The sequence below is a fragment of the Miscanthus floridulus genome, chromosome 6, assembly GCF_019320115.1.
Source record: "Miscanthus floridulus cultivar M001 chromosome 6, ASM1932011v1, whole genome shotgun sequence".
NCBI lineage: Eukaryota > Viridiplantae > Streptophyta > Magnoliopsida > Poales > Poaceae > Miscanthus > Miscanthus floridulus.
In genome coordinates, this window is record NC_089585.1 from 46,827,725 (window position 1) to 46,898,990 (window position 71,266).

General features: G+C 45.4%; 5 protein-coding genes and 1 long non-coding RNA gene across 8 annotated transcripts; 3 read left to right on the forward strand and 3 right to left on the reverse strand.

Annotated features, from left to right (window-relative positions):
• Positions 1–4,372: 4,372 nt before the first annotated feature.
• On the reverse strand, positions 4,373–6,397 carry LOC136458213 (mediator of RNA polymerase II transcription subunit 33B-like). The gene is made up of 2 exons (XM_066458199.1): positions 5,909–6,397; positions 4,373–5,755 (listed from the first exon to the last, which is right to left on the reverse strand). Exons 1-2 carry the CDS (start codon positions 6,021–6,023, stop codon positions 4,662–4,664), a joined length of 1,209 nt encoding a protein of 402 aa, XP_066314296.1. The 5' UTR covers positions 6,024–6,397; the 3' UTR covers positions 4,373–4,661.
• A 2,900-nt stretch (positions 6,398–9,297) lies between these two features.
• LOC136458214 (uncharacterized) lies at positions 9,298–13,187 on the forward strand. Its single transcript, XM_066458200.1, has one exon. It carries the CDS (start codon positions 9,571–9,573, stop codon positions 12,007–12,009), a length of 2,439 nt encoding a protein of 812 aa, XP_066314297.1. The 5' UTR covers positions 9,298–9,570; the 3' UTR covers positions 12,010–13,187.
• An 852-nt stretch (positions 13,188–14,039) lies between these two features.
• On the reverse strand, positions 14,040–17,350 carry LOC136460562 (uncharacterized). Its single transcript, XM_066460215.1, has 4 exons — positions 17,339–17,350; positions 16,635–17,055; positions 15,469–15,560; positions 14,040–14,697 (listed from the first exon to the last, which is right to left on the reverse strand). Exons 1-4 carry the CDS (start codon positions 17,348–17,350, stop codon positions 14,686–14,688), a joined length of 537 nt encoding a protein of 178 aa, XP_066316312.1. The 3' UTR covers positions 14,040–14,685.
• A 9,249-nt stretch (positions 17,351–26,599) lies between these two features.
• On the reverse strand, positions 26,600–27,390 carry LOC136460563 (protein VASCULATURE COMPLEXITY AND CONNECTIVITY-like). The gene is made up of 3 exons (XM_066460216.1): positions 27,289–27,390; positions 26,916–27,130; positions 26,600–26,780 (listed from the first exon to the last, which is right to left on the reverse strand). The coding sequence occupies exons 1-3, from the start codon at positions 27,388–27,390 to the stop codon at positions 26,600–26,602; spliced, it is 498 nt and encodes a 165-aa protein (XP_066316313.1).
• A 14,991-nt stretch (positions 27,391–42,381) lies between these two features.
• Positions 42,382–45,211, forward strand: LOC136458215 (GDSL esterase/lipase At1g09390-like). 2 transcript variants are annotated; one of them, XM_066458201.1, is made up of 3 exons: positions 42,382–42,759; positions 44,050–44,673; positions 44,752–45,211. In XM_066458201.1, the coding sequence occupies exons 1-3, from the start codon at positions 42,456–42,458 to the stop codon at positions 45,015–45,017; spliced, it is 1,194 nt and encodes a 397-aa protein (XP_066314298.1). In that variant the 5' UTR covers positions 42,382–42,455; the 3' UTR covers positions 45,018–45,211. The 2 variants fall into 2 exon arrangements, with proteins under 2 accessions (XP_066314298.1, XP_066314299.1); XM_066458202.1 differs by having other exon boundaries at positions 44,762–45,208.
• A 5,198-nt stretch (positions 45,212–50,409) lies between these two features.
• On the forward strand, positions 50,410–64,786 carry LOC136458217 (uncharacterized). 2 transcript variants are annotated; one of them, XR_010759924.1, is made up of 3 exons: positions 50,410–50,484; positions 64,069–64,562; positions 64,663–64,786. It is a non-coding gene; the product is annotated as an uncharacterized lncRNA (long non-coding RNA). The 2 variants fall into 2 exon arrangements; XR_010759925.1 differs by lacking the exon at positions 50,410–50,484 and adding an exon at positions 63,921–63,998.
• The last annotated feature ends 6,480 nt before the right edge of the window (positions 64,787–71,266 follow it).

A 71,266-nucleotide genomic window follows, 5' to 3' on the forward strand; every position in this document is an offset into this window, starting at 1 on the left:
TGCCATCAAGACCAATTGAATCCAATTGGTTCATTTGTTGAGCTTCACAAAATCTCAATCGTCCTTTATCAATGGCCGATTGGATAACCCGATGAAACATATTGCAACTAGAGGTATTATGATCAAAAAAAATTATGCCATTTGCAATATGTAAGCTCTTCTAAATTTTGAATAGATGGCAAAGTATTGTGATCAATGATTCTAATAAAATTATTCTTGAGCAAGATATCAAAGACATGATCACAAAAAGTAAAGTTAAAGGTGTACTTTAATTTCTTTAGCCGATTCTTTTGTGGAGTCGGCCTTAAAGCTAGGTAAACGAATGGACCAGATTTGACATCAATCCATTCGACCACACCTTTGCAGTTGCTTTTGGGAAGCTTTAGCTTTGGCAAACTACCACTATCGGCCTGCCATATGGCACAATGTGCTTGCCGATAGAATCTGAATTTATTTTATCATCAACAAATAAAATGCCATTCTCAATCGGTCTTTTACAACTACTTCCATGGATATCACCAATAGATGCAGAGATTGAAATAGTATGACCGGATTGGAATTTGAGCAAAATATCTGTATTTTGTACCTTGTTGATCATGTTGGAGAAGTGCACGTCCTTGATTTGAATAATGTTGTTCTTCATCTCCAGAGATTGATCAACAATAGGTGACGAATCATCTGAAGATGCATCGGCGGTTGCCGGGTACCAAGAAAGTCGGCTTAACTGACTGGAAGTCGGCTAGGCAAACTTGGGCACTAGCAGGGGCAGTCAGCCTAGCCGACTCAGGGCAAGCGACAAAGGTAGTCGGCCTGGGCGACTAGGAAGTCAACTTAGTCGACTGGGAAGTCGGCCTAGCCGACTCAGGGTAGGTAGCAATCGGCTCAGCCGATTCTGAGCAGGCAGGCAACCCTCCTTTGTTACTTGTAGGGGCATGATCTCCATCAATGATGTAGTAATCACTAGATAAATGTGCATCCCATTTAGCTCCTAAAAAATCAAGTTTAGCTATTTTCTTGCTCTTCTCATGCTTTTCTATAGCAAGACTTGTTTTTTGAGATGTGATCGATTCGAAAAGGGTTTTTTGTTGTTCGGCTTTTTGTAGCCGAACCTTTACTTACATCCGAATCAATTCTTTCTTTTATGCCCACTAGCAATCCTCTTTTAGCCAATGACTCAATTGCAATCGGCCTTTTCTCATTGGTCTTTTCAAAGTATTTATAAAATTGCTCCTCTAATTGAGACCATGAACCAACAATACACGGGGCAAAGATGTAAACCATGCAAAGGCAATACCAGTAAGAGATAAAGGAAAATTTCACACTCTCATATAGTCTTCTTTACTGGCAAAACCCAGCTATGAAAGATATAAACTTATGTGTTCCACGGCGGGTCCTTACTATCTTCATCACTAAATTCATAAAAATTAGGTATCCACCAACCATCAGCAGTTTCCAAGTAATCATAGCATAATGGGTACGGTCTATGATAAGCGGGCACCTTCCAATTAGAGGATCCATATGGATTTCCAGTATGGACTAAATCTTCATCGATTCGGCTTGATTTGAGAGCAACATATGAAGCTGAATCATGATTGTTTGCATGTGCACACATTGCTGAATTTTCATTGATTCGGCTATAATTATTAGCAATATGTGGAGCCGAATAATGAGTTTTAGCATTCGAATGCCTTGCTGAAATTTTACTAGTTCAATTATGGTCATGAGAAAAATACAAAGCCGAATTATGGGTATTGATTCTTGCATAAGGTGCTGAATTTTTATTGATTTGGCTATGGTTACTAGTAACACGTGAAGCCGAATCATGAGTATTAGCACTTACATACCCTGCTGATTTTTTATTAATTCGGCTCAAGTTAGGAGTAACATATGAAGCCGAATTATGAGCATCAATATTTGCATATGGTGCTAAATTTTGAGAGTAATTGGCTAAGTAATTGGCATTGTCATAGCCAACTCTCTTATTCATCGGCATGTCTTGTGGTGAAACCATATATTATGAACTTATAGCTGATGAATTAAGATTTACATGTTGTATGTTGCTAGTAGCATCAAAATTCAAAGAATTCATAGTAGACATCGACTCTTGACCATAATATTCATAATTATGATGTGTATGATGAGAAGCATTAATAAAATTATTAGCCGATGTAACATATCTAGTATCATTATGACTAGCAACATCAACATGAGAATTTATGACTTGCAAAATAACCAGTAGGATCATAAGATTCATTTGCAAGTTGTACCTCGGGGTGATTGTAGTAGTTTTGTGATGCATCACCTTGGTACTCCATGATTTAGAACTTGACGGTCTTGCTGAATTTTCCAATAGCAAGTGCAACACGTTGCAAAATTGCAAACGAGATCACAAGGGACCAAAACCAGATGCGATCGGTCTTTTGGGCTAGATGCAATGGTAATGATGAGCATGAGAAGATAGATTAGCGAGGAGTAAAGCTAGGTTAGAGAGATCGGCTATAAGAGATAGCCGAACCAATCTTCCCCAGCGGAGTCGTCAAAAAGTGTGTTGACGTCGGAAGTGATCCGAATCACACACCAACAGGACCTTGGACGCCCAGGCTGCTATGGACCGAAGAACACGGCAAGGATGTCACTCTTTCATGGTGAAGAACGAAGAGGTTTACAAGCAAACCACCAAAGGATAACCAACGTGCTTGCGTGACGAAGAACCGGCTAGTTTTCAGGCAAACTAGCAAAGAAACCGTCCAAGCTCTCGCCCGGGAGGGACCCCGTTAGGGCAAGGACATCGCCGGTTTCCCTAGGTCAGCCGGCAATCCTAGGGCGCCATCCTTGGTCGTCGGATCAAGGGATGAATAGAATGGGGGTTGGAGAAGAGGGTAAAAGGGTTGGAGTAGAAGTAGTAGATTGATTTGTTTGACGATTGGATAGATGGAAACTTAATGGGCCATGATCCTCTCATATATATCGAGGGGTGGTCTTATCCCAGTTGAAAACCTCTCTAAGACTTATTTTCTAAGTTTTCCATGAGTTTGGAATAGTTCGGATCGGAATCCAAAAGGCCAAATCCGAACAGGGTTTTTAATTAGGTATGCCGGAAGTTCTGACCTCCGCCGGAACTTCCAGGAGTCGGAACTTTCAACCTTTGTCGGAACTTCCGATGTGGGGATAACCCCGGGCACCCGAGCAGGTTTTTCAGGCTTCCTGGAAGTTCTAACACCTGTTGGAACTTCCAACAGTCGGAACTGCCAGCAACGGAGCAATCTTCCCGGGGGCATGACTCCTTTATCCGGACTCCAAATTGGACGTTTCATATATGTTTTTTGACCATCTCGACGAGAGGAGCGCAATGATGTAGTCCGTTTCACATTTTGACAACTTTATAAAATGAACAATTTTGGTTGTCAACAAGAAATATAGTGCAGCGTGGGATGATAATTGAAACAAGATGCACAATTTGTGATTCAACAGGTGAAGATGGTTAATATTTATTTTTTAAGTGCTGGCTTGCCAAAGAGGTTTGGGAGGAATCTGAACCTGGAGAGTTTCAGGCTGGAGTTGGCGACTACTGTTTTGGTCAAGGACGCAGTCGAACTAATTCTGAAGGCTAAGAAAATAAACTACTGATGATTATCACCATGTGGTATATTTGTAGGAGAGAAATATAATTAGAGAAGAAGGTCAGAGACGAGGAGCAGATTTCCTTGCTCAATGTATCCGATCATATGCAGAAGAGAACACTGCAATTGTGACCAACAACAGTTTGATGGGCAACAGTGTGCACCGAAGAAAGGGGTATTGGGAGGAAACCCCCCACAGGGCTTTTTAAAGCTAAATTATGATGGATCTTTTTTGCCAAATTTACTAGAAGGGAGTTGAGGCTATTTGATCCGAGACTGCTATGGGGATGTGATACTGTTAGGAGGGAAGATAGAGTGTCTCTTAAATGCGTTTCAAGCTGAACTCATTGCCTGCCTCCAAGGAATACAAGCTGCAATTGATCTGGGTATTGGCCGGTTAATCGTAGAGACAGACGCAAAGATGATGGTTCAGGCGCTAAACACAAATGATTATGACGAGACTGCAGTGGGTGTTTTAATTGCAGAGATGCCGTCTTCTTGTTTTGTTTATTAGTTTCGAGTGCTCTTTTAAGAGTAGGGATTATAACAAAGTCGCTCATGAACTGGCCATGTTGGGTCATTTGTGTAATCATGGGAAGGAACAAGTCATGAGTTCCATCCCTGAAAGTGTTCATGTAATTGTTGCTAACGATTTGTTAGTCGTTGAGTAATGAGATTATACTCACTTTCAAAAAAAAAAAAAAGAGGCTAACGGCACATCTGCACGGGTCGTCCGATGGAATGGACGCCTGGCTCCCAGCAATACTGTTTTCTAATACTGAATTTTTCCAATTATTCCATGAATTTTATACACCCCAAATGGACGACTGCCAGTAAATGACAAGTTCATTAATTACACACTGACATGTAACTAGTATAAAAACTGCTGGCCATCTCTTTAGCTGACCGACAATATGAACAATCATCGGTAGAACTGTACTGTTATTTTTCTGATGACTGAACTTTCAGATCAATAACATGTTATATGTGTAGTATGGACTAAGCTGTCGTAGAAAACTATACTGCCAGTTGAGCACCAGCTTATTGCAAAAGGGATTCAACTACTGAAGTCACGGTTTTGGTTCCCCCTCGCTCAAGCAAAGAGAGGGCAAGATCACCCTCGTGCCATCTCTGAAGCCCAGATGCCAATTTCTGTAGCGTCTTTAGCTTCACTTCAGGAATCCATGTGGGCACGAAGTTGACCAGCAAGTTGACAAAACAGAGAACATAGGACCTCCATGTGGCATCGCCACAGCCCAGCACAATGTTACCCTCCATTACCCTGGCCATGAACTCCAAGTGTCTATCAACAACCCGTTGCCTTTTGGATGTGTATATTGAAGTGTAAGCTGGCGACGTTTCTCCGACTCCCCAGATTCTTGCACCCGAAAAGAGGAGAACATAGGCTAATGTGTATCCTTCGATTATGCTACATACCTGACCAGCAGAACCAAGCTTAGCTTCTCCACCTGAAAGCAGCAGAGTGGGGATAATCTGCTCGTAGAGGAGACGAATCAAATTCACCCCACCAGCATGACAAAGCATCGTTGCTGCAAGTGATGCTATCTGCTCTACCAAGGATGATGCAGCTGATAGTGGCAAAGAGTCTGACCTCAAACGAGCAGGTCTATCAGAACTACAAGCATTTGCTATCGCATGGGCTCTCTCAATGACCACCTCCAAAATCTCTTCACAAACAAAGCTGTTGTTTGGAAATAACCAGCAAGATCTCATGTAAAGAAATCCTGGTGCTACAGCAAGCCTGTGGGCTTTTTCATCAAAAGTCTGCCCCAGCAGATTAGCAACTCCTCTGTTTGCTACGAAGCAGGAGCGCCCATCAACCAAAGGCCCAAGGAAAGAAGAGAAGCAACTCCTGATCAGTTGTGCCACCGCGGTGTTATCTCGAGTGAAGGGGGACTGCGAACAAGTCAGGATGATGAAATCATGCCACCGCCGTACTTTTTGGGACCACAATGCACCTATAATTTGTGCAGCAGGCCATGAACTAGATGTTGTACAAATTTCAATTCCTTGGCCAATGATGCCGTGTAGGTGACTGAATTCCTCCATCTTGACTGTTATTGACAAACTCATTAGCGCTGCTATTGGCAACGGAAGCATTGGCATCACAGAACCTGTAGAAGGATTAAGTGCCCAGTTAAGAGTGTGATATGAGATATTGGCCTGAGAAAAGTTAGTACTATCTTAAATATTGAAAATTATAGATTGTGATAATGTAAATCTAAAGAACAAAAATGAACAAATTACACAAACAGGCATTAACATACGTGGTCGTGGACAGATATTGATATGAACACCAGCAAATGCAAGAACTTCTTTTATCTCCGATTCAACTACTGGAAGAGTTGCAGCTGGACTTGGCCAGTCCACTCCATTCAACATAACTGGCTTCCATATGCCACGAGTGACTTCTGCAGAAAAGTAGCTGACAATAGCAGGAAGTGAAGCAGGCAAGAAATCTGCAAGATCTCTTAGACCTGAAATCAAGTACAATGGTAATATGCTAATAAGTATGCAAGGACAGTTGGAGAGCAAAACTGAGAAAAAAAAGACTGGTTGTTTACTGCAGTACAATAAAGTAAGCCTCTACAGCTCTACCTATAAATATATAATGGTCAAGATAAATACAGTAAGGAACTTTGAAACTCAAGCAGTGTTCTAAGAGCAGGTGACTGAGACTGAACCTTGGTGCTGTCTGTCACTCAGCTGCCAAACTTTTTTAGGTATGTTGCCCACATAGGCAGTGATTAGGCAAGCAAGGCAGTGCACGAAGCAGGCTGGCCAGATCATTGGACAATTACAGGAAGAACGAGAACCTGTCATAGGAGCAACGAAGTTCCCCATGACCTTCTGCGCCTTGCATAGTGCTCAATATATTGTGCATGTGCTACATAAGGTTGGCAGAACTTAGAAAACTTAGTCCAAATGGAAACTGTGCATGTGCTAGACTTAAAAGTTGCAAATGTTCGATGAAATCCTTGGACAAAATGGACAGAAATGCTCCCCTTTTTTTTGCTTTTGATAGGCATTTTTGTCCAATGATTCAGTGGCAAATAGTTGAGATTGACATGGAATGAAAATCAATTCTCCAAACTGGAGAAATTAAAATGTCCAGATTCATATGAAACACTTAGGGGTGTTTGGTTTGAGGAACCACCTCATTCTAGATGAGATGGTGCATCATGAGCTCATTCCTCAAATTTGGTAAAATTACTGAATTTCTCATGCTAGTACTAATTATTAGAAACATGACATCTCTTACTGTTTCAAAGCATTAAAAAAACTCATTGGAATCACACTCCTACTCCTTTCGGGAAAACGAGATGAGCGAAAGATGCGCAAATCAAAGAAAAAAAATCTTTTCTTTTCTCTTTCTAGACCTACCGAGGACACACAAGAAAAGGTCTTTCAACTGATTGACAGCAAACAAGTACAAATGTGTGAAAAATGAGCATTAGGAATTATGTATAGCTAATACATTGTTATATTGTACTTCTTGTACAACTCTCGTATATATATGACTATATATATGAAAGGCACCCTAATATGTGTGTGGTGTTCACCAAACCATTATCCCCCACTTGTTCTACATGGTATCACGAGTTCAGGCCTAGGTCTTCTCGCCCACAACCAAACCCTAGCACCGCTGCCCCGCCCCCAGATCAGGCACGTCGATCGCTACTACCTCCCCTGCGGTCGATCCTCGATGATCCTCGATTGTTGTCGCGTCCTGCCGGGCGTCGACCACTTACTCCCTTCCGCTAACTCCCAAACATAGCCGCACCGTCCCCCCTCCCAAACCCTAGCTGGCAGCACCAACTTCCTGCCACGCTTTGCCACTACCTCACCTCCCTCGCCATGTGGATGAACACCTCCATGTCCAGCGGCATGCTCGGCTCCAACACCTCAGGCTCCCTGCCGCATGACTCAGAGACGACACCACCAATCTTCTTCACCCCCTTTGCGATGATCGCCATCAAGTCCCCATGGTCCGAGGACCCTTGAGTTGAAACATGCTTACTTCAACCGATGGTCTCCCTTCCTCTCCTTGTGGGGCAAGTTTGGGCTTCACTGGCCCATAGTGTTGTCAGGCCATACCCACAGGTGCACACCGTCTTTGTGCCGGCGTAGGTCTCCGATGCATCTATGCTGCCCCCTGGTGCTAAATCGAGAAGAGGGGTAAGCAAAATCAAGCGACCTGGACACCATGAGGTAGGCATAGACAGAATCACAATACAACAAACCATTTTGCCATCCTAATCTCCACTCTTCTATTCCTTTCTTCACTATCCATGGGCTCTGACAGTTCATGCTATGTTTAATTGGACGCCTATGGCCTAGGCGACGCACTAGGTCTCCACCTAGTGCTTAACCATGCCTAAGCGAGCATTTAACAAAGTTCTTTTGAACACTGCATAGTGCAATTGCAGACAAGTACAAGGCCCTCATCGACAACGGCACTAGGCGCATGGTGCCTCCCCCCTTGCTACCGTCGTGACATACAAGTGGAGCACAAGTTCCATTCAGACGGCTCTCCTGTGACCTGCGTGCCACAAGGCCTGAGGCCCGTTGGGTAGTTCAGCAGCAGGCCATCATCTACTACGATGAGACCTTCAGTCCGGTTGTCAAGCCGGAGGCCATCCTCAACATCGCCGCCTTGTGCTCCTGGCCGATTGTGACCTCTGGCCCAGTTTGGAATTTGGCCTATATTGGCCCATGTGCATGTTATTGAGATATTGTGGGGGTTTAGTCCCACCTTGGTTGTTTAAAGTGTGTTAGACCAACATATAAGACTTCTAGAGTCTATCCCACCATCCTCGGGTTAATCCCTTTTACGCGAAGCGAGGACGAAAGCGTACGTGGGATGGTGGTAGATGTGTTTCACTCAACGTGTAGAGTGAATCTGAGCTGTTTGGACTTTAGGGGCGTCACATATGGTATCGGAGCCGACCTTCACATCCACAGACGCGTGTAGGTCAAGGGCGCAGACATGGGGTTCATTGCGCGCATAGGCCCTGCAGGGTGGCACAGCGTTTGGCACATGCTGCCGGCACTGGAGCACGGTCGTTTGATTGTGTGCTAAGAGGGAACGTTTCCTCGGTCATCATTTGCCCCAGATGTGGGTTGTGTTGGCCCAACGAGGACGTCGGGACCCTTTGAGGGGGGTTGTATATGACATCGGCCTAGTTTGGAATTTGGCCCATATTGGCCCATGTGCATTGTTCATGAGATATTTATGGGGGGTTTAGTCCCACCTGGTTGTTTAGAGTGTGTTAGACCAACATATACGGCTTCCCTCATTTTTTTTAGGAGTTCATCCCACCATCCCTCGGGTTTTACTCCTTTAACGCGAAGCGAGGCACCAAGCGTAAGTGTGGAATGGGGTAGATGTTGTTTCACTCAACGTGTAGAGCTGGATGAGACCATTTTTTGGACTCTACGGCGTTCACACCGATTCCACACAATTGACGTGAAGACAACGCCCTTTTCTTCCAACATCTTGAGGAGGTCCGGAGGAACCGTTGTGATGTTATGACCGGTAAGGTCTATAGGCGTAGACAGGCTAGGAGTCCAGCTTAGCTGGCCAGTTGGTTAGGAGTCCGGCCTAGCTGGACTGTCCTAGAAAATAGGGTGTTTATCCCTTAGAGTTTGTTATTTTATTAAATTAGGTTTGAGTCGGTTGGATACCTCTTTGTATAAGTACTAAACAATTATAATAGAAGGATCAGCCTGAGATTGAGTTTAACTCACCTTGGGCCCTCGGGCGTTACTGTTCACGATACCCTATTGTCGCTGCTTCCCTGACGTCTCCAGCCAGCCGCCGAGCACGGCGTCTTCCGTTCATCGCCGGGGTTCCAAGCCCAGGCCCTCCGTCTCTCACCCCTACGGCCTCCGGTCCCTAAGCCACAACAATTTGGTATCAGAGACCATGGCTTCCTCGGGTGCTCCTACCGCCGCCACTGCATCGTCGGTCGCTGCTGTCGTCGAGACGAGCGCCCCTCCACCGTCCCCCACGCTGCCTACTCTTGAGGACTCACTGGCCTCCTTGGCTGTCATGCAGCGGCAGATGGGAGACATGTTCCAAGGCATGCAGCGACAGATGGCGGAGATGTCTCTGCGCTTGGCGACTGTCGAAGGCCAGCCGGCCCCTTCAATGACACCACGTCTGCCGTACTCCGCCCCGCCGCTCCTACAATATGGCCTGCCGGGGTATGGGGGCTTGCCAGCGTCTGCATCACAGCCGGAGATCCTGCCCTCGCCGTCACTGCCGGGGTCCACGGCGCCGCTCCTGGAGACCGCACCGCCTCGCGTCACCTCGCAGCCAGCTCCGACGGGGCTGCCCATTCAGTCCATCCCTTTTCCGGCATCTCCATCACCGGTACCGTCGCTGTCCTCCATCATGCACGGGCCGATCTACTCGTTTGCTCCGATGGTACATGCACCGCGCCATCCACCTGAGGAACATGGAGACAGCCAGGGCGTGCCCAGGTTCCATAAGCTGTCCTTCCCCACTTACGACGGCAAAGAAGACCCGCTTGGATGGTTAAACCGTTGTGAGTCATTCTTCCGCGGCCAGCTGACACGTGAGGCGGACAAGGTTTGGCTCGCCTCCTTCCACATGACGGGATCCGCACAGCAATGGTACTATGTGTTGGAACGAGACTCCGGCCGGCCATCCTGGACCAACTTTCGTCTGCTCTGCCACCAACGCTTCGGACCGGCGCTGTCCACCAACCATCTTGCTGATCTCGCCCGCCTGCCGTTCGGTTCCTCGGTTGAGGCATACATGGACGCTTTCCAAGCACGCTTGGCGCACGCGGGGCATCTGGCGCCGCTGCAGCACGCACAGCTGTTCACCGGAGGACTTCCGAAATACATCAGGGTCGACGTGGAGCTCCATGACCCTCAGGATTTACACCGCGCCATGCGTTTGGCTCGGGCTTATGAACGTCGTCAGGCGTCAGCAGCCCTCTCTCTTTCAGCACCACCAAATCGACATTCTCAGCGCGCTCCGGCTATACAGAGCTCATTACCGGCCACAGGGCCCGCTCCGCCATCATCACTAGCCTCGGCGTCCCCACCAGGCCGGCCTTTCAAACGGCTCACACCAACAAAGATGGCAGACCGCCGCAAGATGGGCTTGTGTTATAACTGTGACGAACCATATGTACAGGGACACAAGTGTCAGCGGCTCTTTTACCTTGAAGTCATAGATTATCTTGTGGAGGAGCCAGAGTCCGATGACGATGAACAGACATCAGCAGCCGGCGCAGACAGACCCACCATATCATTATCAGCCATTGCATGCATCAGGACTGAGGATACTATGCAGGTTTATGTCATGGTGGGCAACGTACAGTGTGTGGCGTTGCTGGATTCGGGCTCTACTCACACATTCATCAGCAGTAGCGTCGCGCGACGCGTTGGCATCCTCTTTGAACCATGCCCAGGTGCCGGAGTCACGGTCGCAAATGGTGACCACGTTGCCTGCCGGGGGCTCGCGCGCGACGTCGGCATACGAATTGCCGAAGAAATATTCTCAGTTGACTGCTATACAATTCCATTGGACCGCTGGGACATGGTGCTCGGGGTCAACTTCTTGCGCACCCTCGGACCAATATTATGGGACTTTGATGACTTGTGCATGGCGTTCACCAGGGCAGGTCAGCGCGTTTTCTGGCGAGGTATCGGCTCCACCCGAGATGACGTACAGTCCACTCGCCGCCTCCATGCTATTCACGACGGGACAGCATTGCTGGACAAGCTACTCGCCTCCTTTGACGATGTGTTCGCCACGCCTGAAGGCTTGCCCCCCGCTCGCGCCTGTGATCACCGCATTCATCTAGTGCCCACTGCGGTACCAGTGGCTGTGAGGCCTTACCGCTACCCACAGCTACAGAAGGACGAACTAGAGTCACAATGCGCCGAGATGCTGCAATTGGGGATGATCCGTCCTAGTACTTCAGCTTTCTCTGCCCCGGTTTTGTTGGTCAAGAAACATGACGGCTCTTGGAGGTTCTGTATCGATTACCGTGCCTTGAACAAGCTCACTGTTAAAGATAAATTCCCAATTCCGGTGGTTGAAGAACTACTGGATGAGCTCCATGGGGCACGGTTTTTCTCCAAACTGGACTTGCGTTCAGGGTACCATCAAATTCGTATGCATACTAATGACATTGAGAAAACGGCCTTTCGGACTCATGAGGGTCACTTTGAGTTCTTAGTCATGCCCTTTGGGCTGTCCAATGCACCGGCAACGTTCCAAAGCCTCATGAACACAGTGCTCCGGCCATTCCTGCGTAAGTTTGTACTTGTGTTTTTCGACGACATCTTGATCTATAGTCCATCTTGGTCCACGCATCTGTAGCACCTCAACGCAGTCTTCACTGCCCTACGTGACCATCAGCTGTGGTTGAAAAGATCTAAATGCGACTTTGCTACGACGTCGGTTCATTATCTGGGACATGTAATATCTGCGGATGGGGTTGCAATGGATCAGGAGAAGGTTGCAGCCGTCGCTACCTGGCCTCAGCCTGGCAATGTCCATGCTCTTCGGGGGTTTCTCGGCCTAGCCGGGTACTATCGTCGGTTCATTCAAGATTACGGCTCGGTGGCTGCACCATTAACAGCGTTGCTCAAGAAAGAGGCTTTTCTGTGGTCATCTGCAGCCACCGACGCTTTCAATGCCCTCAAGAAGGCCCTGTCCAGTGCACCGGTTCTTCAACTTCCTAATTGGGACAAATCATTCATTGTCGATTGTGATGCCTCCGGCTCTGGATTCGGCGCAGTACTTCATCAAGGCGGAGGTGCCTTGGCATTCTTCAGTAGACCCTTCGCAGCTCGGCATCACAAGTTAGCCGCATATGAGAGGGAGCTCATCGGCCTTGTCCAGGCAGTTCGGCACTGGAGGCCGTATTTATGGGGCAGGCAGTTCATTGTCCGCACAGACCATTATGCGTTGAAGTTTTTGTTGGATCAACGGCTCTCTACAGTTCCCCAACATCAGTGGGTGAGTAAGCTCTTTGGGTATGATTTCACGATTGAATATCGGCCGGGCACCCTCAATATCGTGGCTGATGCGCTGTCTCGGAGGAAGGGGGACAATCTACTGCTTCATGCAGTCACGGCGCCTTCCTTTCAGTTATTTGCCGACCTACGCCGCGAACTGCAGCTGGATGATGACCTTCGTGCGCTGCGTGACTCCATTGTGACCGACCGGGGCGAGCCATGGCGTCTGGCTGATGGTCTGATCATGCGCGCCGACCGTGTGTTTGTCCCAGCCAAGTCCTCGGTTCTCCCAGCTGTTCTCCAGTTGGCGCACGGTGCTGGTCATGAAGGTGCACAGAAGACGCTGCAGCGCCTTCGCCAGAAGTTCGTGATCGACCATGACCGTCGCCTTGTCCGAGATTTTGTGCGATCTTGTTTCACGTGTCAGCGAAATAAAACTGACCATTTACACCCGGCTGGTCTCCTTCAGCCTTTGGAGGTTCCCTCGCAAGTTTGGTCTGATATTTCCATGGATTTTGTGGAAGGCCTTCCGCGTGTACATGGGAAAAGTGTGATTTTAACGGTGGTTGACAGATTTTCAAAGCAGGCTCATTTTTTACCACTAAGTCATCCATATACAGTAGCGTCTGTCGCCGGAGTGTTCTTTGAGGGCATTGTCAGACTTCATGGTTTTCCGGCATCCATTGTTAGTGATCGCGATCTAGTGTTTACAGGGCATGTTTGGCGCGATATCTTCCGGCTCGCTGGGGTAAAGCTAAAGATGAGTACAGCTTTTCACCCACAAACCGATGGACAGTCTGAAGTGGTCAATCGCACAATCGCGATGTATCTGCGATGTCTAACTGGTGATCGCCCTCGCTCTTGGCTTCAGTGGCTTCCGTGGGCCGAATATTGTTACAATACTTCATTCCACTCCTCACTTCGGACAACGCCGTTCCAGGTGGTCTATGGCCGCCCTCCACCGTCTCTGTTGCCATATGCTGCTGGCACGGCTAGGACAGACAGGGTGGACCAGCTGCTAAGTGATCGTGACGAGTTTCTAGCCGATGTTCGGGATCGATTGCTGCAAGCTCAGGAGTATGCCAAAAGGCATTATGATGCTCACCACCGACCACTTCAGTTTGACATTGATGATTGGGTTCTCCTGCGCCTTCTCCATCGGCCGGCACAGTCCTTGCTGCCAGGTTTCCGTGGCAAGCTTAGTCCACGGTTTGCTGGTCCATTTCAGGTTCTTGAGCGCATTGGCGAAGTGGCTTATCGCCTGCGTCTTCCGGAGGGCGCTCGGATTCATGATGTGTTCCATGTTGGGGTTCTCAAGCCGTTTCGGGGAACCCCCCCCCCCCCCCCCTCCCCCCCCCCCCCCCCCCCCCCCCGCCAGTACATCGCCGCTTCCTCCTCTCCGTCATGGCAGGGTACTTCATCGTCCTTCACATGTGCTTCGTTCTAAGTTGCGCCGCGGTGTGTGGCATGTGTTGGTTCAGTGGGAGAACATGCCAGAAGATGAGGCCACTTGGGAACCCGTGGAGGAGTTCCGCACTCTTTTTCCTTCGTTTCAGCTCGAGGACGAGCTGTTTCCCGAGGAGGGGAGAGATGTTATGACCGGTAAGGTCTATAGGCGTAGACAGGCTAGGAGTCCGGCTTAGCCGGCCAGTTGGTTAGGAGTCCGGCCTAGATGGACTGTCGGTTATCAAGTCCTAGAAAATAGGGTGTTTATCCCTTAGAGTTTGTTATTTGATTAAATTAGGTTTGAGTCGGTTGGATACCTCTTTGTATAAGTACTAAACAATTATAATAGAAGGATCAGCCTGAGATTGAGTTTAACTCACCTTGGGCCCTCGGGCGTTACTGTTCACGATACCCTATTGTCGCTGCTTCCCTGACGTCTCCAGCCAGCCGCCGAGCACGGCGTCTTCCATTCATCGCCGGGGTTCCAAGCCCAGGCCCTCCGTCTCTCACCCCTACGGCCTCCGGTCCCTAAGCCACAACACTACTTGACACGGATTTTTTATCGTGAATGCAGGAGGTTTCATCTTCTTCATTGCTCCTCCTATTAAGGATTGAGTTAATATCAAATGTTCAAGAGTTTGTTAAATAATATGTTTTGCCCACGAGACGAAAGAAATCCAATTTGGCTAGTTCATACTAGTATAATGGCAAAGGAGAAACTTGATTTATCATTGCATTATCCATGTGAAACCATATTACTTCAAATTTCCAATTTTTGAGACTAATATCACTACCATTGAACTTAAGAACCCCTTGACAGCCTCAAGGCTAACATCCAAAGTTTCATCACATAAATATATCCACAGCTTATTTCAACAATAAACTCCTAGGCAAACTATTTCCAACATGAATTTGTTAGCTAGGGCCCCATTGGTGGCAAACAGAACAGCCATTCAGAGTGGCAAGGAGGATGTTACTTATAGGATTAAATAATAAAAAAGTTCCACATTGACTCTGCATGATTATGGATCACTAAAGAATGCTAGGACCCATTTTTCTCATCCCTGTGCAACGAAAGTTTGTAGCATAGTGAGAACCATACAAATCAGCAATTTCAAAATGAAGAGAGCAGCATTCAAGAACTAAAGATAGAAAGACAAAAGAAGTAACTAGGAATCAAGAGATAACAATGAATAAACAACGACAAAACCCTGACACAACTCATTGGGTTTACACAAAGCAAATGAAGAGCATGCTCTACCCTCTAGGCACAAGCTTAGCATTATTATTTAAATTCTGGCACATTGTACTTTTCTTTTCATTAAAAGGTCCTACATTCCCTCAGATATGTTGTTCAGATTACATGACTTACTGAATGCAACTGTAGCTTATCTGCTGTGTACAACATCACAGCTGTTGCTCCTCCAAACACCAAAAAGGTTGCAGCAATGAATGCCTTCCCAACTGTAACAATCCAAAATAAGAACAGAAGATCTTCAAGAACACTTGAACTCAATTTTTTTAGGCAAGAAAATAATTCAGAAGTGCGGTACCCATCGAAGTTATAATCAGGTTGAGATACAAGTGATAGCTCAGTTAGAACAGACTCCAGCAGAGAGGCTGCCCAACCAACCTCGAATCCCAGTGCTCAGAGGTTGCATGATTACCTCCCTGTCCCTGAGAACAGGTTTCAGCAAGTTTTCCAGCTAGCCAGGGTTCAGCATTCCCTCACTCAAGATTCAAGACACAACCAGCCAGGATGTCTTCTCTCCATGGTCAAGTTTTTTTTATTAAAAAAAATATGTTAAATTCAGATATAATCTGAAATACTCCATTCCAAATTATAAGATGTTTTGACTTTTCTAGATTCATAGCTTTTGCTATGCACTTAGATATACACTATGCCTATATGCATAGTAAAAACAACATATCTAGAAAAGCCAAAACATCTTATAATTTGAAACGAAGAGAGTACTTAAAATCCCTATAGCTGTATTAGACTAACAAATGAAAACGCCTTTTCTAACTGAGACCTGTGCTCGTGATGAATAGCTGCTTTAATCAATGTTAATACTAACTTTCTTTGAATATAGCAATTAGCAAATTCGTGTAGTGTAGTTTTCTGCTGTAATCACACATGTGGGACATGTAACCAATAGATATCGAATTATATATTCTGAACTGGCCCATACAAGATAGCATATAGATCAGTGCATCCGATGGTATAAATCTATTTGAAAATCATTTTCATACGAAAGCAAAAGCCTGTTTACACTGCATTGTGCATAATGTTGCTCCAGATTTTTTTTTTCTGATTGTTACTTGCACCCGTATGTAGCATTCACAACTCCTCAATTGAAGAACTGCTTGAGCGTGTATCCAAGTTCCAAGCATGATGCATGGACAATCGGGTACAAAATTAATCAGTTCGGTACATACGCGTGAGCGCGCGCACCCGGAATGCCAGAACTCAGAAAACTACTCCGAACGACGAATTTCAAATTCGGGAAAAGGCACGAGTGGGGAGGAGCGTACTACCTTTTGGGGCCGAAGGTGGCCCGCGGCAGCGAGACGTAGGAGCTTCTCCGCGAGGCGGCCCCCGGGCGCCGAAGCGGACGACGGGAGCTTCTCCGCGAGGCGGCCGACGGCGCTCTTTGACTCCTGGAGGAAGTACGCGCCCTCCTTGGCAGCGAGGCGGCCGGCGAGGAAGCTCATGGACGGCGGCGCGTTGGGCGGGGCCGGAGGTTCGGGCGGGCGCAGCCTCTATGGATGACTTCTTCTTCCTCCTCCTTTTCCTCCTTCTTCCTTCTTCCTCCTCCTCTTCCTCCTTCCTCCTCCTTCCTCCTCTCCTCCTCTCCTCCTCCTCCTCCGGCGGCGCGGGAGCGGGCGGGCGCGGCGGCGGCGGCGCTGGCGCGGTCAGCTGCCTGTGCGGTGTGTGGGGGCCGACGGGGTTAAATCCCTTTGCCGATTTTTTAATTCTCTAGCGTGTCTTATGGTCCGACACTGGGTAAAGAGGTTTTTTTTAAAAAAAATTATTTATCAAGTATTAAAATTTTTTTATCGAGTGTCATCTGGCCTTGCACTCGGCAAAGAGGGTTTTTAAAAAAAAATTCTTTGCCGAGTGCCAGCCGTCCTGGCACTCGGCAAAGAGGCTTCTTTGCCTAGCGCCAAACGTAGACATTCGGCAAACCGTTTTTTTTTTCTTCCTGCCCCAAACTTTTTCTGTAGTCCTCATACAATACCTGGTACTCCATGTTCCAATGTGACACATTTCTTAGACTTTTTCTATATTTCTTTAATTTATTTTACTTAATTGAATTTTCTTGGATAATTCAAATTATAACCGCAAGACATTCGAATAATGAAAAAAATGAATGAGAAAATGATATTCATGTTATTTAATATAATGTGAGGTTGTATCCAGGAACAAACCACCAATTTCGAACATCTTGTTCACGAAACATGACCACGAACTTGTGGTCGAGTTGTTTTTAAATTCTATAAAAAGTAAACGAAAATCAAAAATCTTGAAACTTATCGAGATGTCATGATATCATATGTGAAGGCTGTGATAAAAAATTGAGGAGGTTTCGCGCAAATTTGTCACGTACGATGCTTACGACCTCGTCGGACTCTTCACGAAATCATGAAACTTCTTCGGAGATTCTTTGGTTTGCAAGCTTCGTACGTGACAACTTGCGCGAAACATTCTCAAATTTTTATCACAGCCTCCGCATATGATATTATGACATCTTGACAAGTTTCATGATTTTCAGACTTCGTTTACTTTTTATAGAATTTAAAAATAACTCGACCGCGAATTCGTGGTCATGTTTCGTGAACAAGATATTCGAAATTGGTGGTCTGGTCCTGGATACGGCCTCACATTATACTAAAAACATGAATATTATTTTCCCATTTATTTTTTCATTATTCGAATGACTAGCGGTTATAATTTGAATTATCCAAGAAAATTCAATTAAATAAAATAAATTAAAGAAATATAGAAAAAGTCCGAGAAATATGCCACATTGGAACATGGAGCACCAAGTATTGTATAAGGATTGCAGAAAAAGTTTGGAGGTCAAAAGTGAAAAATAAAATATGGTTTGCCGAGTGTCAAAAATGACACTCGCCAAATAACCGCTTTGCCGAGTGTCAAAAAATGACACTCGGCAAATCACCATTTTGCCGAGTGTCAGAAGAAGACACTCGGCAAAGGGTTAATGGCGGCTGCTATCGCACCCAATTTTAAGGATAAAATGGAGTGCAAAACCTTATGTGCGCCCAGAGATCAGTCACACACATAAGCCGATAAATTATAAATAGTATCATCACAAATGTTTATTACATCATAAATAAGTCAGAGTTATTACATAAATATAGCGTAGGTAATAAAAAGATCTCTCGTGGAAGCTCCATTTCACAGGGACGTCGACTGGTTGACCACAAGTCTAGTAGTTCTTAGAAAAATCATCATGCACAAAGTCATATGTTACCCATCCGGGGTTTTTATCCAAATAATGAAAATAAACAAGCGTAAGTACATGTCGTACTCAACAAGTGTAACACGGGGTTCATGAGGCTCAAAGGCTTACACAGGTTTAACAGCGTGCAGCTTTTAGTTATCATAATTTTAGCTTAAGAGTAGTAACAAGTTATTTCAATTCCCAATGCGAAACACATGATCAAATGTAAACATGAACAATGAATAGCATAAACAGATATTACTTAGTGATCATCTATTCTATAAATGTTCTAAGGCCGCTCGTGACCATGAGCACGACTGATATACCAGTTTTACACTCTGCAGAGGTTGTACACTTTCACTGTGAGTCATGATACCCATATGCCCGGGTTAATTACTCCCAAAACACTTTCAAGATGAGCAGACAGGGGTCACTATGAAGCATTTCAAAGGTTCGTCTAACAAGTTAGGGCCATTAGATTCACTCGGCAAACAGATATAGAGCCCCCTTTCCCAATGGCACATTGACACGCAGTCTATACTCATAAGGATAGAAACCGCCCTATACCAGATTCGGTAAGCCATTCTTATGCCAATGAAGGTAACCACTAACGAGCTAGAAAAGGTCCTTATACTGAGCTAAAGCCAGAGCCATATAGCCCTCACAGCTGTACTATAAGTCCCAGATGATCACTACAGATAAGTCCTTAGGGAGAGGAATCTAAAGCATTTAGAAAGTAGCTAAACACTCTAGCCCCTTGTTTCCATGTTGCTAAAAAGTCATGTTTTAATGATTATTGCATATACCATTAGTCAAGTTACAAGATCATGGTTTAATTGGGCACTAGTAAGGCTACCCAATGCATAACCCTTAGGTGATAAGGTAATAGTTCAATTCTAGGAAATCCCTATCAAGATGACACATGCAACATAAATTTAATGAATTAAAGTGAATAGGAAACAAGGATGATCCCATGCTATACTTGCCTGGAGCAAAGTACTCCTGCTGGTCCTGCTCGTCAAAGTCGTACCCTTGATCTCCCACGAACTACTCACCGTCTATACTCGATAACCACAGCAACATACAAGCATCCAGGAGCAATCATGCAAAGCAAACAAGGCTATAAATTAGAACAGTACACCAATAGCAAAGAATCAAGATGAAAAGTTTGGAAAACGAATCTACGTCTCGCTATGAACACACAGACGCGAAGATCACAAAAATCGGATCTAAAACGGAGAAGTTATGAATTAAACAAGATTTCCTATAGGCAAATAATAGATTAAATCTAAGCTCAAATTATAAAAGTTGAAAACCTTCTTTACAGTAGCATGAACATGTAGATCACTTATTTATGAACCTAACGCAACTTGAACGGATCAAATCGGAGTTAAAACAAAGATTTTATGGCTAAAACAAGTTGAATGGCAAAACTGTAAATAACTGAAATCGTATTTCAGTCCAACCGAACGAAAATACGCTTTTGAAATAAAGAAACGTAATCTGCAAAGACGCTTCGGACTGTGGGTTAACACCGAAGTATTTATAAGGACGTATTTGCAAAATCGGCAGCGAAAGGGTATCTCCGGTTTTAGGCCGTTGGATTAGACCCGAACGGCCTGGATCTGGCGAAAGAGAAAAAAAACACGCGCCGGAACAGTGCCGGCGGCAGGCTTCCGACGGCGGCGCCATGGCCGGCCAAACGGAGCTCGCGGTTGTCGCTCCATAGCGCACGATTTGACGAAACAAAAGCTCCGGGCGAGAGAGAAGGGAAAGGGGATCTCACCCGAACCGGAATATGCGAGAGGAAGGCGGCTTGGCGCTCGGTGGACTGCGGTGGTCGGTGGCGGCGCTCGAGCGAGATGCGGCTGCGGTTGCTTGAGCGAAAAACCGGGCGCCAGATGGGATAGGAGACAGAGGAGGGGTGCGGGCGCTATTTATGGGGCCAGAATCCCTTGGGTGTCACGGCACCACGGGTCGTGGCAGCGCCGGACTCAACGACGGCGCGGACGGAAGAGTCCGACCCGGCCACGGCGAGAGAAACAAGGGCCTGACCAGTGGGCCTAGCTGGTTAGCGGCGGGGAAAGGCGCGCTAGTCTGCGGGAGCGGCTGGGCGCGCGGCTAGGGTCTAGCTGGGCCAACGGCCTGCAAAGGGAGACCGAGCTAGCCTGGCTGGCGCTGAGGAAAAAAACGCTGGGCTTCGGCCCGAGCGGAGGCAACACAGCCCGAGAAGGGGATAAGCAGGCCAAGGGCGGCAGCAGGCCAAGGGCCGGAAAGAGGAAGGAGGAGAGATTTTATATATTTTTTTCCCAATTTCTTTTCAAAGCAATTTTGAAGGCAAAATTCAAATCAAGTTCAAACTTGAGTTCAAATCAAACCATTCCAAAAATTAATATGCAGCAGCATGAATGCACATTCATTGTTGTTAACCTATATTAAATTTTAATTTGATAAACTTTATTATTCTTCCTAAATTTAAATGCTCACAAAAATGCTTAATAAATCAATTGTTCCCTAGTTTCAATTGTTATAAAATTTAGGGTGTTACAGCTGCCGACCGTTAACGTCGGCGGCCCTTTGCCGAGTGTCAGGAGAATAACACTCGGCAAAAGCTAGTTTTGCCGAGTGTTATTGTTTGCCGAGTGCTCGGCACTCGACAAACCACCTCTTTGCCGAGTGTATTTGTTTTCTAGATACTTCCATTATACTCAAATGGGAAGCGGATGTAAATCTCTTGTGCGTCATGGATTTGTTAGTAGCATAACACAAGTTAGAACTTGCACTTTTGACAAATCAATCCATAAGTTTGTCTGGGCAAAAACAACATGAAAACAAACAGAAAAGCATCCAGTTTTATGAATTGATTGACTTTCGGTCCTTCGGAATGTGCACCGAAATCTCCATTTGTTTGCCGAGTGCTTTATCTCTGGCACTTTGCCGAGTGTCAGTTGTTTGTCGAGTGCTTTATCTCTGGCACTCGGTAAACAGTCTTTTTGCCGAGTGCCCGATAAAAAGCACTCGGCAAAGTGTGGGACACTCCATAAAGAAGCCATCTCCTGTAGTGAACAAAGACACAGTAACCAAACTACTTATGCTTCGACCCTTATGCTTCGACACGACAGAGAAGTGCATGCTTCCATGAAATTTGAAACAGTAAAATTATGTCGAATCATGTGCCGAAAGACAAACCATGCATACATTCGTTGCCGACTGGCTAAGGATGTTGTTGAGAAGGGGCCTCACGACGACAGCCCACGATGATGCCGGGCATGTAAAAGGCAATGATGATCCCAGTATGGACAAAGCACAGGATGGCTCCGATGCCCACGGCATGGCCGTGTACGAACTTGCACCACCTGGCTCCACCGACGAGCAACACGGCCCTACGAGCGCATGCATATCCAGCAGTTATTATCATGTCATTAGCCGTAATCATCATATATAGTACTAGGAGTGTCATTTTATAGTGGAATAATAATGTGCATGCAAGATGAGCATACAATGAGGTCCATGTAAACAGCAAATCCATCCTTTTACTCATGGATGCCCGGGATGTCCTTCACCTGTGGACAGATGTAGTCGCAGCGGCCAGTTACGTTGGCTGATACATGGGCAGCTAGGAAGAGCACCGACGCGGCTATGCCGAAGCGGTACCCTTGAACTACATCCTTGCAATTTTTCACCGCCTGCCAACAATGCCCACAATGCCAAAAAAGCGTCAGGAGTGAAAAACGACTATCAGCTCAAACTCGTTTATCTACTATATACTCTGCAGGAATCGGACATCATCACCAGTTCATACATGTATTGCACACAGAACCAAATTGTGATCCAGCCACATTATATTGCCTTAATAGGGAAATACCTGCCTAGATTAATAAACAAAACCTGAAAAAAGTTACAAATATATAAATTTGCAATCGCACCTGCTGGTTTCGCGCAGTCTGAGCTAGAATTCCTAGTAATCCGGCAGCTATATCCAGGGCTAGAACCAAAGCGCAGACAATAACGGCATCAGCCACTTTAGCCATGCCGTGTATATAGGCGTCTTCCTCTTGTCTGACGAGAGAAGTTGTGGGAGGAGCGATGGCATACAATGAGCGAAGAAAGGGCTACGGGTGGCTCTGTATGTATATGAACATGACTGCTAAGTCACAGAATAAAGCGAGGAAAGCATATGTGTAACAGGAGAAATTGTTCTCCAGCTGTGATATGCGGTTTTGTGGATAAGAGAAACGGTCTAAAGAAGCAAAGTGTGTTATGTTTTCCTTCGATTCTTTATTCATCTCCAGCTTTACTTTTCCCCTATGTTGGATACACATGTATTCATCTCAATCCACATGTGTTGAAGTGGATTAAAGTGTAATTGAACTAAATTACATTCCATTCCACTCCAACACACATATAGATTAAGGTGGATACACATGCATCCAAACAAGGCCTAAAAGTCTCAGCTTCTGGGTCGCTTTATGTGGTATTCAACCATGCTGGGACTTTACCACATGCTGGGGCTTTACCACATACCAGCACCGCACATGTAGCACAGGAGGCTCGCGTCTCTTTTCTTTTACAAGTATGTCTGGTGAAAACTATTAGAACATATCGGTGAAAATAAACTTGAAAACTTTCTTCGAAATCATACTTACAAGTTTCCAGAGCTCATCACATCTATGTATAACTTTCTTCTCAACAATTTCAGGCTACCTAACAATGAAATTTGGAGGATGAAAATACCGCTAAAAAATAAAAAAAATTTATGTGGTATTCAAAAAAAAAAGGTGTTGTCCTCACAAATGATAACCTAACGAGAAGAAATTGGCTTTGTAATAAAATATGTTTTTTTCGAAGAACATCTCCGAGAAGGGAAGGAAGCTCTTGCAGTTCACTTAAGAAAAAAAAATGACCTGGTTTACAAACAAAACTGGACCTGAAAAGTGTTGGAGATGTACGTTGGATCCTCATCGGCTTTCCCACACAAGGGGCTAGCTTACACCATCGTGATCAACGCTGCCTTCAACTTAAAGTTCCCATCCCAGTTGATAACATTCGGACCTGTGGCCAAGTTAGCAGCACAGGGAGCGGAGAACTCACGGATGGTCTTGGTGGCCATGGTAGCGTTGGGTGGTGGAAGCTTTCGAAGGAATGCGGGATCGGATGTCGACAAAGTTCATTGAGGAGGGACGAAACGAGGTCGAACCCTTCTCAAGAGTGCCTCAGGATCTTCTTGGAAATTACTTGGCAAGTCGAAACTAATCATGCACTACTTTGTTGCAAGAAGAGTGAACAGAGCACAAGATAAGCCCGCTAAAGAACGATCAATTGATTGATACGTTTAGTCACAAGAAATCTATTGATCAATATCTTGGGCCAATTGCCTTTCCTAGCAACGGCGCCAGAAATGCTTGTTAATATTTCTTATGACTATTGGAGATTTTTGCAAGCGCACAGAAAATATCGATGTAGCACTTCTCATAGGAGTATTCTGGGGTCGTATTTGTATTTTGCCACATGGAAAGCCTATGGCCAAGATAGTGAAAAATAGAGATTCTTGTGGACTAAGTTCTAAAGCAATTGCACGACCTTAGTCGCGGGTAATACGACTATGCACACGTTGCCTTAAGGACGATAAGATAAGGATAACTTGATCACTCAAGAAGACAGATAAATCTAGGAGCAGTGGCATAACTAGTGGGAAAGAGCGAGCAAAAGGAGACCTATGTAACTTCTACTTACCAAGCACAACTTAGAAATAAACTTACCAACTCAGCTAAACAAAGGCTAGAGGGGGTTGTCAAGCACTTCGGGGTACAACCCGCCTAGTCAACCCAAAAGAATTAACTAGACGGAATTGCCATGAGCCCTATGATTTAAGAACTAGGCCTATCGTGGTGGAATACATAGGATGGACAAAGCTTTCACCACCTGCCACCAACGGACACTAACTATCTAGAGACCTAGTCATATCCACAGGCAAGATATAACATAAGCACCACACTTAATTTATAAACCCAATACTTCGATCAGAGCTCTGGTGAAATGAGATCAAAGCACCCTAACTAGAAGGTGGAGCCTGTACAAGAGAAAACCACACTAACCAAGATATAAGAAACGCGAGGGGGTAAGATACAGCCCCCAGGCATTGCATTAAGAAGAATACCTTCTCATGCAGGTCGAGAAAATCCCCAAACCCTTGCCCCACCCATACATAGCGGCACCATAGCCCATGTGCTCCAGAACACACTTAGCTAGGTAAGTAAGCTTGGACTAATTAAGTACTTGAGCAAAGTAGAAATATATTCCAAATGAAGTAAGTATACAATAAGAAAGATACAGAAAGGAAAGTACAAGGGCTATACCAGACCCAGAAGACTCTTTCGCACTCCGAGCAAAGCTCCACTCTAACTCTATTCTCACTATTAGCCTAGCTACTACACTAGAGCTCACGGACGAGCTTGATCTTCACTAGAAAGTGTTGCTTCTTGGTAGTGATGCCTTCCCCATAGCTCACCCCTATTTATAGTGTTTAGGAGCTAGGGTACTTATAGAAGTGAGTGGATTATCAGTGGAGAGGGGGCATCAGGCGATGCCTAGGGCATCGGTCGACCCCTTGGATCCACCACCTTCCCATCCAACGGCGATGGATGACTCTCTGATGGCAATTGCATGTGTCCTAAGGCGGTTGGCATGTTGGTTGAGCTCCTTGTTGATGGTTGATGGTGGGCCCTCCAATCCATGTGAGGCCCATCCGAAACCTTGGATGCCACCAACTCAAACCAACAGGTGAGGGGCTCCTAGGTGTGCTTCTTTGCTCTCCCCCGGATCAGTGACGTGGTAGGGGCCACAGGGGGTGTCAGACGACGTAAGGTGGGGTTGGCCGCCCCCACCAAGTGGGCCCAAACCCTCCCTGGCATGTCTACTTGCCTTCCTTCTTTTGAATTTGATGGATTTTCACCAAAATTTCCTGCAATCACATACTTCTCCAAGTACAAGTGAAGCTAGGTCATTTGTAAGCAAGATTTGCTACTTGTGGTGTGTTTTACCTTCACTTTGGTGGGATTTGATGGTCAAACATGGGGTTTATATGGTGACCATCAACAGTCAGTTTGTCAAGAATAAGGATGGACCCTGCTTGGATTCCCATGGAATCGAATCTAGATAGAACTATACTACATTTTAGTTCCAATCTGAGTACAAATATGGGTATTATCAAATACAAATACAATACAAAACATATATCTCAAATCCGGGTTCGTATTCAGATATCTACTAAATTTTTAGATAGCATATAGATTTGGTTAAAAATTAATATTAGTGTAGATAACATATATATATTAATAAAGAGTCCAATTATAATATATATAAAAATCAATAAAAGCATAGATGAATGTTTGAATATACATAATAAACTAAAGTACATATGATTAATCATATTAGAGTTAATTAAACTTAACCTTCACATATCATTGATTTATAATATTAAAACTATCATAATATAACTTTTTAATGGTTTTATGTTATCGTAAATATAAGTTCTAAAATTATTATAAATTAAACTAAACCTTTATGATTAGCCATTAGCCTAGAGATATTTTTTAAATAGTTTAAATAAGTTATATTAAAATAATAGTCATTTACATTGTTAATTAATTAGTTATAAATATAAGTTTTAGATGGTACTTTGTTTTTCATGAATATGGATAATATTAAATATTTCACATTTTTATGAAATACAGATCTGAAAATAGATAGAGAAGAATTATAGACAACTAATACGAATTCATCTATTTAGCTTTCATATTAAAATCGAATATTTGTCGATAAAATGGATACGAATATTGGATTTTTTTCGGATGTTTAGAGACCCGGATCCATCCCTAATCAAGAATTTATAACTAAACACAGACACACTTCTCAAACCATATTCTTTTCCTTGGACACATGCTTCCATGAAATTAGAAACAGTAAAAGTCGAATCATGCGTTGAAATACACAAAACAACAATATAAGAGGAAGGAATAATTCGTTGCCGACTGGCTAAGGATGTTCTTGAGGGGCCTGACAACAGCCGGCGATGATGGCGGGCATGTAAAATCCAATGATGATCCCGCTATGAACAAAGCACAGGATGGCTCCGATGCCCACGGCATGGCCGTGCACGAACCCGCACCACCTGGTCCCGGCGACGAGCAGCACGCCTCCGACGAGGAACACGGCCCTACGAGGTACAAGCGCATGCATCATGTCCACCAGTTATTATTTAATTATCTGTCCTAATCATAGTACTAGCTAGGAGTGCCATTTTATATAGTGTGTGCACACATAAGAATAATAACGTCCAAGATGAGCATACAATGAGACCCATGTAATCGTCAAATTCATCCTTTTACTCATGGATGCCCGGATGTCCTTCAGTTGTGGCCGGCAGCTGTAGTTGTAGCAGCAGCAGGCGCAGCTGCAGTTGCAGTTGCAGTCGCAGCAGCCAGATATGTTGGCTGATAAATGGGCAGCTATAAAGAGCAGCGACGCGGCCATGCCCAACCGGTACCCTTGTACATCGCATTTGACCTGCCAACAACGCCGAATGCCAAAATCGTCAGGAGTGAAAAACGACTATATCAGCTCAAACTCTTTTATACTCAGCACATGAAGATCTTTTTAATTGCAGGGGTCGAATCAAAACATGGAAAAAAGGTTATAAATATATAATTTTGCAATAATCGCACCTTGTTTCGCGCATCCTGAGCCAGAATTGCTAGTATTCCGGCAGCCATATCCAGGGCTAGAACCACAGCGCAGACAATAACGGCACCAGTCACTTTCGCCATGCCGAGTAGCGTCGTCTATTCTCGGGTTCTTTGTCTGATGAGAGGAGTTGTGGGAGGAGCGATTGCATACACAGTAAACGAAGGGCTACGGTGGCTTTGTATGTATATATATGACCGCTAACTCACAGAATAAAGCTAGCGAGGAAAGTATAAGTGCAACAGGAGAATTTGTTGTCCTCCAGCTGAGGTACGCAGTTTTGTGGATAGAGAAATTAAACTGTCTAAAGAAGCAAAGTGTCTTATGCCTTCCTTCGATTCTTTGTTCATGTCGATCTTTATTTTTTTCCATAAAAAGATCCCAGCTTGTGTTCAGGGTAGCTTTCCCTGAGGCTTCAGGATTCACTGAGCCACCAGAGCACTGCACATGTAACAGGACGCGCACTTCTCTTTTTCTTTTAGATTAGAAGCATGTCTAGTGAAAACTAGAACATATCGGTGAAAACTTGAAAACTTTCTTCGAAATCATACTTACAAGTTTCCAGAGATCCCCCATCTATACAGGTAAGGTAAGGTCGTAATGGTAGAGAGGGGAAGAAGTAAATAGTAGAACCCCTCCCAAAGCAAATCCAAGGAGGAAGTGGATTGGGAATTCTGAAGCTCAGAACTCATAATGAAGCATTACTTATGAAGAACTTGGACAAATTCTACAACAGAAGAGAGCTGCCAAGGGTCAAACTTATTTGGGAAAACACTATTCCAATGGTAGACTCCCAAACTCCACAATGAAAGGATCATTTTGGTGGAGACATATCTTAAAACTTGTGTATTCTTATAAAGGTTTTGCTCAAGTCACAGGGGCTGATGGAAAAGGCATCTTCCTTTCGGATGATCTGTAGAATGCCAATTTGTTAAATCTCCAATTTCCTCACCTCAACTCTTTTGCCAGAAACAAATTTATAACTGTTCACTCTGCAAACTCAAGGGATGACCTTTCTGGTCTCTTCCACCTCCCTCTTTCTCAGGAAGCCTTTGCACAGCTGCAACAGTCCCAACTTTGCATCCAAAACATTAACATCATAAGCAACAAGGACTGCTGGACATATATTTGGGGATCTTCACAATTTTCTTGCTCTAAAGCTTACAAGGCATTATCTGGTCATTCCAATTTGCACCCTGCGTCTTGGCTCTGGGAGTGCTCCTTTCAAGCTAAGCACAAAGTATTCTTTTTGCTTCTACTAAATGAGACTAAATACCAGGAATCTCCTCAGACGAAAAAAGATGCATTTAGACAGTTTTGAATGTGTCCTTTCCTCACAGTCGACAAAAGAAACACTTGATCACCTCTTCTTTCAATGCCCATTTGCACCTACCTTCTGGAACCTCATTGGTTTTAAAATCACATCAAATTCAGACACTCTTTTGACACTTGAATTCTTCAAGGACCAGATTCAATGACCGTTCTTCAGGGAACTTTTCACACTGCTGTGCTGGAGTATTTGGATGGAGAGAAATGATCTAATTTTCAGAAACCTGCAACCGAGTATGTCCAAGTGCAAAGCAAGCTTCAATTAACCTTGTTGCACAGGGTCAAGTCAAGATGTCGACCCTCCTTGTCTTTATGGATAAACTCTTTTTATTGATTCTTCTTTTTATTTTTCTTTCACCTCTTTCGTCTCCTAAGGAGATCTTGTAATTGCCACTCCTGTTTCCCTTTCATTATATTAATGCATTCAGTAGGGGCTTCGCCCCTCGTGTTCCTTAAAAAAAGGTAACATCGTGGTTCCGAACAAATTTCAAATTAAAACCCAATCCTATTTGAGCGATGTAAAAGATGGCAATTACTACTGCACAGACGATTTTTAGGCCAGTCAAAATTGGTTATCAGAGTCAGCTTTAAAAAAAAAGGCTACTATGCTATCGATTATAAAGATCTAGCATTTTTAGACGCGTGCTTGCAACTGTCCCAATAAATCTATTTTGAGTAAATTTTCCTAGCTGTCCTCGAACTTGTCCCGAGTTTTCACCCAGATTCCGGTACTATCAATTGCACATTCAGCTCTTTAAACTTGTCTCAAGTTCTCATCCTGGTCATGTTATTTCCAAATTGCACAATCAGGCCCCTAAAGTTGTATTATTGTACCGTTATGGCCCATCCAGTCTTGCACCACCGTCCTCACCACCGCCACACCACACATGCCCACCTTACCCGCATAGCCACGTAGCATTGCACCATGCTCGCTTTACTACCCTGTGCCTACCTATATTGCATCGTTGGTGTGGTGCCATACACATGTTGCCACGCTAGGCCATGCCATGCTCGCTTGCGCCACCTTGCCATGCGCTACACTCATCCTAGTGCGCTATAGTGACGGCCCTTGGGCCCTATCGTTGCCGAGGGAGGTGAGGAAGGCTGAGAGAGTGGGGAACTGAGTGTGAGGAGATGGGGAGGGTGAGTATAGCTCCTGCAAGATGGGGAAGAGAAGAGAGAATTCCTTGTGTGCCCATAAAAGGATGGTTGACCTGTATGAGCCAATGAAAAACATCAGTCAAGGTCTGCATATCCCTCGTGAGCTCCCACCGCACGTCCCAACCCCCGTGCAGTACACCACTATGGGTGGATGAACATGGTGTAGTGCGGTGTGGGGCACACGAGTGTGGTGGGCACATGCAACACAATGTGGGGGAGGGGGATGGACCAAGATGGTACAATACTATAAGTTTAGAGGGCTGAATTGCAATTTAAGAGACCAGGACTTGGATGAGAACTCGAGATAAGTTTAGGGAGCCGAATGTGCAATTTAAAAGTATCAGGGGACTTGAATGAGAACTTGAGATAAGTTTAGGGAGCTGAATGTTTTGCAATTTGAAAGTATCAGAAACTAGATGAGAATTCGGAACAAGTTCAAGGACCAATAGCGAAATTTACTCTATTTCTAGAGAAAGTTAAGTTTCTAGGGAAGATTGTCTTAAGCCAACCGTTTCCAGAGGTGGGCTCCCTGGAAGACGAGGAATGATTTAGTTTTTTTCAAAAAAAAAAAATCCTTAAAACACCCAAGCAAGTGGCTTACAATGCCTATGGTTTCATAAAACAATGGCAGATCCTAGCGAGGAAGGAAGACATGGACAAGGTGGAGGAACTGCTGAGGAAGCTGAACGAAGGCCTATCAAATTGGTGAAATGTGCGTGAAGATGCAACAAGAACAAGTCATCCAGTAAATGTGGCGATGTTGTGTTTTTTAAGATGAAGGCTTAACTCATATCAGTGTTGGCAGTAATCTTTAGTTAGCTCTGGAGCTGTCGTTCTCTGTGTTTCTTTTGTTTCTCGGGTTTTCTTAGGTGTTGGTTGTTTGCTTGCTATTTGTGGTGGTTTGGTAAACCTGTAATAATATCGAAGTTTTCTCTGTTTAGGTTTACTGGAGGTTCGTTTAGGGTCTATTGATTCTCTAGTCTAAAGTTTAGTGGCTAAAGTTATAAGGACTAAAAACTTTAGACCATTTAGCTCACTTTTGAGGTCTAAAGTTTTGTCATGTGGTGTAAACTTTAGACAACACTTTAGACCTCCTGTTTGGAGCCTCAAGAGCTAAAATGGTCTAAAGTTTAAACCATGAGATCTAAACGAGGCCTTAGAGTTGGTGTCATTGAGTTATTTTGGATTGTCGGTCTGACTTTATCTCTATATAAAACTAGCCAATAACCTTTCTTGTTGCTTTCAATATAAGTACAGGTAAAGCCTTTGATGTAAAAAAACGGGCTTGCTAGCGTCAGGACGTCCACGCCTGTAGTCTGTTTCCCACGTTGTTTCACGCGCCCACAAGAGGCCCGCACCGCCCCGAACATCGCCAACATTGAGAAGATAGGGAGGGACGGCGGATACCTAGCCGGCGCCGGGAGGAGGAGGAGACACCAAGGCGAGACAATAGAAAATGAGGACAGAGATGCAACACCCGATTTACTTTTGAAACATCCCGATGTAACACTTGCAACATACATCTGAAGGCAGATGAAACACTTGAAACATGTATCTAAAACACTTGCAAAAACACATAAAAAACACTTGAAAGCTATTGTAAAACATACGCAACATCCAGATAAAACACTTTGCAACATATGTGTGAAACATATGCAGCATCCGAATAAACACACTTGCAACATACGTCTAAAAAAACATATGAAACATTGAGAACAGAAGTTTGCAGCATACGTGCACAACTATTGCAAAACATCCCGATCTACTTTTGCAGCATCCATATGAAACACTTACAACATACCTCTGAAAATGAAATACTTGAAACATACGCTTGCAACATACATTTTTCACCCTATCGTTCCTCCGGACGATGCAGAGCAGAGCAGGGAATGGCCAGTTCCATCTAGTTAACGCCCAAGGATGGTGGCACTGCCTGGCAGCGGCCAGCTGCGCCTGTGCCTCGCTTGGCCCGGCCAGCAACGGCTCCTCTCCTAGTCGCCTGGCCACACACAGCGGCCGGAAGGAGCCGAGATCTCAGCGAGGTCGGAGAGGATGCCCGCGAGGAGCGACGGGGACAACGGCGCGGAGGCAGCCCGTTGGGGTGGGCTGCGGCGAGGAGTCGGTGTGGACCGTGTTGAGGAGCGGGTGCAGGAAGCAGCATGCGTGCTGTCGTACGAGTAGGCAGTGACTGTGTTTTCCATCTGGAGGAAGGAGAAGAGGAGTTAACGTTCAGCCCGCGTGTAAGAGAGAGTGAGGGAATAAGTGGGGTGACTGGTTTGGTTTGGGTGGCTGGCCATTTGGCCTAGGCAGAGAGAGCGAGCACGGAGCAGTACAACGGCCGCCCGCTTCGTAGCGTTACCGAAAAAAATCGTTTTATATAGGCCTTTAGTCTTATAGCGGCTAGTTAGGCGCATGCGTAAAACAGCTTGTAATACTAATGCTTTATGTAGTGCTAGCTGTTCATTTTTTAATCAGATTGAGAGTGATAAATGATAAACAATAACGCGCCCGTGCACAAAAGGAAACTAGAAGAAAAGAAAAGAAAAGCGGGTAGAGGATAGAGAAGCAGTGGCCAACTGCCAAACCCAACGTTGGATAGACTGATGAGAAAGGTCGTTGGAGCCTGGAGTCTGGAGCCCTGGACTGGTGCGACCGTTCCGTTCGTGTGATGGGTGGAGCCGCCGTTTCGTGCAGAGCGGAGCGGTATCGGCATCTCACGCAAGCTTAGCCCGTGGCCCATGGGCGCTGGGCGGCGCGGCAAGGCCTGCGCCCCATCGCTATCTCCGCGCACTAGGCCTGAATCCTGATCCGCTGGGATCCATCCATCCAGACGCGCGCACTGGACAAGTAGCCAAGTAGGTGACGCCCAAAGCGGAAACGGCCGCCGACGATGGATCTAGGCCACCAGGCAGGCCCAGGAATGCACTCCCGTAAGCTGATGATGATGAGCATCATGCACCGGCCGGCGGACCGTTGTTGGCCGCTTGCGTCACGGGTGCATCCGCACGTCTCCATGTACATCTCGTCGGTCCATGCATCGAACAGACAATGCAAGCCTGTGACGACGCATATGACTTGCTCCCATCCGTTGTAGGGGTCGTACGTGCAGTAGGGCGGCGAGACTGGTTATCCTGCCCATGTGTCTCCGGTCCGTGGCCACCGATTGGACCATAACATCGCCTGCCGGCTGCGCCGGGCTGCCCCGTTTCTTTGTCTCCAACTACTACTCGTGGTCAGGGCCTCACGCCCATTGCCGTGAGAGGTGCGAGGATGACAAGTTTGAGCTAAACGAGTGGGACACCAGGACTAGCTACAAAGAGTAAGGCTAATAATACAGCCGGCTACTACTTATAAGGTTTTTTCGCAGCCTTCTCTTGGTCAACTCATAAAGTAGTTAGCTCTTCGTTATTAATATATGGTCCACTTGTTTCTCTTACAGAGTTTCTTGGTTCTCGTGCCTAAACCTGTCATAAGATTACAACCCGCTTCTCCTCTCTCTCCTCCACCTCAGCATTTAGCTAGCTTACAACCTGTTATTTACTTGCTCTAAACGTGGGAAGGATGGTATGGAACATGGGAAATTGGGCATTTTCATTGGAATTTCGGAAGGGTGAGACCTATAGGGAGTGACCTGGATCTATGTCAGGGGAGCAGTCTGGATATTTGGTGACGGCCACTACTGCAGAACACATGATCCCTGCTGACCTATCATTCTTCGGTAATGCTCCGGTCGGGACGTCCGATCGCCCGGACGTTGCGTTCGAGGGCCACGGCACCAGCCCAACTAGCATATCCCCTTGTCCACTCGCCTCTAGCCTTATCAAGCTGCTCCATTCTCCAAAAGGCTCTCCACTGCAGCGTCGTAAAATCGTGCACCACCGCGACTGCACTCCACAGCGCCGCAACCGTGGGGTTCCTCTGCAAGCCGCCGGCCCCGCCAGCGCCCCTCAGAGTCAGTAATCCACGGTGCCCCGTAGCCAGCCGTCGCCCCATCGCGCTCCCCTAGCCGGTCCGTAGCTGCCCCCTGCCCGGTCCGCGCCAAGGCTGCGATGTTGAAAGGTCCTAATATGGCTAGAGGGGGGTGAATAGCCTATTTAAAAAATCTACAAATCAACTAGAGCAATTTGATTAGTATAACAAATAGCGAAATGCAAACTTACCCTAGCTCTATAAGGGTTGCAAGCTACCTATCCAACAATTCTAGTTACTATGATCACTAGACACACAAATTGCTAAGTCACTACTCACTAAGAGCTCTCACACTTGCTACACCAAAGAGCTCCACTAGATGAACTCAAATTACAAAGCAAGCTCTCAATTCTAATTACACTAAAGAGCTTGCTACAACTAGTTTGTGAGAATGTAAATAAGTGGATAGGATGATTATACCACCGTGTAGAGGAGTGAACCAATCACAAGATGAATACTAAATCAATCACCGGGAGAATACCAAAGGGCAAGAGACAACCAATTTTCTCCTGAGGTTCACGTGCTTGCCAACACGCTACGTCCCCATTGTGTCAACCAACACTTGGTGGTTCGACGGCTAAGAGGTGTTGCACGAACCTCGTCCACACAATTAGACACCGTAAGAACCTACCCACAAGTGAGGTAATTCAATGACACGAGCAATCCACTAGGGTTACCTTTCGGTGCTTCGCCGGGGAAGGCACAAGTCCCCTCGCAATCACTGGAGATGGCCACGAACAATCACCAACTCGTGCCAATCCTCCTCCGTTGCTCCAAGCCGTCTAGGTGGTGGCAACCACAAAAAACAACAAGCGAATCCTGCAGCGAAACACAAACACCAAGTGCCTCTAGATGCAAACACTCAAGCAATGCACTTGGATTCTCTCCCAATCTCACAAAGATGATGAATCAATAATGGTGATGAGTGGGAGGACTTTGGCTAAGCTCACAAGGTTGCTATGTCAATGCAAATGGCCAAGAGAGTGAGCTTGAGCCGGCCATGGAGCTTAAATAGAGAGCCCCCACGAATAGAGTCGTTGGCTCTCTATTCACTAAAAATTTGGGGCGACCAGACGCGCCGGTCTGATCAATCGGACATAGGACCCTAGCATATGGTCACGTGATACACGCCACATGTCCCCTGCTTCAAACACTGATCGCCCGATCTCAATAATCATCAGTACATTTAAGTTGTGACCGGACGTGCTGCTTTAAAGTGACCGAACACAGGATCCCAGCGTCCGGTCGTTTCCAGTAAGGTTCTACTCGTGATCGGACGCGTCCGATCACCACCGATTGGACTCACTCAGCGTCCGGTCATTCTCCCTCTTCTCTATGTGCTACCATGTCAGTGGGACCAGACGTAGCTGTCGATGCGGGACCCATGGGATACCCCTCAAGGAAGGAAGAAGATCTAGTCTAACTAGGATTCTCTCCATGTAATCTTAGTAGTAGTAGTATTCTGTAATCCTACTAGGAACTCTCATTGTAAACCGACTAGGACTCTGACCTCCTGACTATATAAAGGAGGGCAGAGTTCCTAAAGAAGGGAGTTAGAGACAACACTTTACAATCAATCCAACGCAAAGGCTAACGCCGACTGGACGTAGGGCTATTACTTGATCATGGTCGAGGGCCCGAACTAGGATAAATCAACTATCTCTTGCGTTTACCGTCGAGTTCTGCATACGCTAAAGCCCGAACAAACTACTCCGGGTACCCCCGTGGCAGGCTATCGGTGGTGAAACATCGACAGCTAGCGCGCCAGGTAGGGGCTTTCGGCGAATTTGCATCCGAGAGCTCGACGGACCTCGACAACATGATCTTCTCGATGGGATCAACCTTCATCTTTGGTTCATAGATCTGCGAGGCAGGCGACGATGGCAAGCTCCAAAGCCGTCTCCACGAAGATTCGGATCACCATGAAGACCTTTCTATTTCGGCGACTACGACAGATCAACTCGTCGGAAGATTCATGCAGCTCGTGATGTCCGATCCAACTCAGATTTCGTGGCTTTGCGCATCCAACTCAAACTCAGGCTCCGCATCCAAGATGGAGTCTTACCCGAGTTCTTTCGAGAAGCCGAGTTCTTTTCTGGCGGGGCTCCAGAACGCGGCATCAGCCTATCAAGAATACAACTCGAAATACATTCAGAGTTCCCTTAAGAAGTCGGGTCATGGTACGACTATGTCAAGCTGTCCGAGCCAGGGGCAAGCTAGTTGTCCGGCTGCGACCCGAGCCGGAAGCAAGCCAGTTGTTCTGACTACTCATCATAGTTTTCGACTACTTTGGCTACGGTGACCAACTACTCGACAGCTCATGTCCAAGTACTCGCAAGCTGATGCTCGGGGGCTACAACCACTGGGGTCTCCTGAGCGCAAAATGTCAGGATCACGCAATGATTCTACCACGCGGCCGTCAATCAAGCTAAGTCATGATTTAATATTTTTTCAAATATTTTTTAATCATCATATATCTCTGGATATTATCCATATGCCTCTGCGGCTCTACTACAGTTGATTTACCTGGGTTGCTAATGCCTTAATCCGTGAAGCCTACTCGCCGAAAAGGTGCGAGAGGTGTTTAAACGTAACAGGCTACCTACCTAGGGAAATTAAATGGCCTAGTAAGAGCAAGACACGAAAAAATTTAATATGCATTTTATAATGTCTTCTCTTAACGGTTGTTAATTTACTTGGGTTGCTGAGGCTTTAATCCGTGAAGCCTACTCGCCGGAAAGGTGCGGGAGGTGTTTAAACGTAACAGGCTACCTACCTAGGGAAATTACATAGCCTAGTAAGAGCAAGACGCGAAAAAATTTAATCTGTATTTTATAATGTCTTCTCTTAATGGTTGATAATTTACCTGGGTTGCTGAGGCCTTAATCCGTGAAGCCTACTCGCCGGAAAGGTGCGAGAGGTGTTTAAACGTAATAGGCTACCTACCTAGGGAAATTACATAGCCTAGTAAGAGCAAGACGCGAAAAAATTTAATATGCATTTTATAATACTAGGACATACTTCCAACTTGATATCTTGTGTATCAATTATTACATACTTTCGTATGATTACTTTGCAGGGAACCATTTTCTAGACCACGTCATCAAATAATGAGCTCGCCCACCGCTGGCTGCCTTACTTGGCCACTACTTCATTGGGTGAGACACATGCTCCGCGCTGTCTTACTCGGTTGCTGCTCTACAAGTCGCCAGGACGTCCGACTACTCGGCCATGGTGATCGACTACTCGGTTGGGGTGATCAACTACTCGACAGCTAAGGTCGACCTTGTTGTGTTGATTTGGAAATTCTAAGGTGGGGGTGATATGGGGTCCCCGGTGAGGGGACTGCCCACCCAAAGCCTTTTAACAGATTATCTACGTTGCCTTACTCGGATCGGATCATGGTCGAACAAGAAGATTTTGCGTCAGCAAGATGAGCACGAATATGAGGATGCACGTGCATATTTATATGTACTTTCATTACTCAAACGAAACAAAGGAAGATGCATGACATACAGCAGCATGCAAGAAGACATCAAGCACGCAAGCTAATTATGGAAAGTACTCGGTGGTGCAACTGTGTTGACTTGCAATGGTATATGGATAGCCTACTGCAGTTCGCGGGTTACTTGGATACACCCTTGAGAATGTCTGCAAGATCCTACATATCCTCAGAAGAGGTTTTTAGTTCTTTGAACAACTCAGATTCAAGACCCTCCAACTCTTTGTTCCAAATAGCAAGAGGCTCGGGGGCTACACTCAGTGAGTGCATTTTTTCTTCAAAAAAGCGCACATCACTCAGAAGAATTCTTCAAGACAGGAGTTTTCAAAAAACATAAGATTCAAGACCCTCCAACTTTTTGTTCTAAATAGCAAGAGGCTCAGGGGCTACACTCAGTGAGTGCACTTTTTTGTTTGAAAAAGCTCATGTCACCAAGAAGACTTCTTCAAGACAGACCACTTCAAGGCCTCAAGACAAAAAGAACCCGGACCGAGCTATATCTGAGTTCTTTTTGATAAAGAACCCGGGTATATGCTCGGGAGCCCTTCGACGAAGAATCAGAGCAATTTCAAGACAAGACCCTCTAGCTCCTTGTTCCAAATAGTAAGAGGCTCGGGGGCTACGCCCAGATGGGAGTACTTTTTCTTCAAAAAAAGGTACACACCACCCGAAGATCTCACGAAGCGCTACACGGTTTCGCTCAAGAAAGCACTCAGACGACGCTTGTTCCCACTCGACAAGACCTGAAGGAACAAGACGAGGCTTCCAGAGCTCAACCATGAAGTGCTCGAGGGCTTGTCAATGTGGGACCCACGGGATACCCCTCAAGGAAGGGAGAAGATCTAGTCTAACTAGGATTCTCTCCATGTAATCTTAGTAGTAGTATTATTCTATAATCCTACTAGGAACTCTTATTGTAAATCGACTAAGACTCTAACCTCCTGACTATATAAAGGAGGGCAGAGTTCTTGGAGAAGGGAGTTAGAGACAACACTTTACAATCAATCCAACGCAAAGGCTAACGCCAACTGGACATAGGGCTATTACTCGATCACGGTCGAGGGCCTGAACCAGGATAAATCGATTGTCTCTTGCGTTTATCGTCGAGTTCTGCATACGCTAAAGCCCAAACAAACTGCCCTGGGTACCCCCGTGGCAGGCTATCGGTGGTGAAACATCGACAGTAGCCAGCCAGCGTCTGGTCACGAAGTGACCCAGCGTCCGGTCAAAGATCGACGCTAGTGTCTTCACTGCTTCCACTGACCGGACGCTCCAGTCCAGTTGGGACCAGCGTTCGGTGCACTCAATGAAACCCTATCTTTTTTATACAGGGCGCCGGTGGCACCGTCGGACTGTCCGCACTCTACGGGCGGACACTCTGTCGGTGAAGTTTCTTACCCTTGCTCCCAAGTGCTAGAGACAATGTGTATCACCTTTGTGCATGTGTGTTAGCATATTTTTGCAAACTTTTTCAAGGGTGTTAGCACTCCACTAGATCCTAAATGCATATGCAATGAGTTAGAGCATCTAGTGGCACTTTGATAACCACATTTCGATATGAGTTTCACTCCTCTTAATAGTACGGCTATCAATCCTAAGTGTGACCACACTCTCTAAGTGTCGATCACTAAATCAAAAAGCTCCTATCAATTTCACCTTTGCCTTTAGCTTTTTATTTTTCTTTCTTTTATTCCAAGTCCAAGTATGTGATCATTATTATGGCATCACCATCATCATGTTATGATCTTCATTTGTTTCACCACTTGGAATGTGCCACCTATCTTATAATCACTTTGATAAACTAGGTTAGCACTTAGGGTTTCATCAATTCACCAAAACCAAACTAGAGCTTTCAGATGCCCCCTGGCCGGTCCGTCGACGACGTGAAGCTCCATCACCAGGCTCGAAGAAATAGAGGAAGGCTCCGCTCCGGCCGCTGCCCCATCGCTCCCCTTGATTGGTCCACAGCTACCCCCTGTCTGGTCCGCTCCAAGGTTGTGGTGTCCCTTGGCCGGTCCACCAACAACGCAAAGCTCCATCGCTAGGCTCAAAGAAATAGAAGGCAGCTCCGCTCCAGCCGCCGCGCTCGACGCCTATCGCGCCCCCTGGCTGGTCGCTTCGCGCCACCGGCGAGCTTTGGACCGATGGACTTCACACACCGACGAACCTCGATTTTTCCCATGCAGCAAAGAGATGTCTCGCTGAAAGCGCATGTTGCAAGCGTACATTTCAAATGTTTTAGAGGTATGTTGCAAGTGTTTCATATAAATGTTGCAAAAGTAGATCGGGATGTTGCATTTGTTGCAATGGTTTGTACACGTATGTTGCAAACGTTTGTTCCTAATATTTCATCTATTTTTCAGACATATGCCGCACGTGTGTTTACCTTGATGTTGCATATGTTTCACACATATGTTGCAAGTGTTTTATCTGGATGTTGCGTATGTTTTGCTATGGGTTCAGGTGTTTTTTACAAGTGTTTCATCTGTCTTCTTTTATATGTTGCAAGTGTTGCATCTGGATGTTTTAAAAGTAGATCTGGTGTTGCACATGTTGCTATGGCTATACACACATGTTTCAAGTGTTTCATCTGTTTCAGACGTGTGTTGCAAGTGTTTCATTTGGATGTTACAAAAGTAGATCTCGGGGAAGCACATGCTGTTGCTGCTGCTGTTAGTGCGGCGTTGTAGGTCACCGTGCCGCCATGAGTCATCGCACATGCCTGCTGGTGGTGGTGGTGCTGCTACATGCATGCCATGTGAATTGGAGCAGGCTTGGTGTGGACCCCGCGTATGTGTGGGCCTGCACAGCCTCTGGAGCGGGATGGGTGCGTCAGGTGCGGGTTCAAGAGCACCGTCCGATGCTAGCGCCCCGGATCGGATGTTTAGGCGCTAGCAAGTCCCATCATTAATTCTTGGATGTGTTGGAGTGGATAGTGATCCCGCTTTGGGCATGTTCGCTTGAACTTATCAGCTAGAATCTACAATATTTTTCTCTCACAACAAAACAGCTTCAGCCGGCTTTAATACCAGCCGAGCAGACCCTTTGCTGCCGGGTCATAAGCCAAGAGACCCCAACAATGATTTAAATCCTATTGACTCGGCAGTGAAGCTCTCTCACTTTTCTGAGCCACAACCTAGCAGATAATATGAGGAATATCAAATGTGTGTGTCCCTCAGAACCAAGCAACGACAGACATGGGAGCTGGGAGTTGAAGCTCCTCGCTCCCATCCTTTTATAGACTTTGAGAGTTTCACAAAAATTCCGTACAGAAATCCTTTATATATCACCATCAATAGTACAAAGTGGCGGACAATCTCGCAAAGAAGGCAAGACAGGCCGTGATTCCTAGCTCTTGCAGTTTCTCTTGCGAATCTTTAGTGCATTCTAGAAATTGTAGTACTATCCCGTCTATTTTAGAGAATTTTCAATGGGGCTCCTTTTGCCACATCTCCGAATCTTGTCTTTGAATAATGAGAATTTACCCTTTCAAAAAGAAAAAGTATATCAAAATTTGCAGTACGAAAATTTTCGTATATATATTAGCAAGATCCTTCGGACATCACTATATGTGGTAAGAACTTTTTGGTACATTATATTTCTATCAATAGTACAAAATTTTTCGTGCATCACATATGCAGTACGATCCTTCATGATCACCATCTACAGCATGAAATTTTTTGTACATCACATCTGCAGCCGCAGTACAAAAATTTTGGTACATCTCCAAGAAGTGCTAAATTTTCCAGTATGAATTTTTTTCCCTAGGTCTCCATGCAGTTTCCATTTTAGCTGACACCGAGTTACAAATGAATCTGTGCATCAACAAGCTAGTCCCTACATGTACCGTTCTCTTTCCCGAACGTCTCACATAACATCCTTGACCAATATAAGACATCAATTCCTCCTTAAACTTAGTCCTAAAATCTTGGTTGGACCTAATTTTAATCCATCACGGACCACGTTCCGCTTCAAGCAACGCCTACACGTTAACAACCAACCATGTAGAAGCACAAGTCTACTATTTGATTCAGCATGAGCCCATGCAACACCACTCCCATGAGTGTATTGCATCAATCTCAGTTTTTTTTTTGAAGAAGAAAAAATAGAGCAACCACCAAGATTTGAACCTGCATGCATCTCACTCCCCAAGAGAACAGCAACACCCCACTGCCACTAGACCACTTGCAAGTTTTTTTGCATCAATCTCAGTTAATCAAGACAATTTCAACACTTGAACATGAACAAATACAATTATACTTATCACTTTGCAATTAATGTCAATTTCATTACAAAACTACCATGCTAGCTAGGCGGTACCGTACCAGCAACACGCTACCGTACTACTAATATAGAGTATCTCAAACTGCGGTCTGCGGCACTCGTGAACCACTCTAGATCCTACGTTTTATCTGTTGGTCGATGATGACGCGCCCACTAAAGCAATACAGTGTAAACTGTACACCGCCCCCTTAGATATACCTGCTGTCAGTACTCACTCCGTACTAAAAAAAAATTAAAGTCGTTTTAGACGAGGCTTAAGTCAAACATTGAAAATCTAAATTATCAATAACTTTTAAGTTGTTGAGTTTAAAAACATGAAAACCATATGAATAGATTTGTCTTGAAAAATACTTTCATAAAAATATATCTATAATATCACTTTTTGATAAATATTTTTTATAAAAACAAGAAGTCAAAGTTGTATTTATATTTTAGAGATGGTGTCGCTGTCAAAACGACTTTATTTTGAAGTATGGTGGGAGTACCATCCTTCTTTTTTCCGCTCCTATAGCTACTGCTGATCACTAGCTAGTACCATGCATCGTGATGGAGCACTACATGCATGTTGCATGGATTTTGGAATCAGAACACACGGCCCGTGATCCGTGATGGCCAGTTCGTTGCATGCATGTCATATTGTCATGGCACATACTGACATACATGAAACATGACCGAGATGTGGTGGTGCGTCTCACACTCTGCGCGCTGGGGCATGGCACTGCGCCTGCGCTGCGCGTGCACCGGCCGGACCACGCCCACTTGCTTAGCCACTACACGGCTAGCTATATAAACACACGACACAGACTCCTGCCCCGGCCTCCGAGTTGGATTTTCTCTATTATATAGCGATCGTGCCTGTGGTACGTCCAGCAGTGTCCTTAACTGCACAGCAGGGACACGGCCATGGCTCCCGGCGGTGGTGCCCGAGTCGGTGGTGGTGCGCCGCCTGTTGTGGCCGTGCTCATCACGGTCGCTGTCGTCGTCCTTGCGGCGGCGGCGTCGACGGTGTCCGGACAGCAGGATGACCCAGCGCCAGCGGCGGCGTGCGCGAGGCGGCCCGTGGTGTTCGCGTTCGGGGACTCGAACACGGACACGGGCGGCGTGGCGGCCGGGCTGGGGTACTACTACCCGCTCCCCGTGGGCCGCGTCTTCTTCCGCCGATCCACCGGACGCCTCTGCGACGGCCGCCTCGTCATCGACTACCTCTGTGAGTCACCCGCTTGCCCTTCCGTTCCTGCTAGCTAGCTACTCCAGCCGGCCGCCCGTGCTAGCTGCTAGGTGCTCCTCCTTCCGCATGTACGTATCGTCCGTTCGTCACTACTCACAGGCACAGCATCACATCACATGTTCGGTGCCTCGCGACCTCAGCTCGTTTACATATTTGGGCTTACGCCATCGATCGAGACTTCGAGAGTGATGAGATATGCTGTTGGCGTAGTGATGGATTTCATCAGTGCGCTGAACGAAGCAGCTCGACCGGCGGAGCTTTGTTGGTGGAATGGTGGTGGTGGCAATTGATGGTGACGTACACATGCTTTAGTAGTCGCAAGGTCTTTGTAAATGACAAGCAGCGCGCGTGCACGGCCCGACCATCTCGATCAAGAAAAGACAATGGGAACACGCACCAACCATGAGTTTCATTCCACAAAAAGCTCAGAGCCGGAGAATCCGTCCAGTCGTCCTGAGCGACATATAGGCTTCTTCCTTCTTTAGTTTAATTTCTACTAACATATTAGCAGTATGTACTACATGCTTCGAGAGGCGCCACCAGTTGCTAGTGCTACCTATCGTGCACTTGCACTGCTCCACATTTGTGACCTCCATTATATCTCTCTGCTAAGTAAAGACGTTGTCATTGTGTCGTGGTGGCCGTGGATTAGTTTTGCTCTACTCCCTTCGGAATTACATCTATTTTGCTATGTATCTGGAAAATAATATATGTCTAGATACATAGCGAAATAGATGTACCGAAAAAGTTAAAACAACCTATAATTTAAAACGGATGGAGTATATCTCAACAATTTCGCCACATTTGTGACCATGATTATGGATCCTGACCGGTCACAGATTCACAGTAGTCATGACGGCAATTTGGTGACGCTACGCAGCGGTAGTTCGTTTCCTGTGGATATCTATCGCCTTGTGTTGTACGCGGGGAGTTTGCTCTGCCTCTCCCTGTTTCTGTTGAGTCGTCCATCGCTTCTGTTCAGTTTGAGTACTATGTAAACAGTGAAGAGACGTGACGGCTGCACTCTGCAACCCAAGACGGTTGTAACAGGCGTCTGGTGTCAGCAGCATTATTGAGCTGCGTCCTTTCTTCTCCCCTGACCCTGACTGAAGAATCCGGCACCGTGTTGGTTCCTGTTCCTGCCCAAGTTGCCGTGCAGTACTCGAGTCGATTGCCACTTTGCCGGCGCCTCACTATGCCTGTGCGTGTCGATCTCCCCAATTACAATTACTAATGTTAGATTCAACCCATGGAACGCATGCAAAACAGGTGAGAGCCTGAACATGAGCTACCTGAGCCCGTACCTGGAGGCCGTGGGCTCCGACTTCACCGGCGGCGCCAACTTCGCCATCTCGGGCTCCTCCGCGCTCCCCCGGAACGTCCCCTTCGCGCTCCACGTCCAGGTCCAGCAGTTCCTCCACCTGAAGCAGCGCTCGCTCGACCTCATCGCCCATGGCGGCGGGGCCGCTCCCGTCGACGCCGACGGCTTCCGGAACGCACTCTACGTCATCGACATCGGCCAGAACGACCTGTCCGCCGCCTTCGGGAGCGGAGCGCCATACGACGACGTCGTCCACCAGAGGATCCCGGCCATAGTGTCAGAGATCAAGGATGCTGTCATGACCCTCTACTACAACGGTGCCAAGAACTTCTGGGTCCACGGCACCGGCCCTCTGGGCTGCCTGCCGCAGAAGCTCGCCGCGCCGAGGCCCGACGACACCGACCTCGACTACAGCGGCTGTCTCAAGACCCTCAACGACGGCGCCTACGAGTTCAACGCCCAGCTGTGCGCCGCCTGCGACGGCCTGAGGTCGCAGCTGCGTGGCGCCACCATCGTCTACACCGACGTCTTGCTCATCAAGTACGACCTCATCGCCAACCACACCGCCTACGGTGAGCGATCGACTGACCAGCACCATGCATGCATCCATGTCGTCAGGCTTCGCGATCGATGCCAGCTCCTCATCACAGTTTGTTTCAGGGTTCGAGGAGCCGCTCATGGCGTGCTGCGGCTACGGCGGGCCGCCCTACAACTACAACGCCAACGTGAGCTGCCTCGGCCCGGGCTTCCGGGTGTGCGAGGACGGCACCAAGTTCGTCAGCTGGGACGGCGTGCACTATACCGACGCTGCAAACGCCGTCGTGGCTGCAAAGATCCTCTCCGGCCAATTCTCCACGCCCAAAATGCCCTTCGACTACTTCTGCCAGGCATGACCGGTTTGCCTTGCCAGGCATGATCCACGTACCCCAGCATAGCTGAGTGATTCAGTTGCGAGAATAATCTCTTGCAAGGAATCCATTTGTGTAACTAAGAAATGTAACAAGCGTCGCATATCTCATACTGAATAATTCGCGATTGACCTAATTGCCACGCTACTTGTGAAACTCGAGCACTACTAAGGCTAGGCTTATGTTCACACACAAAAAAAAAGGCTAGGCTTTGGATGCTGGGCTACGGAAGTGCACTGGGCTGTGACCCATGAACTTGGGCTTGCCTACTGACCTGTGGAATATAATTGTTAAGTAATAGAGAGAACTCAAGATAGAGGACAAGGGACATGACAGACTAAGGCCCGGTTTATTTGAGCTTCAAGCTTTTGAACCCTTTCAAAAGTCAAAAAGCTTCCGAAAGCCAAACAGAAGCTCATTCTCATAAGCCAAAAGCCTAAACAAACATGCAGTGAGCTTATGGCTTTTGGCTACTAATCTAAAAGTAGTCAAAAGCTCAAATAAACAAGGCCTAAGGTTGTGCTTAGTTCAGCTTTTGGAAGTGATTCTGCTGTAAAAGAAAATCTAAAAGCTGATCCTGAAGTTCCTTTCTAGAAGCTGTTGCTTTTGCGTAATACAATTTTCGTAACACCTTAGACCTTACTTTTGGCTTTCAGCTTTATGCTTTTGCAAATAGGTAGAAATAAAGAGACATTTTACATCTGTTTGAAGGGAAATAAAGAGAGATAGTATATTTTATGGACAATTGTCTGTTGGACATCCAAAGTGATGGTCCTTCGCTGGCAGACACCCACTTTAGAGTATTTTGCCGGAAGACACTCTAGTTCAATGAAATTAGGTCATAGGACACCGCGGACCGGTTGCAGGCGGTTGAGGAGAGAGAACAACAGTGAAATGACATTATTGCCCCTGCTGCTTTCTTCTTCCTCTCTCCCTTTCTCTTTTTTTCCTGTTTCGCGGCGAACCGAACGAGGTGGAGGGGGAGCTTCTGACCCGCAGAGCAAGCAAAGACAACAAGCGCAGCCCAGCCTAGCGTCCCCGCGCACGCACGCTCTGAGGCCGAGGGCGAGGTGGCCGTGGCCCCGCGGGACCCATGGGGGGGGGGGGGGGCTGCTACTCCGCCTTTGCTTGCTCGCAGAAGCTGCGCGGCCGCATCTCCTTCGTCCTCCCCGTCACCAAGCGCGACCGCGACGACCGCTCCAGCGACGACGGCACCAGCTCCGCCGCGTCTGCCACGCCGTCCCCGTCCCCGCGCAAGAATGCCGCCGCCGCCGCCGTGTTGGCGCCACCGCGCTCGTCGTGCGCGCCGCCCGTCTTCTTCCGCTCGACGCCGCCCGCGTCGCCGACGCAGGCTGGGTCCATGGTCCGTAGACCGGCGGTGGGCTGTGAGAGCGATCCACCGTGGACCAGGCGCATGGTGTGGGTATTTCTAATGTATTCTGGGATTTATTTTCCTATAAGAAAACGGTCATATATTGGGTGTGACGCAGGGATGATGTCAACAAGCTAGAAAGAGCAAAGGCACGCACAGTCGGCTACTAGCTTGGTGTCGCGCCATGCTCATGGTGCTTCTGCGCGTGTGTGCGAGGAGGCGGTGGGTTGTCAGCACTCGGCGTGGCGATGCCAGGGACCTTGCGGTCGTGGATGCTGCCGACAATGGCGCTCGGCCGACAGTGCGCGTGTAGGTGCGTGGGGAGGGGCTAGGGGTGGTGGAGGGATGTGGGTGCTCACCTTATGCTGAACTATGTCGGAGAAGAGATGGAGGTGGTGCGGTGGTGGCCGCCGGCTATGGCTTTGGCAACGAACAGAGCACGCCGGTGTGCTGCTCGTGGCGCTGCTGCTGGCTTGGCGCAGAAGGGGCGCGAGGGTGCGAATAAGAAGAGGGCGGGGCGAGGATGTGGACGAGGGGCTACAACGCACTAGAGGAACGCGAGTCCAGTGTTGTCCGGGATCAAAGATGACAAAAAGGATGAGCGTCAGTTAGCATCGCGGGGAATTTTTTTGGCCCGGTTCAGAACCGGAGAAAGGGAGAGAGGAAGAAGAAAGCGGCAGGGGCAAGAATGTCATTTCACCACTGTTCTCTCTGCTCAACTGGCTGTAATCGGTCCGCGATGTCCTGTGACCTAATTTCAACGAATCAGAGTGTCTTCTGGTAAAATGCTCCAAAGTGGGTGTCCGCCAGCGAAGAACCATCACTTTGAATATCCAACAGACAATTATCCCTATATTTTATAGTTGTTTCGGTCAAACAACTTACAATTCACATATCTCATAGCAGTTTTTTCACGCTTCACGACTGAACCAAACCGACTCTAATTCTTGTCCAACCTCCGACTCTCCCTGTCTTCTCACGTCGGCAACGGCTAGGATTGTTACACTAATATACCATTAATTAGAACATCTGGGATTTATGGGCAACAGAGTAAACTGAGGGCAGTCCTAATGGTGTATTGATGATGGTTTCTATCCTCATTAAATGACTTGCCACGTAGACAAAACGCTGACATGGCAACGTAATTAATGAAGAAAGAGAGGAAAAATCATAGAAATGGTTTCCTCATGAAGAAATCAGGTCTTCTCTTGACCCAATGCATCAAGAAACTATGAAATCACCATTGGGAAGAAATCACCAGTTTCTAGCAGGCTCGTGCCGCACTCCCATTGGAGGAAGAAGATAGAGTTGGAAAAGAGAAAGAGAAAATAATTATTACTCATAGAAACCATGGGTTGAAAAGCAGTACTTTTTTGGTACGGTATCCTATGTTATAGAAACTACTAGTTTTTTTCATTGGGACTGCCCTGATGAAGGCTAGCCGAAATGGCTAGTATCATAAGTATTTATTACATTCAATCCCCGGGAACCGCACACATGTAGGGGTGCTGAGGGACGACACTGGGATGGACAGTAGTGGGAGGGCAAATAAAGCTCGAGCGGAGGGAGTGGCGACGAAGGAGACAACGGGGAGGGCAAAGCTCAGCTGCTTGGGCAGGAAGATGCCGGAGAGAGGGGTGGCTGTATCATTTTTGGCCAGCGGCGAATAAGTAGGCGGCGCCTGACCGCTAGATCTAAGGTTGGCTGCAGGGGATGGAACTTGGATGTGGACTGCGCCGCGGTAGGATCTGAGTGGGAGCAGGAGTGAAGCTATCGGAGTGGCATTTTTTAATCTCATAATTAACGTCTATAAATAGAGTTTCTCGTGGAGCCGAAGCCATGTAAAATAGCTTAACTAGTGAGGTGGAGTTGTGCCGGACGACACTAGTATTAGGAACCATTTATTAGCATATTTTCAGCATGGTCCCACACCAACATAATACCATCGGTCAACCTTATCGGCCCTGTTCGGCTTACCCCCATATTTGGTTTGTTCAGCTTCTTTTTTCAGCCGAAACAGTATTTTTTCTCACAACAATTTAGCCGAAACAGTGTTTTTAGCTAGTTTGAGCCAACACTACCGGAGGTGGCTTCTTTGCCGAGTGTCTGAGGGGCACTCGGCAAAGCCTTTGCCGAGTGTTACACTCGGCAAAAGGCGCTCGGTAAACAGTTTATCTGCAAAGACCTCTTTGCCGAGTGCACTTTATCAAGCACTCGGCAAAGGCTGTGCCGAGTGCCAATCCGACACTCAGCAAAGAAAAGTGGCCGTGACGGCGAGCATCACCGTGACGGCGGCTTTGCCGAGTGTCAAGGTCAAGCACTCGACAAAGGTACCCGCTTTGCCGAGTGCCGTTGACTTAGACACTCGGCAAGGGTGGCAACTTTGCCGAGTGCCGCCGACAAGACACTCGGCAAATAGGCCACCTTTGTTGAGTGCCGGCCCGTGGCACTCGGCAAATCTATGATGTTTGCCGAGTGCAATGGCCATTGCACTCGGCAAAGCATGTTCCCAGGTAGTTCCTAGGTAGTCAATTTGTCGAGTGTCATGGCCATTGCATTTAGCAAAGTGACTGAAAATAACATTTTTTTATTTGTTTTTTACATCCCATCCAAACAAACAGAAGATATATATAACAAACATCACCAACATCACATATATATCATCAACAACACATATATATATATCACCAACACCACATATATATCACAAACGTCACATGTCTCACAATATATCACAAATAAGTTCACAAGCAATCCAAGTGCTCCATCATCGTCAACCATAATTGCAAATAGAAGTACCATTAACAACCACAAGTATCATCACTGATTTGGTGAAGGATTCGCTGAAGCATGAGGATCGTTCGATGCCGCCGATTGATTCTGCATAAAAAAGAAGAGATTGCATATGTGAGACAAGATAAATATATATCATACATGAATAAAACTTTTATACTCCACTAGATTTGACCGTAAGCATGAACATACAAACTAAAACATTTATACTCACAGGAGTAGAATAGTGAGGAGTTGGAGGTGGAGGTGGAGCGAATAGCGAAGGTGGCGGAACTACAACCGTAGCGGCGCCAAGACTTTGCATGTACTAAAGAATCTCCACCATCCTCCGCTGCTCGGCCTCCCACTCGGCCTCCACCCTCTCCATCTTCGCCTGCATCTGCTCCCGTATCCTCCTCTCTTATTCCAGCTGGGCCTATAATATATTCACCCTAATGTTACAATAATGCAAAGGAAAGGTATGAAAAAACCAATGAACGACGAATAAACCAGGAATAACCTCGAGTGCCTCCACCCGGTGGTGTGAAGTGTCCTGCCAAGGTCGTATGGCTGGGCTCCTGCTCCTGCTCGTGCTGCTTGCTCGAATCTAGGAGAGACTGGGAGTAGCGGCCGAGTCGATTGCGCCATCGCCAATCCAGTACTGCCCATGCTTCTTGCCTCCTCCCACCCTCATGACGACTTCTCCATCAAGGTCCTCAGTGCTCGGATTGTACTATGGCCCATGGACCTCCCTTGCCATCGATGTGTACTCACTGAGGCGGTTGTGGACGGTCGCATTGCTGTACGCCTCGGGCCCGTCCTCTGGGTTGTAGTCGACATCGGACGTCGCCTTGCCCTTGTGGGCCATATCAAATGCCTTGAAGATGGAGCAAGGCTGGCCACCATGTGACGCCGACTGTAAGAAAAATAGCAAGATTATTAGAAATCATGAAGAATTGAGCGTTAGAATAAATAAATGAATTCGCGTACCCATGTTTCTGCGTATCCGCTAAGGCTGCGGCTGCCTTGATGGTGTGCTACACCTGGCATCATCAAACGCCATTCCCGGCACAAGTTGTGCGTCTCCTCCCACTCGCGTGAGCACCACTTGTCCATCATCTGTTCCTAGCACTGGGGATGCGCGACGCACCAATAAGGAATCATCTACAGGCCATCAAGTACATGACATATCAGAAGATGAAATTAAGCCTACTTAATCTCAAATGGAAACAATATTAATGTTCTATATTTACCTGCAGGTACTGGTCTCGGGTCAGCGTCATGCTCCTTGTGTCCCTTTTGGTGACCTTCGTTCCAAGGACGATCCCGTGGTAAGTTACGATGACCTAGATGCGCGCCTCGTAATGTATGTCCACGACGAGTTTTTTCCAGCATTTGGTAGCCACCGCATCCGCCCTGGCCTCATGTCCGTCCTAGCATCTAAAGAAATCCTACATACAAACACAATATATCCATTCATTATTTCAATAATGTCCAATGAATGCAATGTATTGAGCAATGTAGTGCGAGGAGGACTTACCCACAGCTCTTGCTTCACCCGCTCTGCCTTGTTGATGAATACCCTACGGGCCCAATCTGCAGCATTAGGGGCGGCGGCGTAGTGGTCAAACGAGTAGGCCGGCCCCATCACTCCGGCGTACTCAACCAGGCCAGGGAAGTGCTCCTTGCACAGAAGACCGAGGATGCCATTGACTTAGCATGTGTGAGCACCTCCACTCGCCACAATCGTCCAGTTCCTGCCCAAGTGATTAAGAAAAATTATTAGTTTCTATTTTGATTTTCAACATATTATATAAAAGTAGTGATAACATCTAAAGTTACTTACTTTTCCCCCTCGGGTCGAATCAGCGGGCGGCTCTCACGAGGTATCGGTCGCTGAGGGAGGCTCGCGGGACCTCGCAAGTAGACGCTCGATGAACTAGAGGAAGCGGAACCCCCTTGAAAGGTCCTAATGGCTAGAGGGGGGGGGTAAATAGCCTAATAAAAAATTCTACAACAACACTTAACAAAAGGTTAGACGATTATGAGGCGAAGCAAGTGTTGCGTTAGCCTACTCAAAATGCAAGCCACCTACCACAATTCTAGTTTAGATAATGTTTATCCACACAATAGCAAAGACACTACCCTATGTTAGTGTGCTCTCAATGACTAACTAAAGAGCCACACCAACCAAGCAAACAAGCTCTCACAACTAGTTACACTAAAGAGCTTGACAACTAGTTTGCGGTAAAGTAAAGAGAGTGATTAAGAAGGTTATACTGTCCTGTAGAGGAAGGAACCAATCAATCACAAGGATGAATAACAATGAAGACCAATCACCTCGGAATCAATGATGAACACAATGATTTTTACCGAGGTTCACTTGCTTGCCGGCAAGCTAGTCCTCGTTGTGGCGATTCACTCACTTGGAGGTTCACGCGCTAATTGGCTTCACACGCCAAACCCTCAAAAGGGTGCCGCACAACCAACACAAGATGAGGATCATACAAGCCATGAGCAATCCACTAGAGTACCTTTTGGCGCACCATTGGGGAAAGGTCAAGAACCCCTTACAATCACCACGATCGGAGCCGGAGACAATCACCACCCTCTGCTCAACGATTCTTGCTGCTCCAAGCCATCTAGGTGGCGGCAACCACCAAGAGTAACAAGCAAAATCCGTAGCAAAACACGAACACCAAGTGCCTCTAGATGCAATCACTCAAGCAATGCACTTGGATCACTCCCAATCTCACTATGATGATGAATCAATGATGGAGATGAGTGGGAGGTCTTTGGCTAAGCTCACAAGGTTGCTATGTCAATGAAAATGGCCAAAGATGTGAGCTACAGCCGGCCATGGGGCTTAAATAGAAGCCCCCATGAAATAGAGCCATTGTACCCCTTCACTAGGCATAACACGGGGTGACCGAACGCTCCGGTCAGACTGACCGGACGCTAGCCCTCAGCATCCAGTCACCCGATGGACGCCACGCGTCACCAGCTTCAAACGCTGTTTGTCATATTTCAACGGCTATGAAGTTGACCGGACGATCCGGCAAAACTGACCGGATGCTGAAGCCCCAGTGTCTAGTCATTTCCAGTATGCTCCCCGAGGCGTATTTCTTCGACCGAACACGTCCGGTCCACCTCGACCGGACACAGTCCAACGTCCGATGGTTAACCCTAGGCACTGTGCCGTCTTACCAGTTCGACCGGACGCAAGCAGCAAGCGTCCGGTGCTTTCAGACCCAGCGTCCGGTCAGTTGACCGACGCCAGTGTCTTCGCGACCAACTCCTTTTTACTTCTAACTTCTCCACCCTTGCTCAAATGTGCTAACCACCAAGTGTATCACCTTGTGCACATGTGTTAGCATATTTTCACAAACATTTTCAAGGGTGTTAGCACTCTACTAGATCCTAAATGCATATGCAATGAGTTAGAGCATCTAGTGGCACTTTGATAACCGTATTCCGATACAAGTTTCACCCCTCTTAATAGTATGGCTATCTAACCTAAATGTGATCACACTCTCTAAGTGTCTTGATCACCAAAACAAAATAGCTCCTACAAGTTATACCTTTGCCTTGAGCTTTTTGTTTTTCTCTTTCTTCTTTTCAAGTTTAAGCCTTTGATCATCGCCATGCCATCACCATTGTCATGTTATGATCTTCATTAGCTTCTCCACTTGAAGTGTGCTACCTATCTCATGATCACTTGATAAACTAGGTTAGCACTTAGGGTTTCATCAATTCATCAAAACCAAACTAGAGCTTTCAATCTCCCCCTTTTTGGTAATTGATGACAACCCTTATACAAAGATATGAAATAAAATTCAATTGAATCCATGTTGCTTGCCCAAGCATATTTACCATGTGTAAAAGGATATGGACAAGTTTCATGAACCCTAAATGGTAGTAATTGCTCCCCCTACATATGTGCTAAGAGTTTGGATTATAGCTTGCACATATGCTTAGATAGGAAATATATGAGTCAATGTCTACCGAATGATGCTAAGGTATAAGAGATGGACCTTTGAAGCGTGATACCAATCGGAGTGCACCAATATACCATCCTTAGCACCATAGTTAGCTCAATACCACTTGGAAACATACTTTAGAAAGATACCACTTGTAAAGACTTTCTTGGAAATGAAGGTTATCTAGTAATTTCATTTCATCATTCAATCTTACAACTAACATACATCACACAAGCATGGATGTTTAAATTTAATACTTGTGCCATGCAAGCAAACATATGAAATGCACATTCAAATGCACCATACAAGTTCATGAGCTTGCTCTCAAAAATTTTAGTTGATCCCTTTCCTTTGTCATATCTCTCCCCTTATGTCATATATCAAGATATCTTTATGTTTCACTCCCTTTATGATATTTCTCTCCCTTTTTCACTATTTTTACTACTATCTTTGTTTCTCTCCCCCTTTGTCATCAATGACCACAAAGGTTCTAAATGTAGATAGTATTACTTGTAGGGTCGAGATTATCAATGTCAATCAATGGGGTGAGGATTATTTGCCCAAATTTGGTCTAATCTAGATCATTTGCCAAAGATATTTAACTCAGTTTGATTCAAGGACAAGCTTCTTCACACCTCCAAATAAGGGTTATCTTGTACCATGTTGAGTTTAAATACTTAGAGCTCATTTTGTAGATTAAACACTTGGTTTACAAGCCCATAAACATGTCATATGCCATCACTAGATCAAGTCAAGCATAGAAGCAATAGTGATACCATATAGACATCAAAATCATTTGATTTTCATGAATGAGCCTAATAAAATAGAACCACTTGAGAGGTCCTAATGAAATTAAAAAAATGTGACTAGATGCACTAATCATGTCCTTAGCAAAGATGTATGTCATGCCAATCAACTTTTACCTTGGATTGCTCGAATGAGAGGCATGTCATATGAGTGGGGGGTGCATCAACACATATTTGAGAAATCCAATATGTTCAACACATTCCTTAGCTTGCAAAACCTTTTCTCATCCAATGGCTTGGTGAATATGTCGGTAAGTTAATCTTCAGTGCCTACACTCTCAATGCAAATGTCCCCTTTTTGTTGGTGATCTCTTATGAAATGGTGGCGGACATCAATGTGCTTTGTTCTTGCATGTTGAACCAGATTGTTGGTTAGCTTGATTGCACTCTCATTGTCACATAGCAATGGCACTTTCTTGAACTTGATAACAAAATCACTCAAAGTGGCCTTCATCCAAAGTATTTGTGCACAACAACTACCGGCGGATATGTATTCAGCTTCGGCGGTTGATAATGCAATACTATTTTGCTTCTTTGATGACCATGAGACAAGTGATCTTCCCAACAATTGATATGTGCCCGAGGTGCTCTTCCTTTCAACCTTATATCCCGCATAATCCGAGTCGGAGTAACCAACTAGCTCAAACTTTGCTCCTTTGGGATACCACAAACCAACATTTGGTGTATGCTTCAAGTACCTCAATATTCTCTTTGTAGCCTTCAAATGACTTTCTCTTGGTGAGTCTTGAAATCTTGCACACATGCATACACTAAACATGACATCCGGCCTTGATGCGGTCACATAGAGTAGGCTTCCAATCATGGACCGATACAACTTTTGATCCACCATATTTCCACTTGCATCACTATCCAAGTTGCCATTGGTTCCCATTGGTGTGCTAATGACTTTGCTATCAATCATGCCAAACTTCTTGATCATGTCCTTGATGTACTTGCCTTGACTCACAAATGTACCATTCTTCAATTGCTTGATTTGAAGACCAAGGAAGTAACTTAACTCTCCAATCATGGATATTTCAAACTCATTAGCCATCATCTTTCCAAACTCATCACAAAATTCTTGATTGGTTGATCCAAATATGATATCATCAACATAGATTTGCAATACAAATAGATCTTTTCCAATCTTCTTGATGAAAAGAGTGGTGTCAACCTTGCCCATTGTGAACCCTTTATAGAGGAGAAAGTCCCTCAATCTCTCATACCATGCTCTAGGTGCCATACAATGCCTTCTTCAACTTGTATACATGGTTGGGCTTCTTATCATCTTCAAAACCGGGAGGTTGCTCAACATATACTTCTCCATTGATATAACCATTGAGAAATGCACTCTTGACATCTATTTGATAGAGCTTGATGTTGTGGACATAAGCATAGGCTAGCAAGATTCTTATTGCTTCCAATCTAGCAACCGGGGTATATGTTTCTCCAAAGTCAAGACCTTCAACTTGTGTATATCCTTGTGCTACCAATCTTGCTTTGTTCCTTACTATTATCCCATCTTGATCTTGCTTGTTTCTAAAGACCCATTTGGTTTCAATCACATTGTGTCCCTTTGGTCTTTCTACCAACTCTCATACTTGATTTCTTATGAAGTTGTTCAATTCTTCATGCATAGCATTCACCCAATCAACATCCTTCAATGCGTCATCTATCTTTTTCGGTTCAATGGATGATACAAATGAGAAGTGTTCACAAAATGATGCCAATCTTGATCTTGTTTGTACACCTCTTGAAATATCTCCAATTATAGTGTCTAAAGGATGATCTCTTGCAATATTGGTTGGTTGGAGACTTGGAGTATTGGAACTTGATTGCTTGCACTTGCTTGATCATTGGGTTGAGATGATGTACTAGCTATTTAATCTTGTTCATTGTTATGAGAGTCACTTGCACTAGCTTGATTTGTATCATTTTGCACATTTGAGTTGGAGAGCACTTGCACTTGATCATCTTCATCATCAATCACTTGCCTAGGCCTCAATTCACCAATATCCATGTTTTTCATGGCATTTGAAAGTTGAATGCCTCTAACATCTTCCAAGTTCTCATTCTCTACTTGTGAACCCTTGGTTTCATCAAATTCAACATCATAAACTTCCTCAAGAGTACCACTATCCAAATTCCAAACTCTATATGCTTTGCTTGTAGTGGAATAACCAAGTAAGAATCCTTCATCACATTTCTTATCAAACTTACCCAATCTAGTGCCTTTCTTCAAGATATAGCATTTGTAACCAAAGACCCGAAAATATGCAATGTTGGGCTTTCTACCATTCAAGAGCTCATATGGTGTCTTTTCTTTCAATCGGTGACAATAGAGGTGGTTGCTACAATAGCAAGCCGTGTTGATAGCTTTGGCCCAAAAGGATTGACTCACATTATGCTCACTAAGCATAGACCTTGCCATATCAATGAGTGTTCTATTCTTTCTCTCAATAAGGCCATTTGATTGAGGTGTGTACTTGGCCAAGAATTGATGTCTAATTCCAAATTTATCACATAACTCATCAATTCTAGTGTTCTTGAACTCACTACCATTGTCACTTCTAACTCTCTTGATGGTTGTTTCAAACTCATTATGAATGCCTTTGACAAATGATTTGAATGTTGCAAATACATCACTTTTGTCCACTAGAAAGAATACCCATGTGTATCTAGTGTAGTCATCTACTATCATAAATCCATATTTGTTACCACTGATACTAGTGTATTGTGTTGGCCCAAACAAATCCATGTGTAATAACTCAAATGCTTTACTAGTGCTCATCAAGCTTTTCTTAGGATGGGTGTTTCCAACTTGTTTACCGACTTGACAAGAGCTACAAAGCTTATCCTTTTCAAACACAACATCTTTCAAGCCTTTAACTAAGTCATGCTTAATCAATCTATTCAATTATTTCATTCCAACATGACCAAGCCTTCTATGCCATAACTAACTCATGCTAGACTTTGTGAACAAGCATGTAGATAATTTAGCTTCACTAGCATTGAAATCAACCAAGTATAGATTCTCATATCTAAAACCTTTGAAGATCAAGTTAGAGCCATCTACACTTATGATCTCTACATCATCTATCCCAAATATGCATTTGAATCCAAGATCACACAATTAAGCCACGGATAGCAAATTAAAATTCAAGCTCTCAACTAGCAATACATTGGATATGCTCATGTCATTTGATATTGCAATCTTACCAAGCCCTTTGACCTTGCCTTTGCCATTATCACCAAATGTGATACTATCATAACCATCATTGTCATTGGTGTTGATTGAGTTGAACATTCTTGCATCACTGGTCATGTGTTGAGTGCACCCACTATCAAGAACCTAATGCCTTCCTCCGGCTTTGTAATTGACCTACAAAAGAAGATTAATTCTTTTTAGGTACCCAAACTTGCTTGGGTCCTTGAAGGTTAGTAACCAAGCTCTTTGGCACCCAAATGGCTTTCTTTTTTGAGTCCATCCATGGTTTGCCAATTAACTTAGCCTTCACACCATTTGTACCCTTAACAAGCATATAGGAAGAATTAAGCTTAATGGAGGATACATTAGCATTTTTGCTTTTGTTGGTGCATTCATGCTCTCTATGACCAACTTGCTTGCAACTAGTGCAAAACCGACCATTGTTCTTCACAAAACTTGTCTTGTGAGGAGCAAAGGCCACCTTGTCTTTCTTAGAGGTATAGCCCAATCCCTCTTTGTAGAGAGAAGCTCTTTGGCTACCCAAGGCCATAAGCAAGTGGTCCTCACCACCATAAGCCTTAGCCAAGGTGTGAGTGAGCTTAGTTACCTCCTTCTTGAGGTTCTCATTCTCAACCACTAGTGAGGTATCACAAGTGAGATCATCACTACTAGATGAGATGGAAGTGGAAGTGCTACAAGAAGGGTTAGTTGGAGGAACAATGATAGGCATAGATAATGATCCATCAATTATATCACAAGTTAAACCTACATTGCAAGTTTCAACATGCTCCTTTTTAGTTTGCTCATCAAGTAGAAAGGAATGAGCCTTTTCAAGCTTTTTGTGAGCCTTGCAAAGCTTCTCATAGGCATCCTCTTGCCTCTCATGAGATGCATTGAGCTCATCAAATGCTTGCTTAAGGGCTTTTAGTTCCTTACGTAAGCTTTTGCATTCCCTTCTTGAGATGTCAAAGTGTTCTCTAGCATCTTCTAGCATGTCAATTAATTCATCTTTAGTAGGTTCATCATCATCATTATCACTATCACTATCATGTTCATTATCACTTCCATCATCACAAGTTTATACCTTAGTGGCCTTAGCCATGAAGCATGATGGAGAGTCGAAGAGAGAAGGCTTCTCATTGATTGCTATACTTGCAAGAACCTTCTTCTTGGTGGTCTTGTGATCATCACTATCATCATCATCATCACTTGAGGAAGCATCACTATACCAAGTGACCACATACGATCCACCCTTCTTCTTCTTGAAGAATGTCTTGTCCTTCTTCTCCTTCATTTCTTTCTTGTCCTTCTTCTTGTTCTTCTTGCCATCATCATTGTCGCTATTATATGGGCATTGAGCAACAAGATGATCTTTGCTTCCACACTTGAAGCATCTTCTTGACTCTTCTTTGTTCTTGGATGAAGACTTCTTTCTTCTAGCACAGTAGCCCTTCTTCACCATGAACTTGCCAAATCTCTTGACAAATAGAGCCATCTTTTCATCATCACTATCATCCCATGAATCATCATCCTCACTTGATGTTTCTTGCTTTGCTTTGCCCTTGGATGATGTGGCCTTGAATGCCACACTCTTCTTCTTGTCTTCCTTCTTCTCATCTTTCTTCTCCCTCTTTTCTTCCTTCTCATCATCACCTCTATAGGCATCATCGGTCATGATATCTCCCAAGACTTGGTTTGGTGTCCAAACCACTCCTTACTAGAATAGTGACCAATGTACCAAATCTTGAGGGTAAGCATCTCAAGAACTTATTTGAGAATTCCTTGTCCTCTATCTTCTCACCAAGTGCCTTGAGATCATTTACAATCACTTCCATCCAATGGAACATGTCCGGCACACTCTCATCTTCCTTCATCTTGAAACTAACAAATTTATCCTTGAGAATGTATGCCTTTGCACCCTTGTTGCCTTGGTGCCCTCAAATGATTCTTCCAATTTCTTCCATGCCTCATGAGCTCTCTCAATGTTCTTGATTTGCTCAAATGTTCTCTCATCCAAAGCATCATGGATGGCACTAAGAGCAATGTCATTGTTTTGGAGTAGCAATTCTTCGGCAGCGGTGGGAGCCTCTTCATCTTCTATCTCAATTTTTGTTTCTATCACCTTCCAAATCTTCCTATTGATTGACTTGATATATGTTGTTATCTTAGCCTTCCAATAAGGATAGTTGGAGCCATCAAATTGGGGTGGTTTCTTGGTGTTGTTGATTTGAGCCATTTTAACACCGAAGGTTGTTAAGCCTCAAATAACGGTGACCTCGGCTCTGATAACACTTGAAAGGTCCTAATGGATAGAGGGAGGGGGTGAATAGCCTAATAAAAAATTCTACAACAACACTTAATAAAAGGTTAGACGATTATGAGGCGAAGCAAGTGTTGCGTTAGCCTACTCAAAATATAAGCCACCTACCACAATTCTAGTTTAGATAATGTTTATCCACACAATAGCAAAGACACTACCCTATGTTAGTGTGCTCTCAATGACTAACTAAAGAGCCACACCAACCAAGCAAACAAGCTCTCACAACTAGTTACACTAAAGAGCTTGACAACTAGTTTGTGGTAAAGTAAAGAGAGTGATCAAGAAGGTTATACCGTCATGTAGAGAAAGGAACCAATCAATCACAAGGATGAATAACAATGAAGACCAATCACCTTAGAATCAATGATGAACACAATGATTTTTACCGAGGTTCACTTGCTTGCCGGCAAGCTAGTCCTCGTTGTGGCGATTCACTCACTTGGAGGTTCACGCACTAATTGGCTTCATACGCCAAACCCTCAATAGGGTCCTACACAACCAACACAAGATGAGGATCACACAAGCCACGAGCAATCCACTAGAGTACCTTTTGGCACTCCACCGGGGAAAGGTCAAGAACCCCTTACAATCACCACGATCGGAGCCGGAGATAATCACCACCCTCTGCTCAATGATCCTTGCTGCTCCAAGCCGTCTAGGTGGCGGCAACTACCAAGAGTAACAAGCAAAATCCGCAGCGAAACACGAACACCAAGTGCCTCTAGATGCAATCACTCAAGCAATGCACTTGGATCACTCCCAATCTCACTATGATGATGAATCAATGATGGAGATGAGTGGGAGGTCTTTGGCTAAGCTCACAAGGTTGCTATGTCAATGAAAAATGGCCTAAGATGTGAGCTATAGCCGGCCATGGGGCTTAAATAGAAGCCCCCACGAAATAGAGCCGTTGTACCCCTTCACTGGGCACAACACGGGGTGACCAGACGCTAGCCCTCAGCGTCCGGTCGCCCGATGGACGCCACATGTCACCAGCTTCAAACGTTGTTCGTCAGATTTCAACGGCTACGAAGCTGACCGGACGATCCAGCAAAACTGACCGGACGCTAAAGCCCCAGTGTCCGGTCGTTTCCAGTAAGCTCCCCAAGGCGTATTTCTTCGACCGAACGCGTCCAGTCCACCTCGACTGGACATAGTCCAGCATCTGGTGGTTAACCCTAGGCACTGTGCCATCTTACCAGTTCGACCAGACGCAAGCAGCCAGCGTCCGGTGCTTTTAGACCCAGCGTCCGGTCAGTTGACCGACGCCAGCGTCTTCGCGACCAACTCCTTTTCACTTCTAACTTCTCCACCCTTGCTCAAATGTGCTAACCACCAAGTGTATCACCTTGTGCACATGCGTTACCATATTTTCACAAACATTTTCAAGGGTGTTAGCACTCCACTAGATCCTAAATGCATATGCAATGAGTTAGAGCGTCTAGTGGCACTTTGATAACCGTATTCCGATACGAGTTTCACCCCTCTTAATAGTACGGCTATCTAACCTAAATGTGATCACACTCTCTAAGTATCTTGATCACCAAAACAAAATAGCTTCTACAAGTTATACCTTTGCCTTGAGCTTTTTGTTTTTCTCCTTCTTCTTTTCAACTTTAAGCCCTTGATCATTGCCATGCCATCACCATTGTCATGTTATGATCTTCATTAGCTTCTCCACTTGAAGTGTGCTACCTATCTCATGATCACTTGATAAACTAGGTTAGCACTTAGGGTTTCATCAATTCACCAAAACCAAACTAGAGCTTTCACCCCTGCTATCGCCTCCTCCTCCTCATCCTCCTGCGCGTCCTCCTATGCCTCCTCAGCATCCTCCTGGGGCACCTGCTCCTCCTCCTCCTCCTCACACGACGGGGCAACAGGCGACGGCTCCCTCCTACGGCTGCTCCTCCTCCTACTCTCCCACGGTGCAACGGTGCTTGTCCTTCGGTACAAGGACATTAGCTTCCTCATCCCACCACCCACCATCTTTGTTCAATCACCTACAATTAAAAAGAGTAAACCAATAAGCACAGATAAACAAGAAGTACTTAGAAAGAGATGCAAAATAAACAAAACATGGACAATTCGAAACAGATACGGTTTTAGATATGGAAATATCTGCATATTTCCAACCATATCTCTTTCGAATGGGAGACGCCTAACTGAGTTACGTGATCTACAACCATGATACGGAAAGAAGGGTTATACCTAGGGTGGCGGTGGAGTCAGGCTAGCGGGGTCATGGCGGGTCGGTGTAGTGGCGAGGCGACGTGGTGCAGGCAGACAAGCAGCGGTGAGGAAGGCGATCGGGGTCGTCGAGGTACTCTGGTTCAGCTCCGACGGGCTCTTCTTTGCAAAAAAGAAACATAAAACTGTCAATACAAAATTTCAGCAGCACCTCCCCTGCACGGTGAGGTTTCCAAAACCTGCAAGAAAACCAACGGCACGATGGCTGACATGCACAAACATATGAACGACACGATGGCCGACATGCACAAGATTATGTAAGGAACACCTAGCAACGTAATCAGGATAAGCAAGGTTCAAGCGAAGATGGCATAGGGGCTCACCACTGTAGAATAGCGACCAAGATAGCCGGATGCGAAGGCGCCATTGTTTCGGCGGCCTCCTTCTCTTCCTCTTCCTTCCTCCTCTCTTCCTCTCCTCCTCCTCCGGCGGCGCGGCGCGGGGGGCGGCCCGGCGCGGGCGCGCGTGCGTGTGTGCGGTGTGTGTGGGCTAGCCTAGCCGGCGGGGTTAAATTCCCCCTTTGCCGAGTGCCTTCGATCTGGCACTCGGCAAAGGTTTTTTTTTATTTTTTTAATTCTTTGCCGAGTGCCCCCGATCCGGCACTCGGCAAAGGTTTTTTAATTTTTTTTAATTCTGTGCCGAGTGCCACCTGGCCTTGCATTGGCAAAGCGGGGTTTTTTTAAAAAAAATTCTTTGTCGAGTGCCTCCGATCTGGCACTCGGCAAAGTATTTTTTAATTTTTTAAAATTCTTTGCCAAGTACCAACCGATCTGGTACTCGGTAAAGAGGGATTTTTTTAAAAAAATTTAAAAAATCTTTGCCGATTGCCAGCCGTCCTGACACTTGGCAAACCATATATTTTTTTACTTTTGACCTCCAAACTTTTTCTACGGTCCTCATACAATACCTGGTACTCCATGTTCTATTGTGGCACATTTCTCGGACTTTTTCTATATTTCTTTAATTTATTTTATTTAATTGAATTTTCTTGGATAATTCAAATTATAACTACTAGTCATTCGAATAATGAAAAAATAAATGAAAAATGATATTCATGTTATTTAGTATAATATGAGACCGTATCCAGGAACAGATCACCAATTTTGAACATCTTGTTCACGAAACATGACCACGAACTTGCGGTCGAGTTGTTTTTAAATTCTATAAAAAGCAAACAAAGTCCGAAAATCATGAAACTTGTCAAGATATCAAGATATCATATGTGGAGGCTGCGATAAAAAATTGTGGAGGTTTCATGCAATTTTGTCACGTACGATGCTTACCACCTCGTCGCCCTCTTCTCGAAATCATGAAACTTCTTCAGAGATTCTTCGGTTTGCAAGCATCGTACGTGAAAACTTGCGTAAAACCTTCGTAATTTTTTATCACAGCCTCCACATATGATATGATGACATCTTGACAAGTTTCATGATTTTCGGACTTCGTTTGTTTTTTATAGAATTTAAAAATAACTCGACCGCAAATTCGTGGTCATGTTTTGTGAACAAGATGTTCAAAATTAGTAGTCTGTTTCTGGATATGGCCTCACATTATACTAAATAACATGAGTATCATTTTTTCATTCATTTTTTTCATTATTCGAATGACTAACGGTTATAATTTGAATTATCCAAGAAAATTCAATTAAATGAAATAAATTAAAGAAATATAGAAAAAGTCCGAGAAATGTGCCACATTGGAACATAGAGTATCAGGTATTGTATGAGGACTGCAGAAAAAGTTTAGAGGTCAAAAATAATAAAAAAAAATGATTTGTCGAGTGTCAAAAAATAATACTCAGCAAAGGAGCCTCTTTGCCGAGTGTCAGGATAAGACACTCGGCAAAGGATCAACGGCGCCTGCCGGCCGTTAACGGAGGCGGCCCTTTGCCGAGTGTCTTATCCTGACACTCGGCAAACCACCTCTTTACCGACTGTTATTGTTTGCCGAGTGCTCGGCACTCGATAAACCACCTCTTTGTCGAGTGCCAGTTGTTTGCCGAGTGTTTTCTCTCTGACACTCGACAAACAATCTCTTTGTCGAGTGCCCGATAAAACGCACTCGATAAAGTTTAGGACACTCGACAAATAAGCCGTCTGCGATAGTGCAAGTTTCATGCCAGCTAAGGGGCTAAGGGGACCATCGTGACCCTCCCCCTCACGGCCGCATGAACGCAGGAACTGCCGTGCCTCCCCCTCTTCCGCTTTAATTTCCTGCTACCATCCGATCTGCTTCCCATTATCCCCTCCACTTCCCTAACCCCAATCCCTCCACTAATCAGGTAAAATCAATAATTTTCATCGCGTCCACCTGAAGCATCCACTCACAAGCCACATACGTTTCAAATCCAGGTGCGTGAATTGAATTGTCTGCTGGGCTCCTGTGCCCGCCGCTCCCACGAGCTATGAAGCATCGCCCTGAGCATCGCCGCCATCCCCGGGCATAGATGAGCCGATGCTATCACAGACCATGACATGGAAGGTGGATCCTGCCCCCGGATGTATCGGAGATGTCAGCTCAGGCGCAGGCGTGTGCTCAGAAGGGAAGGCTGAGAATGGAGGCGTCAAGCTGCGGCGGCGTGGGGACTGAGGTGCGTGGGGAAGAGACGAGGATGCGCCACTGGAGGCTTGGCGGCACGGCAGCGTGGGGACAGGTGAGGGTCGCGCGGATCTAGATTGCGAACTACGAACGGGGAGCCCGGGAGGGGCGGTCGTGGTGCCCGGCAATGTACTACATTCGGCAGGGATGTCCCAGGTGCCAACCCAGCTGATCTGGGAAGGTGGCAGCTCCACCGGACGGCTTCACTGCATCCGGGCGACGACCATGGAGTTCTCTGCCACGTCAGGTGAATACTTTTTTACTAGACTTGACAGGCCTCTATTATTATCTAATCCTTGAAACTTCTAAAAAAAAAACTAATCCTTCAAAGGAAGTTTTGACAGCAGATTTGGAAACTACTCGTGTGCGTTCTCCATGTGGACTGTAATCCTACGCTATTTTCTAAGTTTTGCTCCAGCAGTTGATGCTGGAACAAGAAAACCACAAACCCGAATTAATGTCTACTCTTTTATTTTATCATGTTCTAATTTTTATCAAAGTCAATAAGTTTGTATAATGGTTCTTTAAAAGATGTAGTAGTAAAATGGTGTTACTCTTTGCCGTTTTCACACTATTATCTAATTTTTTATCTCAATTTTCTTCAAATCCCATATAACCACACTATCATCCCTCTAAAAATTCTTCTTACATACACGCAACAAAATCTCGCAGCAACGCGCGGGGTATCGTCTAGTTAGTTTACAATGGAAATGGGTCAAATCAACCGATAGTTAACATGACCCACAAAAGTAAGGTCATTGATTCATAAAGTCAGTCTCAAAGTCTAAACACAGTATCAAAACGTGGTGACTCATTGGATAATATGGATCAACACTCATCAACATTAATAATCTTTTTCTTTAACCTTTTGGTTTTCATTTCTTTCACATAAGCACAGTTGGTCATAACTCTTAAGTACTCTATTCTTTGAGAAATATCATATTTTAAAAGTGAAATTTAGATAAAATTAAATTGTAACTTACTTATTTTGATGCATTGCTCAAATGTATCATCATGATTCTTTTTAATCTTATATCTTTTTTATAAGTGTTGATAGTATTCATGGCCTATGATAGAAAAATATATATATTCAGGTCAATAGATACTACCCACTAGATGTATTGACCAATGATGCCATAATCTTTAGTGAAATAGATTGACTCATGACCTCTAAAATTAATCTTTGTACTAGGAAGTTGAGTCAAAGTCCGGAGCCGGCTCAGCCCATTTTCATCCGAGTCATAGCAGCACATTATTACATATTATTATAAGTCCAAACTAAATCTGATTAGGGCAGTCCCAATGATGCATTGATGATGGTTTCTATCCTCATTAAATAACTTGCCACGTAGGCAAAATGCTGACATGGCAACGTAATTAATGAAGAAAGAGAGCAAAAATCATAGAAATTGTTTCTTCATGAAGAAACCAGGTCTACTCTTGACCCAATGCACCAAGAAACTATAAAATCGCCATTGGGGAGAAACCATCAGTTTCTAGGGAGCTCGTGTCGCACTCCCATTGGAGGAAAAAATAGAGTTGGGAGAGAGAAAGAGAAAATAGTTATTACTCATAGAAACCATGGGTTGGAAAGCAGTACTTTTTTTTGTACGGTATCCTATGTTATAGAAACTACTAGTTTCTTTCATTGGGACTGCCCTTATGGGTTGCCAAACCAGAGCAATCTGACTCGACAAATAAAGCTGTTTTGACCAAACAAGTCGTACGTCCCCTGTGCTCTAGACATTAGCGGTAATACTTCATGTAGGTCTGTCCGTGACTATGCATCCAGACGTGGCTCTCGGGCCAAAAAAAACAAATCCCCATCCTCTCATGCTTATCTACCCGTCCCTCCTGAGCCCACCCCCACTCCTTCATGCTTATCCGCCCAGCCTGAAAGCAGCGCGGTTGCTCATCCGTCCACTCCCTTCTCTAGCGCGCGCTCGTCAGGCTGCCGCGCCATTTCCTTTACCTGTCACAGGCCGCGCCGCACGCCCTCGCTCCCTGTGTCGCTCACCTACGTGGCAGCCACCTGCATTGCTCGGCATGGCTGCTCATCCGTCTGCCCCCTTCCCCAGCGCACGCTCGTGGGGTTGCCGCGTCGTGCCCTTCCTCCCATCATCGGCCGCGCCGCTCACCTGCATGGTAGTCACCTGCGTCGCTCACTCCCTCACGGTTCGTCCGTCACCCATTGCCGTTGGGCGTGCCGCTACCCCGCCATGGCCGCTGGGACACATGTGCCGTGGCATCTTAGGTCTTCACCGTGCGAACCAAGGGCACCCATGAGCGTGGCTGATGCTGGTGGTGCTCGCACGTCGTGGCTTGCTGCCGGCTCCCACCTCCACGAGCGAAATTGACTGGCCCAGTCTTCCTCCCCTATGCTGCATATATATGTTTCAAGTGTTTCAGATGTTTCAGCTGTATGTTGCAATTATTTCATCTTGATGTTGCAAAAGTAGATCGGGCGATGTTGCTTATATTGCAAGTATTTCAGAGGCATGTTGCAAGCATTTGTTCATAATGTTTCATCTGTTTCCAGACGTACGTTGCAATTTTTTATCTAGATGTGTTTCACACATATGTTGCAACAGTATGTTCCAAATATTTTAGCTATTTCAGTCTTATGTTGCAGCAAGTGGTTTCATGTTGCAAGTTGCAAATCTGGGTGTTTCGTGCGTTTCACACACATGTTGCAAGTGCATGTTCCAAATATTTCATCTACTTTCAGACGTATGTTGCATTCAAATATTTTTCATGTTGCAAGTATTTTATGTTGTACGGTCGGGGGCGAGCGGCCGATGGTGCTACGATCGAGGCGCACTGGGGGCGTGCTCCTCCTCAGCTGCTCATCTCGGCTCCTGAGTGCTGCCCGTGCGGAGAGAGAGGAGGGGGTCAGGGCAACCGACGGACGCAGAGAAGAGGTGAAGTGCGTGCGTGGGGTGGGGCGAAGGCGGATGGGGTCGGGGCGAAGGCGGACGGGGGCGGGTTGCGCATCCGTCCAGGCGTCCGGCGCTAGCCACACCCTTATTTTAGTCCTACAACATCCATTGGAAAATACTAATATTTATAATATATAATATGTATCAGTAGAATATAATTTATAATAAACCTATTTAGAGATACAAATATTAATATTATCTTGTATATACTTAGTCGAATTTAAAAACATTTTGACTCTTTGATAAGCGAGATGTGCATTTATTTTGGGACTGAGGGAATATGTCATATGGAATTCTTGGTTTAGTGTGTTCAATTTGAAAAATGAGTTAGGTTATTATTTTCACACTTCTTACCTTTTTGTTTTGGTTTGTAAAATGGAATGAGTTAATAATTAATACCAGTATAAGAAATAGAGTCATTTCACCAATTTTTTGGATTGAGCTCACGATGCACCACCTTACTGAAATAAGGTGGAATCAACCGATACATGAGGTGATGCATCATGAGTCTATTCTTAAATTTAGGCTATGTTTGGTTCAGCTTTTGGAAAGTGCTCTTCTATAAATAACCCAGAACAAGAACCAATTTGGTAGAACATGAAGCTGCTTTAATTTCTTGGAAATAGCTGCTTTCGTGTAGTCTAATTTTCACAACACCTTGAACCTTGCTTTTTTTTCTTTTGAACTTTCCAAATTGGGTGGAAATAGAGATGTTTCATAGCTGTTTCAAGAAAGATATAGAGTGGGTAGATTTCATAGGTGTTTCCTCAAATAGCTTACAAATTTTTTTGGAACGTAGGTTTAAACAGTTTTCCCTGGTTTACAGTTTCAAATAGCTTTTCCACAACTCACAACTGAACAAATAGATTTCTTATACTAATACTAAATATTAGCTAATGAGAAATAAAGCAGTGACAAATCAACACATTTTAACAAAGGACTAAATGAAACAATAACAGACGACCTCATCATTCCATAATGAATCAAAACACCGCCGTAATTTGGCAAAATATGATCAACGCAGGAAAGAAAAGGGAGAAATAGTTTTTTTTGAGAAACCGGGTTTGTATTCATATATATTTCATAAAGTTTGCAATCCAAGACTTGCAAAGACACCCTTGAAGAACGGAAAAATTACAACATAGTCCTTGTATAGTCATCCTCCCAGTCGTCCTCGTCACCGGTGGCCGGAGCAACTTGGAGCTTGAAGCCGACCTCAATCCCAACGATTGAACACAAGAGCTTAAAGCCGACCTCCATCCCAACGATTGAACACAAGCTTTTATTGGCACCAAAACCAGTCTGTCGAAATCATCAACATACTTTGTGACCGTTGAACGCCCAGGCCAAAAAAGATGGCAGTCGACCATCACATCGCTGGAGTACAAGCACTATTAGAAATATCCACTTCTATGACAAAAATCTTAATGACGGATACAAAATCGTCATAGAAGATCGCTTTTTATGACGAATATGTCCATTTCGTCATAGATCAGTGGTGACATCCTACAACCCTCCCTTTCAAATTAGACATCGTCACAAAAAACATCATAGAAGAGCATAGGGTTTCGTCACATATCACTCGTGCGACTCATCTGTGACGATCTCATTTAAACCTATGACGAACATGGCTTTATCATTGAACTAATTACACATATGTGACGAATAATATTCGATCTGTAACGAACGGCTTCGTCATAGATCTCCACACTGTACTTTCTCCATCCTATGTGCACCTGTGGGACCTATAGTTACTCATCCGTGATGCTTGCAGTTCATCATAAAAGTCTCCACTCGATCCTTTCTCCATGCGATGTCTACCTGTGGGACCCTTCTCCATCCGACGTGTACCTGTGGGACCTACAGTTACTCGTCCATGATACTTGTAATTCATCACAAAAGTCTCCACTCGGTCCTTTCTCCGTCTGACATGTACCTACGGGACCCTTCAGCATGTGACCTGTGGGCACTGATAGCTTACGTGTCATGTGTACCTGTGTAACCGTTCTCCATCTCCATCCGACCTAAGGAACCCGATGGCTTGCGTGTCACGTGTATCTATGGGACCATCCGACCCGTGGGACCCGATGGCTCACATGTCATGTGTACCTATGGGACCTTTCTCTATCTCCATCCATCCTGTGGGACCCAACAACTTGCGTGTCACTTGTTGCCACCAGGGTTTAATAAATTCAAACTCAAAAAAAACCATGAGACCTAGGTGTCAAACCCGGTACCTAGATCAAGAAATTGACCGTCTTCACCATTACACTAGACGCCTGGTTGTGTTGACATGTCTTTGGAGTCCTAATAGTAGTATATGTTCTCTGTGTGGACATGTTGACTTATATATTAGATGTATCCCCTATAAGTGGAAACAAATCTGTGCCCACTGGACTTGCGGTGCTGGTGGATCCCTGGTGTGCTGGGGTGGCTTAGGCATTCTTTTGGAGGCTAGGCGGCGGGTCTTCCCAATGGAGCACGTGGCATTGGCATTCATGTCCGTCGTATGCCGTGGCAGAGGCGACAGATCCGATCCATAGGTTTCCTTTCTCGCCTTTTCCTATTCGCTTCACTGTTTTGGTCCTTGCTTGAACTTAAGGTATACAAGAAACATTGTAGCATTGCAGATCTGGTTAGGCCAATGCTGATGAAAAGAACTAGGAGGTGGTACTGGTTGGTTTTCTGCTGGTGTCTTGGTTTTCTACATATGTTCAGTGTTCTTACTGTAAATGCATGTGTGCAACTAGGCCTGTTAATTGTCAAGTGCTTGCTTGATTATACCTATCTGTCTAGTTAAACATACTGGCCCTTCGCTTCTACCTTAAACTATTTTTTCTGTCCAGTGCTTGCTTGATTCTACATTTCTGTTTCGTATGCTCTAGTGTCACTAGTGAGTTCTTTTGGTTTTTGAACTTGTAACATATCTGAGGCCACATTTCTGTGCCAATGATGTCTACATGGCTATTGGGTGTATTAGGATGCAGCTCATATGTTTGCAATCTGTGTCTTCTCCTTGTTGACAACCAAGTTATCCATTTGGTTCCAAACAAGAGGAAGGCATCAAAAGCAAATCAATGCTTTGTGTCCATCATTCACATCACTAAGGCCAATAATGTTTAAGCTACACAAGTTGCTACTGATGCCAATGATGATCACTACCACTTGTTCACTGATATTCTACTTGTGAAAACTGAGGAAGCTCAATTAACTGTTGAAATTATAAAGGTTACAGCTCCATTAACTGCTAGTCTAGTTTGAGTTGTATATATCTATGTGGTGCTACTCTAAATTTACATGAGGTCATACCATGAAAATTATTAATAGTTGCACTTTGTTTTATTTGTGGACTTCACTGATGGATCTTTGTTGGATTATTTTCCTCTATAGTGATCTCATTACTGAGGAAGCACTCATTGTACTGCACACTAACAAAATGGAGGAGGCTCCCAACAAGAGGGACGCATTGGCCAGCCTCATGAAGGATGTCATTTTTGAGATCCTCTGGCGCCTCCCTGCCCGCTCCTTGTTCTGCTATAAATGTGTCTGTCGCTCCTGGAAAGACCTCATCTCGGACCTCAACAACCATAAGAAGTTGCCCTAGACTGTGGCCGGCTTCTTCTACGACAGTGAGAATGGCAATTGAAACTTCACCAGTGTCGTCCGTGGTGTACGCCCCCGCTCCTTGGAATTCTTGCCCTTCAACATTGACAATGTAGCTCTCTCAGATTGCTGCAATGGCCTTATCCTATTGTAGGGTTGAGATGGCGACTAGAGGGGGCATGAAATAAGTGTAGAATTAAAACTATCAGTCTAGCCAAGACTACACCCCTCTATCTATGTTCTCTAGCACCTTGCAAAGATCCTAATTAAGCAACAAAGGTGCCGGGCTAACTAGAGCTCACCTAACCAATACTAGAAGCAAGATCACACAAACCTATACCACTAGTACTCCAAGCAACAAGGGAGCTCCTACACATGCTAGTAAGCAAAAGAACAAAGCCACCTAATG

Bases quoted from the DNA above. Each gene is read 5' to 3' on its own strand.
- LOC136458213 (XM_066458199.1), bottom strand. From the start codon at position 6,023: ATGTTGAATGGAGTGGACTGGCCAAGTCCAGCTGCAACTCTTCCAGTA. The intron at 5,756-5,908 runs GTATGTTAATGC...ATCCTTCTACAG, and splicing joins CAATATCTGTCCACGACCAC to GTTCTGTGATGCCAATGCTT.
- LOC136458214 (XM_066458200.1), top strand. From the start codon at position 9,571: ATGGCTTCCTCGGGTGCTCCTACCGCCGCCACTGCATCGTCGGTCGCT.
- LOC136460562 (XM_066460215.1), bottom strand. The intron at 15,561-16,634 runs GTAGTACGCTCC...GGATTGTTACAG, and splicing joins GCCACCTTCGGCCCCAAAAG to TTGGGAAGGCATTCATTGCT.
- LOC136460563 (XM_066460216.1), bottom strand. From the start codon at position 27,390: ATGGCGAAAGTGACTGGTGCCGTTATTGTCTGCGCTGTGGTTCTAGCC. The intron at 27,131-27,288 runs GTGCGATTATTG...CGTTGTTGGCAG, and splicing joins CTCAGGATGCGCGAAACAAG to GTCAAATGCGATGTACAAGG. The intron at 26,781-26,915 runs GTATGCTCATCT...TGTACCTCGTAG, and splicing joins ACGATTACATGGGTCTCATT to GGCCGTGTTCCTCGTCGGAG.
- LOC136458215 (XM_066458201.1), top strand. From the start codon at position 42,456: ATGGCTCCCGGCGGTGGTGCCCGAGTCGGTGGTGGTGCGCCGCCTGTT. The intron at 42,760-44,049 runs GTGAGTCACCCG...CATGCAAAACAG, and splicing joins CCTCGTCATCGACTACCTCT to GTGAGAGCCTGAACATGAGC. The intron at 44,674-44,751 runs GTGAGCGATCGA...TCCTCATCACAG, and splicing joins CGCCAACCACACCGCCTACG to TTTGTTTCAGGGTTCGAGGA.